The following is a 52,729-nucleotide window of genomic DNA, read 5'->3' on the forward strand; positions in this document are numbered from 1 at the left end:
CACAATTTCATACTAAATTTAAAAACTATAATTAGTATTTATTCATATATTATATTTTAAAATCAAAGAACTACTAATCAGGATATAATTAAAGAAATAAGAGTTCATGTTGCTTTTAAAATATTTCACCAATTTCTCTAAAGGAAACACTATCTACAGATTTGCATCGAAGCGTTTCTTATGATAGTGATTTTAATCACTGTCAGATATCATCTATACTTATCTCATCTATGCCACGTCTATACTGTGCCTCGACCCCACTGCGCTACCGTTTTTTTTTTATTTTTTTATTTTTTTGTGTCTGTCACTACTTTTTCTCAGCNTATTTTTTTATTTTTTTGTGTCTGTCACTACTTTTTCTCAGCTCTCACTGGACCGATTTCTTTTAACAATATGTCAAAAGATCACAAATTGTATCTAGTTGAAGACATTACCCTTAAAAATTATAAAATTTTCCCTCGTTCCCCGCAAATGGGGGAAATATCCAAAAAAAATTACAAATTTAAAAATCGACAAATTTTATTATTAAATCAATTACTTTTAAGCAAATTTTTTTTGTAACTTAATACACCTTTATATTACGTTCTCAATTCTTATCTCATAATAATTTTAGATCTTAGAAAATACACACTTTTTAACTAAAAAGTCGAAACTATCTTTGTTATGAAACGTAATTTACAAAATTATTGTCTAAATCTTTTAATACTATTACTAAAACTTTAAAGTAAATTATGTATCATTAAATTTTTATCAAACTTATTTTTTATTCTTACGTTATATAACATACTATTTATCAATGATTTTTCATTACCTAAAATCGGTTTGTCTTTATAACAGTTTTCCGTGCAGGTCTTATGGGGTATAATAAGAGCATCACGATTTTTCTCTCAGTTATCACCTCGCTGACCTACTGCAAAGTTGCCTATAGTAAACTTCGGGGTCATTTAGCTGATTTTCTGAGTGATATTATAAATTAAATATAAAATCTAATATGATGAAATCTATTTCCTATCGATAGCATAGCTGATATTTTCTCTGGTATCGTTGGAGTTTGGTTTCGTGATCTTTCAAGGACATTTTTTTAGCATCTGCGAAAGCTATTTGACAAGAAACCACAAGAACCCACACAATACATATTATTCGAGTGGTCTCTTGTCTTGTGAACCCAGGTTAATACTGAATTATCAGTAAGGAGTTTAAAACGGCCTGTTTTAGTAAGGGTCGGAACTTATCGACTAACTATATAATGGCTTAACATTCTCTTACGACTGCTGCATAACGCTTTTCTGTCTCGCTTCACCTTTTGCTATCGTAGGCAATTACTTGTCTTTCCTCAGGTCTGTCATCCCGTTGGAATAGAATAGCTCCTATACCTATAACAACTACAAATACAGTTAGATAATTGGTTTTATATAACAAGATATTCGCAGCATTTATTTTCAATGATATTGAAATACATTGTTGTGAGTTTATAAATACACATACTGACAATACAAAAAGCATATCTATTGATAATCATAATTGACAATATACAATATGTAACGATAATAATAGAAACGTCAAAAAATAAAATAGCCAAATAAAGTAAATGTAAAAACATGTAAATAAACTCAACATTTTGAAACTTCAAATATTTATATATATTATATATATAATAAACAAAAAAGTTACATTACAATTCCAATGCCATATTAAATGAAAAACTTAATCATTTTATTAGACTCAAAAATGTGTTCCTATTTAAAAAAACCAAATTGACACCCATAGAAGGCATAAGGGTTGAATAGTATAAATGTTAAAATCATATATATTCTGTAAGTTATTGAGTGGGTTATAATAAAAACATAATTTGATGACATCAAATTAAATAGAAAAAGAGCAGTTGAGAAATTAAATTTAAAGTTTGGTGAACAACAATTACGTTTAAACATTATTTAAAGAAATTATACTATCTACAATTCAAAGTTATTATTGAATAAAAAAAAAATTATATACATTTCCATTCCATTCCATGGCAACTAGTAAAAGTAAATAAAAGGTTGCACTATCCAAAATTGTCATTTATATGAAGTTATTCGATTTAAACTAAAAAATAATAATTTAAATATAATAATATCATGAATTTTAGATAAAATGCTGATCCAAATCAATTAAAACAGTTCCTAAACATGGAAATCGATACAGTTTTACTAGAAGCACTCGTAAAAACACGAATGTATGAGAATGTTCCTGATCTAGTATAATAATAGTAATATAATATAATATAATATTTTCTAAATAATTTTCCTAAAATATTGTAAAAATCTAAATATTTGCCAAATGCTGTATGTAGTTTGGGCAAAATAAACCTGTTCGAGCTATGTATGAAAATTATTGTAACTCAATAAGTACTTATCCTAAAGTTGTTAACGAACTATCAATATTTTTTGTAATATAAGGGCTAAAAAATGGCTATTTTGAAATTTTGTAAAATAAAAAAAAATTATTTTAATTTTTACTTATAAGAGAAAATATTAAAAAATGTGTTTTAAAAATAGACTAAAACTTTACAAATTATTAAAATAAAGAGTAGTACAAATATTCAGTAAATAAAATTTTTTTTAGATTTATCAAAACGTCATGGATGTTTATTATACAGGTTATAATAAACATACCAAATTGTTTCTATTAGTGTCCTTAACATGGGACAACCTTTTTGGCCAACGGGATATTTGGTAGACAGGGAGCTAGTTTTGTTTCATGATAATCAATTCTTAAAATGATACGACAAAAGATCACAAATCGTATCTAGTCGAAGGCATTACCCTCAAAAATTGAAAAAATTTCCCTCGTTTCCCGTAAATGGGGGAAACCTCCAAAAAAAATTAAAAAATAACAATTTGATAATTTTTTCAATTTTTTTTACTAAAAACTGCCGTAATTATTTCAAAAATGAACATATCAATATAATTTTTTCTTTTATAGATGCTTGATGTCTTTACTTATCATTTGGTATATTTTTTTTGTAAATCTGACGCTTAACCTGCCCACAAGAGAGGACTTCAAATGACAACTTTTTCACAAAAAATTAACTTTTTTAACATAAATTTGAAAATGTTCCGGAAAGTCTGATACTTTTATCTATATCTTAAATTAAAGCTAATGCAATGTACTATTTTATTTAAAACAATTTCAGACTTTTTTTTGTCTTTACGGTGAAAATGACTACCAAATGCTATTTTTGTGTGAAAATTTTCGATTTTATATTTTACATTTTTTACTTTAAAATGCTATAACTTTTTAAAAAATGTATGAATCAATACAATTTTTTCATGAGTAGTAGTATTTATATACTTCTTTCATTGGATTTACTTTTTTTTAAATCAGACTATTTCCCTATATATGGGGTGGCTTCAAATATAAAAAATGCATATAGAAAGTAGAACTTTTTCAACTTAACTTTTGAAAATGTTCCCGAAGGTCTGACACTTTTATATATATCTTAAATTAAAGCAAATGTAATGTACTTTGATTTGAAAAAAAAAAATTTGACCTCTGGACTTGTCTACATGTTAAAAATAGCTACCGAATGCTATTTTTGTGTGAAAATTTTCGATTTTATAATTTACATTTTTTACTTTAAAGTGCTATAACTTTTTAAAAAATGTATGGATCAATACAATTTTTTCATGAGAAGTGGTATTTATATACTTCTTTCATTCGACATACTTTTTTTTAAATCAGACTATTTCTTTATATACAAGGGGTGTTCAAATCTGAAAAATTCATGTAGAAAGTAGAACTTTTTCAACTTAACTTTTGAAAATGTTCCGGAAAGTCTGACACTTTTATATATATCTTAAATTAAAGCTAATGTAATATACTTTATAATGCTATAACTTATTGAAAAGTGTATGGATCAACATAATTTTTTATGAGAAATAATATTTTTTAATAATCCCTTTTTCATTCGACATACTTTATCTTAATCACGATATTAATAAGGAACTAGCAGATCAAGTAGCTTTTGGAATAATCCACCAATTTTTTAAAATTTAACACTATCTAAAGATTTATAACATGGCTATTATTATTTCTATTGGCTTAGCCTGACTTACCTTTATTTATTATATATTTTGAAATTATTTATATTCGATACTTGTATACAAAAAAAATACGTTTATATAAATTGATAACAATTTCATCTTCTCTTAAACAATTTTTAAACTACAATTTGGTGCGCGCTTTTTTTCCTCTAGTAACTTAAAACATTTCGTATGATTTTATTGAACTCTGGAAGTCAATTCAGCCTGTTAAACTTAGTTTTTAGTTATTTTTTCTGTCTTTCTACTTCAACTTTTTGTGAGTACTGATCACTTTTTCTTGTTCATATCATTTTGTTGTTGCTACACGATACTGCCATCAGCTGTTTTTCGGTGACTTAAACGCTGGTCACCGTTGCTAAACAACTACCACCATTCATAATCTCATGAATCTATCTTTTGGAGACTTTAACGCTGGATATTGAGATAGATCAGCATGAATAACTCTAACTCACCCAAAACCGCTTTTAATCAAATTCTNTCTAACTCACCCAAAACCGCTCTTAATCAAATTATAACGAAGTCTAACTCTGCTACAGCTACCAAAATCTCAAAAACTACACTTCCTGCACCTACCCCCCTTTCTGCAGAAGAATTCCGGATAGCTTTCGCTGAAATTCAAAACACTCAAAAACAATGCAAAACCTTATGTGCGTCTCTAAATAAAATGTTCAGCGAACTAAAAAATAGCGTTGACTTTCTATCTTCCCAATTAGCAGAGATTCGTTCTGAAAACACTGTCATCAAATCTGACATCTCTACTCTTCAGGAAAGAGTTGCTTCCCTTGAATCTGCATCAAAAAATAGCAACCTACCTACTCTTTTGAGTGAAATTTCAGAACGAGAGAAGTCGCTTTTCAACATTGTCGTTCATGGTCTCTCTGAGTCATCAGAAGCTTCACCTTCTTCTCGAGCGAATGATGATATTAAAAAACTTAATGAAACCATTCAACCATTATCACTGTCTATTCCCTCCGATTACAAGCTTTTTAGACTCGGCCACCCGAAAAATACAAAGCCTAGACCACTAAAAGTTATCTTTACTTCTAAAGAGCAAGCCTCAAACTTTGTTGTTGACTTTAACACCGCCAAACGCTCTTTGGGAGCTGATAATAATCTGCAAAATATTTATATTTCGCGAGATCGTACTCTACTGGAGCGACAGGAAATCCGTCGTGTCTACCTAGATCTTGACAACCGTATAAAGCAAGGAGAGACTGGCATTGCAATTAGATACAGAAATGGATTTCCACATATTATAAAAAATAACCTCACCAACGGCGGTTCTTCTAGGACTTCTTATACATCAAAAAACTAAGCTTGTCTTCTGATTTTTTCATCTCTAAATTGCACCAACACACATCTTTCGTCAACGATCCATCTTGCTTTTTTTGTATTCTTTCTTCTTCAACTATAAATTACTTTTCCAACTTTATCTCCCTACATTCTAATACTACACGTAATTACACTTCTTCCTTTTCACAATCAAATGTTAATCTTAATAGACATTTAAATATTTACTACCAAAATGTACGTGGTCTAAGGACTAAACTCGTCAATTTGCGTTGCTCTATTCCTATGTTTCTCTCCTATGATATTATTATCCTAACGGAAACTTGGCTATCTCCTGACATTTCAGACTCTGAACTAGGATTACATAATTTCATTATTTTCAGGCTTGATAGAAATATCAACAGCAGTAACCTTTCTCGTGGTGGTGGAGTTCTCATTGCAGTAAAATGCTCGATTCCCTCATCCCCCATTACAATAATTAATTCAAGCGTAGAACATATTTTTGTCCTTCTCACAATTAACCACTCTACTCTCCTAATTGGATGCACATACTTACCTCCATCTAGTCCGTTACCAATTATTGAATCCCATCTTGCATCAATCGAACAACTGCTATCTAATCACCAGCCAGATGAAATTATTATCTGCGGTGATTATAACATGCCAGGTATTTCATGGGCATCTGATGAGTTTGGCCTTTCAGCAAGTGGCAATTTTACCCCAACCTCCACTCTAATTATTGATTCTTTCTCCTTCTTAAACTTTTATCAATTCAACCATACTACTAATTGTACAGGCAACATCCTCGATTTAGTCCTATTCACTTCTAAGAACTTGTCAGTCGACAAAGCCACTTCGCCTCTCATCAAACCCGATCTTTACCATCCTCCTTTATGTATCCTGTACCATTATCCCAAACCACCTAAACTAAATACTACACATTCTTATTTTGACTTTAAAATCGGTGACTATTCCTCTATTTCTAAATTCATTGACTCCTTTAATTGGGAGACCACTTTTTCGCTCTACTCTATTAACGATGCCGCCACTGTTTTCAACGATGCTCTACTTAACGCTATTCAGAATTTCATTCCAAAAAAAACCTTCAGAAACCCGAAATTTCCCCGTTGGGTATCACCTACTCTAAAGTCCTTAATAATCAAAAAAAAATATGCTCATAAACAGTTTAAAAAAACAAATCTTCCTTCTGACTATTCTGTTTTCTCTCATCTACGAGCCAAATGTAAACAACTATCCCTTAGTAATTACCGTTCTTACATCAGTAACACTGAGCGCTCTCTCTCAACTAACCCCTCCTTATTCTGGAAATATACCAGAGACCTCAAACAACATTCACAAATCCCTTCCACCGTCCATCTTTTTGATGAAGTATCAAATTCACCCTTGAAAAACGCCAATCTCTTTTCCAAATTCTTCTCCTCGGTTTTTAAACCTCCAAATACTTTCTCCACTTCCCTTTCTACTCCTCAAATNACCTCCAAATACTTTCTCCACTTCCATTTCTACTCCTCAAGTTACCAAAAATTACCAATTTAATCTTCCATCAAACTGTTCTTTTTCAATATTTGATGTACATTATGCTCTTGAATCCTTAAAAAACAACCACTCCAATGGTCCTGATAATATTTCGGCCCAGTTACTTTATAGATGTCGTGACTCCCTAGCACAACCACTTTTTTTCCTCTTTCAACGTTCCCTAAATGAGGGAGTTTTTCCTACTGTCTGGAAAACTTGCTCTATTACACCAATCCTTAAATCCGGTGATCCTTCCGACATTACTAACTACAGGCCTATATCCATTCTCCCTCATATAACTAAAATATTTGAGTCCCTGGTTTTTACCTCCATCAAAAGAAATGTTAATCATCTCCTCAGTGACAACCAACATGGCTTTCGTCCTAGGAAATCATCAGTAACTAGCAGTCTCGTCTTTTCTACCTATATCCTAGATAATATTGAATCCGGCTCACAAGTTGACGTGATATTTACTGATTTCAAAAAAGCCTTTGATACCGTTGATCACGGCACTCTAATTAAAATATTACATAACCTTGGTTTTGGCAATCCACTACTCGCATGGTTGTCATCTTATATAGACTCCAGAAGGCAATTTGTCTCAATCAATGGTATGATTTCTGATCTTTGCATCACTCCTTCTGGTGTTCCTCAAGGTGGCTATCTCAGCCCACTCTTGTTCACCCTCTATGTCAACTCCCTTTCCGATTTACTACTTAACTCTAAAGTACTTCTTTTTGCCGATGACATTAAACTTTTTCTTAACATAAATTCACCATCTGACTGTTTACTCCTTCAATCCGACCTCGACACTTTCTCCAATTGGGCCATGGAGCTCAACCTATCTCTTAATACCAGTAAATGCCACATAATGTCGTTCTCCCGCAAATTCTCCCCCTTACACCACTCCTACTTCCTCCAAGGTTCACTTCTCAACCGTGTTTCCATTATCAAAGACCTCGGTATTTATTACACTCCTACTCTTTCCTTTGAATTCCATATGAATAATATTATTGGTAGAGCCCTAAAAGTATTAGGCTTTATTAAAAGAAACACTTCTAACTTCTCCTCTCCTTCCTGTCTCCGTGTCCTCTATCTTTCCTTGGTCCGATCTATACTAGAGTATGGTGTTGTGGTATGGCACCCTTACCTTACTAAAGACATTATAAGAATGGAAAGAGTGCAAAATAAATTCCTTTCTTACGCTGCCTTCCTTTTGAAAATAAATCATCCTCCTCATGACTACTCCACTATTCGCACCGCTATCCGACTTCCTTCCTTAGCCTCCCGCAGAGAAGATGCTGACATCTCATTCATAAAATCCCTTCTCAATGGTTCCATTGATTCTCCTGAACTTCTATCCAAAATATACTTTCGTGTCCCTTCCTTTAACACAAGAAACCACACCCTTTTCAAACTTCCCTTTCATTCCACCTCATATGGCCAAAACCACCCACTACACAGAATACTTAGACGACTTGATGAGTTTAGTCTAGACCCATTTTGTGTTTAGTTATAATTCTACGCTGCTAATTAAAATAATTTATATTGTGCATAGTATTAATGTCTTGTTGTATATATTCAAATTTAGCTTTTAACGTTTTTAGTTTGTAGTACTTTATTGCTGTATCAAAATAATTATAACCTTACATTAATGTTTTTGCTTCCTTTTGTAAAATTGCCTGTTTAGGCGTTAGAAAATAAATAAATAAATAAATACTTAAAAGTGAAAGAAACTGCACGATACAGGAGGTTTAAGAAAATTTACATTTTACATTACTTATTTAAAAAATAACTAGTATCGAATGTTATAAAATTGAGTTTGAAACAATATTTGTGGTAAATAAAACACTGATTATTATTAATTATATTAAATTAAAAAAAAGTATTTTGTAGTGGTACTTAACAAATAAAATTTTCAATATAACACAGCACTCATGTTCATTCTCAATAGGTCCCAAATACAAAATGAATAAAGCTTTACAATCAATAGTCGCCACAGCCCTAGCTATACCTACGCATTAGAAGAACATGACAAATTTAAATAAGGGATTCTATCCCTATAATTCTAACATTAAATTCCTTTGTATGACATTTTGTGACTTCGTTGAATAAACATTACTTATACATTGCAATTGTTACTAATAGAGCGAATCAGTTAATACTGTTAGGCATTCTTTTTAAATGATCCGTTCGACACGCACATTTTATCACCAATCTATTCATTAATGGTAAACTTGAGTTATTGCAGCAATATAGCAAGGTCGCTTTACAGCCATTTTTACGGCTACTTTTAGATTAAGGTAAATCATAAATAATTTGAAACATCCCTCAATAGGCCCAATACAGCCAATTTCAAGATGCCCTAAGTGAATGTTTTTCATTGTAAATTACTGAACACTGAATTTTATGAAATGGTCACTGTGTGTTTTTTACATTTAACCAATGTATATACATTAATTTTTCTAGCATGCTTGTTTAATTTAAATTAAGGCACCTATTGTAAATGTATGCAAGTTTTTTGCAACGTTTTAGTTACATACAATAGGATAACTTAACTATTTTTAATTGTAAAATATTAAATTAAAAATTATTTTATAAAAATACATTTTCATAGTGCATGCACTGCTATAGGAACCGCTTGGTAGCCGACTATTGAGAGTCCACGCGAAAGAACGTCCTTCAACGATCAAAAGCCTGTGAACTCAAGAGTGTGATCATTGTAGATCCAGAGGTTCTTACTACGACACTAATGTTCCTCCCAATTTTTTTTTACACTATCCTAACTACGTATCATTATTTTGCCAAAGCTATTTTGTTTTGTTATTAAGGTCTGACCCCAGACCTTAAGTGTAGGAGGTGCAGCTGATACGATCACATTTGCATGTGCCTAAATCTCTGTCTCCCATAACATCACTGTACCGTTTATTGGACATATATATTAAGGTAGTTTTAGTGAATAGGGATCATTTTAAAAACTTAACTTTTCTAAAATTATACAATCAAAATTAGTTCCAATACTTATAAAAATGAGGTACGCAATGTTTCAGGTAAATCAGAAAAGATTAATCCGTGCCACAAAAGGCCTAAAGTTTGAAAACTCAAAAATTTTGGATAACCGTACATTTTTAATTGTTTTTTTAGTTCAGCGCGTGAAATAATGGATTCACAACAAAATTGTATGAACAAAAGTTGTTTAAAATAATATGTTACACAAATTATATTCTGAACAATTTTTTAATTTGCTTATTATTTATGTATAAAAAGTCAATATATATAATTTTGGTTGTTAAAAACTCACAAAATAAAGTGAATTTAGTGTTAATTTTATAATACGAAAAAATTTTTTAAAAAATTTACAAAAACACATCAAATATTGAAACTTAAAATTAATCAGTCAACTAATTATCTAAAAGAGTACTCTTTTTGAAATCTGGATGTTTACTGCGATAATCATTTACTACTTGAAGCAAATATTGTTTTTGTTTTTCATCGTTTGTTATTTTCGTATTAAACTCCTCCAATAGTATAACACCCCTTTTAGCTATATCATTTACTACATTAATGCTATTAATAAGGTCTATCGATATCTTGAAATTTCCATCAGTGCTTCATAATGATGGGTCAATGGTCAGAAAACTAGTATCTATATTAAAACGTTTGAAAAATTGCATTGATTTTTCACAAATAAAAACTTCAAGATTTTTATTTAATATTTCAGAGGCTTCTTTTGTATTCAATAAATATTTTTTTGGTACATCATCATCTGTATGGATTTTTAGAGCAGCTATAAGTTTTCTGTTTGTATCTAATGGAACATTAGTATCAAAAAGTGATAATACCGTATTGTCTGGAGATAGATATCATAAATGACCACACATTTTTTTAACTGTAACTTCTAATATATTTTTATCTATTGACTGATAATTTACCAAATCTTTCAAAAATTTAAATCTTGGTATGGTGCATTAGAAGCAAGTGGTGCACTAAACCAAGCTCTTACGTATAATTTAATAATAAATATACAAATACTAGCTATTGACATTTCTTCTTTTTGGGTTAAATTAAATTGGTTTCGAAATATAAATATTTCTAAGCAATATAAAGCTTTTGCCATTCATCTAGTATGATGGATAGCTCCCGGAACTCTAAAAGAAACTCCCCTTAAAGGAACACAGACATTTAGATCGAAACTAGCTACTTAATAGGAAACACACACAATAGATTTTTAATATTGAAGAAACATTAAAAATAAGGTTAAGTAAGTCATTAAAAGGAAATAATTTACAAAAAAAAATGATATTTAAAATATTAATTAATATTAATTTCCATGAAATGAAAAGTATAATATTATTATCTTATAAGTAAATAAATATAAATTAATATATTTACCAAAACTAAATTCACTTCAAAATTTCTAAGTATATTATAAATTAAAGATTATTATTAAATTGAAAAAATTTTAAATTCAAAAAAAATTGTTGGGACTAAGTCACAGAAAGTATGAATGTCGAATAAGGTTTCTTAGATTTTGTGTATTTTGAACTGGTTTTAGCATGTAAAATGGCTTATTATGATCAGAGGAGAGTGTCCTTACAATCTATAGCTGAAGATTTCATGTCCAGATATCATGTTTTCAGATATGATGTTTTGATGATAAAAACATTTATAATATGTAAAATACATATTCAAATGATAACAAATTCTATGCTTATATAATAAGTGATACCACAATAGTAAGTGACATTATTAAAACGACGATTAAAACACCTTTAAAAATAAACTCCAATTTAATTTAAAATAATTTTAGTATTGATTTGAAATAAATAATGATGATTGAAAAAACTGATTAAAGATTGTTTTAACTCTTTAAAAAAGTTTTTTTCACAAATCTAATAACCTTATTTCATTGTTATTTTCACCGTTATTTTCATTATAAATAGTGAATTTTTTGAAAGTTTCAGTAAATTTTATATATGATAAAATACTTTTAATATTGACACTTTGTAATGTTTTATCGATTAACTTAGTAAAAAAGAATATTTTTACTAAATGATTATTCATTGCTTCAGAATTTGATATTGTGTATAAATATTCAATATATTTGAAATCATCTTCATTTAACTTATAATCTGTGATATACATTTCAGTTTTAATATTAATACTGAATTCGTAGCCTGGATCACTTATTAAATCATTTGAAATTAATTCAAAAGAGTTCGGTTTTATTTTATTTATTATATTATCGATATTTAAAATCAAATCATTATGGTAATCACCTAAATCAAAAGATTTGAATACTTTTTCAACATCACAAGCTTGTTGACCGTCAAATAATATAATGGTATTCTCAATTAAAAATTGTAATTTTTTTAAGCCATATATTGCATCTACTTTTTGTTTATTTTTTAACAATAAAGAAACATACATCAATTTTTTTCTCATTAAATGCATTAAAACAGTTTTAAAAACGTTTAAGACTTTTTGTTGGTAAATTCCTATTTGTTGTATCCATTTATCAAACCAAAAATAATTCTTTGCCATTATATATTCTCTATATAAGTTATTGTAGATAGTTTCAAAAATAGCTTCACTCTGTTCACCAAAATCCGTTATAATAGTTCTCAATAATTCTTTGTCTTCAATTATATCACACATGTAAATATTTCTGAGTGAAAACGAATTTTCTTGTCCTTCCACATTTTCTAATTCAATTTTGTTGATTTCTTTTCTTTGATACATAGTTTTTATTAGTTTTGTGAGGAGTATATAATGTTCTTCATCAAAATAATCAACATAATAATTATTATATTTTCTACACATTTGTTTACTTACAAAATATAATTTATCGAGAACGATTTCGATAGCTATTTTAATATTGTTTTTATATCGATATACATCATTACTAAACAATTGAACATAATAAGTATACAAATGCATTATCCAAAATATAGTTAGTTTATCGTCCATATAATAATTTAATATTGTAACTAAAAATTGTTTTGTAATCGATTCATTTATAACCATTGTGTTTATATCATAAATTTTTCCAGGAGGAATATGAATGAGGCGAAAAAAAAGTTCAATATATTCCATAAAAGTAAACATATTACTACAAAAAAGATCCAAAAATATTATATCCGTTTTTTTCGTTAATACAACATTTTTAAGATTTTGATTTTCTTCCAAGATTTTATTTTTGATATCTGAAAATGACAAATTCCGTATCTCATCATAACTAAGATACGAGAATCCAGTGTCTAATTTTAATGCTGATTCTAATGATATTTCAATTTTCTTCCAGTTATTTTTTCCGTAACATAATTTTGTCTCCACAACACACAACAAAAAAAGAAACACAGTATTATTTTTANCATAATTTTGTCTCCACAACACACAACAAAAAAAGTAACACAGTATTTTTTTTAAAAATCATTTTTAATTGGTAATGTTTAAATTATTTAGTAATGTATAAGTTTTCATAATATTTTTTTTTTTTAGACTCTTTATATATATTATAATTGTGTTTATTTAAGTGTCATTTTCAATTTTAAAATCAGATCGCATAAATCATATGTTATAAATTTAATAAAGTATTATACAAATAATTTATTTTAATAAATAATATATATTTATAATATATAAATAAATAAATAATTTTGCATGTTCATTAGTAAATTAAATATTAATATTAAGTAGTTACAAAAAAGTGACAAAAAGATATCTCTTCATATTGTCGTAACTCAATAAAAGAAATGAAAACAGATTTAAAAGTAAATTGTGATGCGAAGATGAAGATGAGGATGTGGTGCCTGCTGTCTAGGTATTGACGTGCATGTTGTCGTACAGCAGTCACCGTGCTCGGCTGACACTCTGGGTTAGCTGTGGGAGTCTAAAGACTGTTGTTATAGGAAGGGAATAAGGGTAACACCTAGGTATGAGGTGCAGACGAAGTGCAAGACACAAATACTTTAGTTATTAGGAGAGGATAATGAAGTACGAGGTGTAGATGAAGTGCAAGACACAAGTACTCTGAAATATTGTGTAAGAGAGTAGATAGGTTTAAAAGGAATAAACAAAGACTTTACTTTAAGCAGTAAGCCGGACAGCGACAACCCAGTACTGAGCCTGATGAATGACACAAGGCACTGGAGTCAACTGACCACGATGGTCAGGTCTTTTGGGTTTTTATAATAATTAGAACTATTGCCAAATTGGCAATAAATATTATTTGTTAATTCATCAGTCTCAGGCAGCAGATGTGCTGTCTGTATTTTATTAAAATAATTCTCACAATAATGGTAACGTGACACCATCACAATATTGTGCATTATATTAATATATTTTATTATAGTTAAGCAACCGGCAAAAATTAAATAGCGTGTCTTATCTTATATCTCCTGATTTAAGACAAATAACATCTTGACATTTTCCATTCCTTTAGTTTTAGAGGTCACTCATTTCAAATTAAATATCAGTTTTTAAATTCTTCTTAATTTAGAAGTACTATAAGGGTAACATTTTTTAATTAAAAATATTTTTAAAACATCAAATAAAAATTTTATATCAAATATCGTATGGTAATTTTTAAAAAAAAAAGTTTTGGTTAACTTAAATATATGTAAAATATTTTATAAAAGTCTCGGTGACATCATAAAATTGTTATTGTTTGTAAGGTGACGAAAACAATAACAATTGTATTTTGCATTGAATAATAGTTTTTAATTAACTAATTTTTGTTATTTTCCTATACAACGGCCTGTAATTGTACATTACTTGTAACATAACAAAAAAGTACCTCTCATTTTTTTTGTATATTAGTAAATTTTATTTAATATTTTACTTTTGTTAAGCCGACCGTGATTGTATACAGAATGTCGTTTGTTGCCGTTCACGTTGCTGTGATTTTTTTCCAGATTCTATGGTTTTGTGGGCTGCTGAGTTTTGACTTTTGTGACGTTCACAAAGCCAACTTAAACCATACCATCATCATTTATTACCATCTGAAAAAAAATACTAATTATAAAACTGTTGACACAACTATGTAAAAAAGATTTTAAATATTACGGAAACACAAATAACTTAGAAGGTAAGTACTTAAAAGTACTATTATTTATAACCTTTCAATAAGGGTTTACAGAAATTTTAAACTAGGTGTATAGATATATGGAATTATTTATTTTTAACTTCTTAAATTTATAATAGAGCATTTAAAACTTATACAACCAACCAAACTTAATACCATAACTAATATTGACGATGATCCAAATAACCAATTAATGCAAACCACCGAAAATACATCTAGTCCTTCTATTTCTAAATTTTTTTTCTATTTTATCATCTCAACATTTAACTTTGATGCAATTTTCTAAACTACCATCCAAACGGCCTCAAAAACTAAAACTTTTTGGTTCGAAAAAAATGAAGGCACTAACTGATTCTGAAATTAAAGCTATTAATAAATCTTTAACTAAAATTATTGTTGCTCATTACCAGCCACTCTAGTTGGTAGATAACGTTGGTTTTTTACATTATAGTAAAAAATTACAACCACTTTACCAGTCATACTGGTCAAAATATAGCCACTACACTTAGAAATATTTTTAATGAGTGGGATAGAGCAAAAAAATAATAACTGTGTTATCTGACAATGGATCAAATATTAAAAATGCAATTGATAAATACCTACTTAAAAGCTATCACACATAAGTGGCACACACATTAAACTTCAGCGTTAATGAGGCGAAAAATAGAAATACTGATATTAATCAAATTTTAAAAAAATTAGGACAAAAGAAGCCTACAATTATTGAAATGCCATACTATTTAGTATAGCATTTCAAGCACAGCAGTTATGTGACTGGAAATTTTAAAGATTTTCGATCCCCGATGAATTAACCTCCATTAATAGTTAAACAAGATGGAATTATAGTATTATAGTAATGAAAATGCTAAAAATGGGTAAGATAAAAATTAACAGCGATGATTACTTAAAATACTGAAAAAAACGAAATAAAGATAACTGAATATACGACAGTATTTACATCAAATATTAATTCATTATGGAAGCATTTCAATAGTAAAGTGGAAAAGGTCAAAACTACATTAAGTGCAAGTGTAATTTTGGCTTTGATTATATGTCAATATTTAGAAATGATAACTTAGGATCAAAAAAAAAATCTTTTGGAATTTTGAAACAGCACAGACGCACATTTCTAGATTTGTATAATATGCAACTAAAATATTTATGTATTCCAGCTACAACAGTTCCGTCAAAACTTGTGTTTTCGAAAACGAGATTTAACACGAATGATTGTAGGAACGGTTATCTACGAAAAGTTTAGATTATATAATTTTAGCATCGATTCGAAGATGAGAAGGTATATATTTTACTATAATGTGTTTTTTTTTTGTGTCTGGTACCACATATTCTCAGCTCTCACTGAACCTATTTCTTTCAACGATAAGTCAAAAGTTCACATATCGTATCTAGTCGAAGACATTACCTTCAAAAATTGAAAAATTTTCCCTTGTGTATGGAGGAAATCTCCAAAAAAATTACAAATTTAAAAACCGCTAATTTTCGACATTTTAAAAAATTTTTTTTATTTAAAACTGCCATAACTTTTTTAAAAATGACCAAATTAATATATATTTTTTTAGCATAGATACGTGAAATATGATTTCATATATTTTATTTATAAATCTGACCCTTTAACTGCCCACAGGAAGGATTCGAAATGATAACTTTTTCAATTTCACTTTTGAAAGTGTTCCGGAAATATTGACACTTTTATATATATCTTAAATTAAAGATAATGTAATATACTTTATTATGGAAAAAAAAAATCCGCACTTTATTTTGTCTTTATGGTAAAAATAGCTCCCATATGCTTTTTTTTGATAAAATTCTCGATATTATATTTTAGATTTTTAACTTTATATCTCTATACATTTTTGAAAAATGTATAGATCATTATAATTTTATTATGATAAGTAATTATAAGCTTCTTTCATTTGACATACTTTTTTTTTAAATAAAACCATTTCCCTTTATACATTTATACATTATAAATATAAATATATATTACACTTATATATCATAAAACTTGTAATCAGGATATAACTAAGGAATTAGGAGATCATATTTCTTTTGGAATAAATCTCCAATTTTTTAAAATCAAACAATAATATTCAACTACTTTTGGTTCCTATACTACTCGAGGTATTTGTTGACATGACTCACAGTCAATATAAACTTAAATAACTACTAGTTCGTGTACTAGTAGTTATTTAAGCTTGTGTAATAAAGTATGATAAATAATCACAGTACTTTCTATTTCAAATTATTTTTTTATTAATAAATTTTCACACATCACTTTGTTTATCTATATTTTCATTTTCTCATGAAACCTTCGTACTCATACCCCAAGAGAAATATTACATTAAATAATTTTATTTAATAAACACGTAGTAACGCAATAATCATACAAAACCCAGTACAAATTTTATAATTATTTTGAGTTAATATAATTGAATTTTTTTCTGTAAAAGTGAGGAGTTAATTGGGATATTTACCCCTGCCTCCTATAGGACTATATTGTTTGACCTAAAATATAGACAAAATAATTAAAAAAGAAAATCATAACACGGTAAACGGTGATTTTTTCACTAGAATAACATTTTTTGTTTAACTACGGTGGTCATTTGCATATAGAAGATTAGGTTTCGGGACAATATTTTTTTAATTTACAGTGTGGAAAGTAAGATTATAAGAGCGGCGGCCGTTAGCTAGCGAAGATAAGTAAGAAGAAAAAAAAGGGGAGAATAATCATGAGGGACACAGTTAACGTTCAAGGTATGTTTCATAAAGGAAAGGAATTTACGTTGAACCCTTTCAAGTTGTAAATAGTCGTTAGCTGTTTGAGGATCCCAAACAATTGAGTCATATTCCAGAATTAGTCGTACAAGGGCACAGTAGATGGATGTAAGAGACTTGGTGAGCTTAAACTCACTAGATATCCTTTTTACAAAAAGATTATGTTTTTTAAATACAGTTGCCATTCAAACATATAAAACAAGTTGTGGGAACAATTTTTTTTTTATCTTAGAGTTATTAACATAAGCTTTAATTTAAAATATGTTTGAAGTCCAGAATTTTTCCAGATCATTTTTAAAAAGTTGATTAAGTTAAATTTTTATGTAAATTAAACAAGGGCAATGACTTCGACTAGATATGATTTATGATCTTTTATTTATTTATTTTATTTATTGCAAAATTGGTAAACTGAATTACTATTTAAACCCATAAGACCTAGCCATCGAGGTCAGTCAACTCCAATGCTTTGTGTTATTCATCAGTCTCAGTACTGGGTTGTCACTGTCCGGATTATTACATAAAGTCAAGTTTTTGTTTTTCCTTTTTTACCTACCTACTCTCGTTCTCGACATTTCAGAGTGTTATCTTCCTTACCTGGTACGCCAGGAGCCCAGAGTATGAGGAGCAGACGAAATGCAAGACACAAATACTTTGGGTATAGGAAGGAATATAGAAGAAAGGTAGTTACTATAGTATACTACCCTATTATAAGTACTCACTAAACCAAAGTGGTTCCAGGACTCTCAAGACGCCAGCAGGAAGCACTAGTGCAATTTAAAACCTCTATTACAACTTGTGGAAGCACGCCAGGTATCACTCTGAAACGTTTCTACGTTTGTACTCTTTTAAATTTGTTTTTTATAAACTTGTTATGATATACATAGCACATCATTAATGTCATAATGTATTATTTAAGACTTCAATCAATCAATTAAACAAAATAAAATGTATACCAATAAAAATAAGATATATATATGTACCTTTTAAATGTTTAAATATACTAATGAAATGTCGTAGAAAAAGTATATATTAATTATATAAAACAAACAGGAAATAATATATAATATGTAATGGTAGCACATAAAATGTAGGGTAATAAACTATGTCTAAATTATTATATAAGATATGATAGTATTTTATAATATGTAGATCATTATTGATGAAAATGTAATAAATAACATGTAATAAATTACGATTAATAAAGAAATAACGGTGGCGTCGGGGATCACTTCTTGCCTTTGAACCACGATCAAATTCAATATAAAAAGCCAAAAATAAAGAGCATTCTGGGTCAGATGCAGTCAGATATTCACAGAGACACTCACTACGCTCGATCATTTCACATAACAAAATATATGCAAGAAGTGATCCGTCATCAACACAATTATATTTGTACGAAAAATACAACATCTATTTATTTAAGAGTGTCACAGAAAATATCAAGGTAGGAATCTAATAAATTCACCGAAAATAAATATGGTTTAGAATTAAATTTTATGAGTAAATAGATTAAGTAGGCATACAGGGAAATCAAGTGTCAATAATTATCAATAATAATAAATATACCAAGTAAATTTAATAAATCAATAATGTTTGTACAGAGTTACTTGGCAGAGTTATATTGTTGATACGTGTCTATTTCAGGAGTTAGGTTGGAGGTTCATATGCATAGCTTTCTGGGTAGACACACGAGGTGACTCAATCCTACCTATCACCGATAACCGTCAAAACTCGTGGCATTATTGATATTTAAATATTGACAATTAATTATAATGAATCCCATATTAATAAAATCACTTTATTTTTCTATCATCTTTTATCTTTCTTACAGACCCTCGTACTCATACCCCGAGTAATAATATTATTAATACAATAAAGTAGTGGATCAAATAAGCGCTCAAAACCCGTCATATTCTATTTAACTTATTTCTTTTAATTAACTTTCAAAGTACTCTCTAAATTAATACAAGTAACACCACCTTTTAAATTACAAAAAATAATAATTATTTTCTTTTTTGATTCACTTTAAACTTAAATTTATCAATAATACGAAAACACAACGCTAATTGTTCAAATAATCAATTTATTTTGTTTTATTTAAAAAAAGATGAATATATACTAAACAACTACCTATCATATCAGTCTTACTATAGGAACTACTTAATTTAAGGTGAAGGTAGAAGTATAACCCTTTGTATCATGGTTGATAACGCTTTGTTACGAACACCGTTGCAAAAGATTAAGGAGACTTTTACAAGGAGACAGTTATCTTGATCATGGTTGATAACATAGAGGTTATGATCACCGTTGAAGATTAACTGAATAATGTAAGCGGAGGAATATAACCCTTTAGATTACGGTTGGTAAAGCGTTGTTACGAACACCGTTATAAAGGATTAAAAGGAATATTTAGGAAAAAAACCAGTAATCTTGATCACGGTATCACACACAACCAGACATTAAATGAAATTGCTTTGTTCGTGTAAACGCTGTATTCATTAGAAGACATTAAACAAACTTTGTGCATACAAACTTAAATATCGATATTTGAGGTCTATTGAAAAATATTCTACATTTTTATAGGCGTATCTAATAAACAATAAAAAAAGTTTTTAATTTCTTTTTTCTTGATGAAATAGCATAGGTGTAAGTAGGTTTTGAAATCATAGTGTGCTACCAAATCATAATGGATTTTCAAAGTAAAAATTAATTTTTGGGTTGTGTTTAATTTTTATCCCTACTCCACTATCAAAAAATCATACAGATAGTTATATAACAATATTTTAGTAAAAGAGAAAACTGATCAAGATCTACCTAGTGTTGGCGCCACTGCTTTTCATAAATGTTATGTGGATGAAATTTAAGTTAAGTCTATAAGCAATTTTACACGACTAAAAAACAGGTAAGTAAATAGATTTTAGTGTTGGTTATATTTTATTTTTTAGCAATATTATAATATGAAGATATTAATAACACTAGTTTACAACAAAATTGAACTATGACTTATGATAATAAACGATATTTTACGTTTATTGAAAACAATTCTTGTTAAAACAAAAATTAATTTTTTCAAAAGTTATATTTAAAAAAATTGTATGTAAGAAAAAAATTGTCATAAACTCCTTTTTAAAAACTGCATGTGGTAGTGAATTATATTTCAAACACTTTACATTAAACCTAAAAAAGTAGAAATATTGAAACGTAAAAAAAAAATTCAATATTGTTTTAAATTAAAAACACCTTATTTTGATTTTAATTAAGTGATATATTTATTTAGAAGTATGTACTATAGAAAAATTGACACTAATCTTATTTAAAGCTTCCTCTTATCTAGACAAAAAATATTCAATAATCTTTATATTTATGTAACAATTTATCAAGGCGGTATTGCAATAGCACAATCATCACCAAGACAAAAAATTCATTAATAAAAAAATATCTTCGTAAGTTTCTTTGCGTTGTCTAGCAGCATGATGTTTGTTAGAACAAAGACATTAAGCTCGAGACTAACTACCTAGTACGCATAGCTTACAAATATACTTAACCTAATATATAACCTAACAATAATAACTAGTTTTACTTTTCTTTAACATCGCAATGTTTGTTAGAACACAGACATTAAGATCGAGTCTAGCAACTTAATAAGAAACACACACAATAGATTTTTAATATTGGACAAACATTAAAAATAATGTTAAGTAAGTTATTAAAAGGAAATAATTTACAAAAAAAATTATATTTAAAATATTAATTAATATTTATTTCCAAAAGATGAAATATATAATTTTATTATCTTATAAGTAAATAAATATAAATTACAATATTTACCAAAACTAAATTCATTTCAAAATTTCTAAGTATATTATAAATTAAAGATTATTATTAATTTGAAAAAAATTTTAAATTCTAAACATTGTTGGGACTAAGTCACAGAAAGTATGAATCTCTTGTAGAGTTTCTTAGATTTTGTGTATTTTGAACTGGTTTTAGCATGTAAAATGGCTTATTATGATAAGAGGAGAGTGTCCTTACAATCTATAGCTGAAGATTTCATGTCCAGATATCATGTTTTCAGTTATGATGTTTTGATGATAAAAATATTTATAATGTGTGAAATCCATATTCAAATGATAACAAATTCTATGCTTATATAATAAGTGATACCATAATAGTAAGTGACATTATTAAAACAACGATTAAAACACCTTTAAAAATAAACTCCAATTTAATTTAAAATAATTTTAGTATTGATTTGAAACAAATTATCATAATTTGTTTGAAAAAACTAGTTGATGAGGGTAAAAAATTTATTTTCACAAATCTAATAACCTTATATCATCGTTATTATCACCATTATTTTCATCGTTATTTTCATTATGGTTAGTGAATATTTTGAAAGTTTCAATAAATTTTAAATATGATAAAATACTTTTTATATTGACACTTTGTAATGTTTTATCGATTAACTTAGTAAAAAAGAATATTTTTACTAAATGATTATTCATTGCTTCAGAATTTGATATTGTGTATAAATATTCAATATATTTGAAATCATCTTCATTTAACTTATAATCTGTGATAAACATTTCAGTTTTAATATTAATACTGAATTCGTAGCCTGGATCACTTATTAAATCATTTGAAATTAATTCAAAAGAGTTCGGTTTTATTTTATTTATTATATTTTCGATATTTAAAATCAAATCATTATGGTAATTGCCTTGATTAAAAGATTTGAATACTTTTTGAATATCACAAGCTTCTTGGCCATCAAATAATATAATGGTATTCTCAATTAAACATAGCAATTTTTTTAGGCCATATATTGCATCTACTTTTTGTTTATTTTTTAACAATAAAGAATCATACATCAATTTTTTTCTCATTAAATGCATTAAAACAGTTTTAAGAACGTTTAAGAGTTTTTGTTGGTAAATTCCTATTTGTTGTATCCATGAATCAAACCAAAAATAATTCTTTGCCATTGTATATTCTTTATATAAATTATTGTAGATAGTCTCAAAAATAGCTTCACTCTGTTCACCAAAATCCGTTATAATAGTTCTCAGTAATTTTTTGTCTTCAATTATGTCACACATATAAATATTTCTGAGTGAGAACGAATTCTCTTGTCCTTTTACATTTTCTAATTCAATTTTGTTAATTTCTTTTCTTTGATACATAGTTTTTATTAGTTTTGTGAGGAGTATATAATATTCTTCAGGATAATAACTAACATGATATTTATTATTTTGTCGACATATTTGTGTACTTACAATATCTAAATTACTGAGAACGAGTTCGATAGCTTTTCTAATATTATTTTTATATTTATATACATCATTACTAAACAACTGAACATAATAAGTATATAAATGCATCATCCAAAAAATAGTTAGTTTATCGTCAATATAATAATTTATCATTGTAACTAAAAATTGTTTTGTAATAGATTCATTTATAATTATTGTATTTATATCATAAGTTTGTCCAGGTGGATAATTAATGAGGCGATAAAAAATTTCCGTATATTCCGAACAATTAAATATATTACTACAAAAAAGATCCAAAAATATTACATCCGTTTTTTTTGTTAACACAACATTTTCTAGATTTTGATTTTCTTCCAAGATTTTATTTTTGATATCTGAAAATGACAAATTTTGTACCTCATCATAACTAAGGTACGAGAATCCAGTATCTAATTTTAAAGCTGTTTCTAATGATATTTCAGTTTTTTCCCAGTTATTTTTGCCGCAACATATTTTTGTCTTTACAATACATAAAAAAAAAAACAACATAGTATATTTTTTAAAAATCACTATTGATTAGTAATGCATCAATAATTTAACAATGTTTAAGGTTTCAAGATATATTTGATTGAAACACTCTTTATATGTACAATAATTGTGTTTATTTAAGTATCATTGTCAATTTTAAAATTAGATTGCATATATTATATGATATAAATTAAATAAACTTTGTACAAATAATTTATTTTAATAAACAACATATTGGGATCTAATTTTGCATGTTTATTAGCATATAAAATATTAATATTAAGTAGCAACAAAAACGTGACAAAAATGTATATCTTCATCATGAGTATTATATTGATATATTTTATAATATTAATTATAATATAATAATGTAATGCTTAATTATTAAGCATCTCACAAATATTAAATAGCTTGTCTTAACTAATATTTTCTACCGTTTTCTATTCATTTTGTTTTAAAAATTGATGATTTCAAATTAAATATTAGTATTTAAATTCACCCTAATTTAGGAGTACAAGTAGGGCAAAATTTTTTAAGAATTATATGGATATATACAATTTTTATGTCACTTAATATTTTTCATTACATGTTTGGCTAGTCTTAGTAAAAATGTTCTAAATAATAAGTAGGCGAGTAGATTTGGGAATAATTTATTGGGTATCAAAGACAAATATATAAATACTATGATTAAACTTGACTGTTTCCCTTAATTTTAATATAACTATTTTTTTTTTTAAAGCAGTTTTGTATGATTAATTTTAATGATAAAAATGTATATTTTTTAGAATATTAAACTAAAATTCTAAAAACTTCATGAAATAAATGTTGTCATTTTTTTTTTTTGCACATCTTTTCCTTTTTGGTTTATATTAAAGCATTAAAATACTTTTAAATTTTTAATCATAGTGCATAAAATAAATTTTCAAGTGATATATGTTAAAAGAACTTATAATATAAAATGTGTGAAAGACGTAAATAAATAAAAACATAAATAATAATTTTTTTGTTAAGCAACTGTATAATTATAACGTATCAGGTATTAAAAACGTTAATCAATATATATTTGGCATTGACGTCATGTTTAAGTACAATCGTTGTTAATCGTATTAACAAAAAAAGGTAAAAAATGAAAATAACCAATAATTAAATAATAGAATGAATTATCATAAAACAAAACTAGCTCCCTGGTCACCAAATATCCCGTTGGCCAAAGAGGCTGTCCGATGTTAAGGACACTAACAGAAGCAATTCGGTGTGTTTATTATACAGGTGGTCCATGATGTTTTGATAAATATAATAAGTTTTTTGCCTTCAGTATATTTTGCATTACTCTTTTATTTTATAATTTTTAAAGTTTTAGACTATTTTAAAAAAACATTTTTAAAATTCATCTCAAGTAAGAAAAAATAAAAATCTAATTATTTTATTTTTCAAAATTTCAAAATAGCCATTTTAGCTTCGATGTGAAGCTGAGAAGGTATTGGTTTTACTATGATGTGTTTTTTTGTGTCTGTTACCACTTTTTTTCAGTTCTCATCGAACCGATTTCTTTCAATGATACATCATAAGATCACAAATCGTATCTAGTCAAAGTCATTACCCTCAAAAATTGAAAAAATTTCCCTCGTTTCCCATAAATGAGGGAAATCACCAAAAAAATTACAAATTTAAAAATATAATGAATAACTATGTTTTAAAACCATAGTTATTCCAAAATCAAATAGTTTTTGTTAACATTGACATGTTCAATTATAAATTACTGTTATATAGACAGTAACGCATCTAAATTTCAGGGTTGCAGTGGCGTATATAAGATTTGAGGGTTAGGGTAGCCTATAATTTATAGTTTGATAAAAAAAAAAAACCCAACACTGTGAGGTCGCGGCATAGTAGGGTTCAGTATAATGATATCTGTTAGTGATTAAAATCACTATCATAAAAAACGCTTCGATGCAAATCTATAGATCTGTTTAATTTAAAAAAAATGCTGGATTATTTCAAAATCTACATGATCTCCTATTTCCTTATTTATATCCTGTTTAGAAGTTTTATGATTTATAAGTGTAATATATTGTGGCGACTAACGTCGTAATAAAAAGAAGAAAGAAATCGAAACAGCAACGGTTCATTCTATAGATGGAGTCAAGCCGTTTAATGAAAGAAAAATGTTAACACAAAAGAATAAAAGGAAAACCAAAAGTAACAATAATACTAATTATTGAACAATCACACTGAGATGGTTCTGTAGCTGGATGTATGAATGATCGAAACTGTGGTGGCGGTTCGGTTGGATTGATGAACGGACGAACAAGCGATATAGGTGTCACGAAGATGACTGACTCGACGTATTATTGCGGCGGGTATTCGACGCTAAGCATTTATTGGACTTTACACCACGACGATAACGCGTGTGTGTAACGGTCCGGTTTATAGAGGAGCGGTGGCTGAGAAGGAGCTGATACGACCTCGGGGTGTCAAACGTGTGACAACGCCGTGGCCGTTTCCATATGAAAAAATATATAAAGGGAAATAGTTTTATTTAAAAAAAAAGCATATCACAAAAAATGAAAGAAACCCTGCACAGTGGGATCACAGCACAATGAAGACGTGGCATAGTTGGGTTCAGTATAGATGATATTTGAGAAAGATTAAAATCACTGTCAAAAAAACGCTTCGATGCAAATCTGTAGATAGTATTTAATTTTAAAAATTGGTGGATTAATCCAAATGTAACATGATCTCCTATTTCCTTATTTATTTATATTTTGATAACAAATTTTATGATTTGTATCATAAATTACAAAAAATATAATTTTTTATGAATATATTGTTTCGATCTCAGAGTGGACTGTATAAAATACGATTACTTTTAACTGTTTAACTAATAAGAACGATATAAAACTTGAACTTTTAACTTAGTTTATACTACTTTATTTTGTATACACGTGGTGGCGTGAGCGACGTACTGTCCTTAACGCATAACGAGCTCATCGTTCGACTACTATTATTAGAATAAAAGAAACCGGTACGCACCGGACAAACGCACTTATTACATATCATAATAACATACAAAAAAAATTATATTATATATATATATATATATATATATATAATATAGTAACGTGACAAAATGTGAATTTTATGTCTATTATTATTTCATATGGTATAGATAAATTTACTGTATTGCTTTGCTAATGGGCACGCGTACGTTATATCCTGTCGTGTAATCAGAAAACAGTACTATTACTGTCAAGGTGAACGCTATACACACAATATTCTTTGACAATTTAATAATCGTTCCCTATATGACACATACACTGACTACCACTGTCAATAACTGTATAATTTTAATATTGTTCTATACTTTTATCGTCTTTATATTCTGTAAATTGTTACCCTCTCCCAAACGTGATCGTCGTCGTCGGTGTGTCTCGCCCGGAATATATGCTCTCTTTCCGATGAATATACCTCGACTGTGGTATTTTGCTGTGTGCGTGTAGCCATTTTCGTGTGTGATATTTTTATGTGTTTATATGTATTAACTTTTGTAAGGCGTCGGCCATTTTCCATTCCCGAGATCCCCATCTTCGGATGAGTCCCATCCAGGACTAGGTATCGTACATTTTTTTTGTTATACATTAATGTTTTGAGTCTTTTTCCGTTAAAATTTATTGTTCATATTACACATGTATTTTTTTTTCTTTGCTCATTATTTACTATGAGCTAATTTTGATGAATAAGTTAAAGCATTATAAAGTTAAAAATGTAAAAAATAAAATCTAGAATTTTCACACAATAATAGCATTTGGTAGCTATTTTCACCGTGAAGATAAAATAAAGTCCGAAATTTTTTTTTTCATTATAAAGTATAATACATTAGCTTTAATTTAAGATATATATAAAAGTGTCAGACTTTCCGGAACATTTTAAAAATTTAAGTGAAAAAAGTTAATTTTTTGTGAAAAAGTTGTCATTTTAAATCCCCTTCGTTGACAGGTAAAGGGTCAGATTTATAAAACAAATATATCAAATGAAAAGTAACGATATCATGTACCTGTATAAAAAAGTTATGGCAATTTTAAATAAAAATTTTTTTAAAAATTTCGAAAATTAGCGATTTTTAAATTTGTAATTTTTTTGGAGATTTTCTGCCATTTACGGGGAACAAGGTAAATTTTTTTAATTTTTAAGGGTAATGTCTTCGATTAGATACAATTTGTGATTTTTTAACGTATTGTTGAAAGAAATCGGTTCGATAAGAACTGCAAAAAAGTGGTAACAGACACAAAAAAAAACACATCATAATAAAACCAATACCTTCTCAGTTTCGCATCGAAGCTGAAAGTCGTTAAAAAGATCTACTCAATTGATTGTATTATAAAATTTGATTATAGTTGTAAAAATTCATTGTTATATTTAGGTGAAACTAAAAATCATTTTTTTTTTTTAATTTATGATTTATATGACAACATGTTTCAAAAAATGTTGGAATGTTATAGACTAGTAGTAGCACACACAATTACAGTAAAAAATTAATAAATTACCAAGTAAAATTATTTACTTTTGTTGTTGAATACATTTATCATATCAAATCTAATTCGACAATAAATTTTTAAAAAGTATTATTAATGAATGATTTTATTAATTGTTTGTATGGATAAAGCTGGTTTGCTATTCTTATATAATTAATGGATTTGTTTTTAATTATTAAGAATAATATCTTCAACTAAATACGAATTGTAATCATTTGATGTCTCTTTGAAAAAATCAGTCAGAGATGGAATAATAAATAGCAGCCAAAAAAAATATAGTAAAATATTAATATGAATAAGAAATTTCTTCTTATGAGGGGAGACTACATTGATGGGATCCTTGATATTTATTGGTTATTGAATTTAAATGAGATTAAAAGGAAAAATTGCAAAAAATTAATTGTTACAGGCGAATTCGAACCTCGTACCCTAAGCTTGAAAAACAAAAGTGTTACCGATTCGGCAACTGATCGTCATTTTTGTCACACTAAAATTGGNTGATTTTAGAATTTTTATTAACGCGAAGAAATGCTTTATTGAAATCAGAATTGTAAGAACATTTATTACTATGTTCTTACCACTTATTGTATACACGTTATATTTCTATTTATTTAATTCGTAATACATATTAATTAGCATAGAGGTGTCATAAAAAAAAAGTTAAGATGGAATAAGGGTGTTTTTGTCATAAAAAAGATGAGAGTTAAATGGATATATATTGATATATTGATTGACTATGTATGTGATATTTATCTTTTGTCGCAAAAAGGGAATTATATAAGTAGGTTAATGTTTTGTATATTGGGATGGTGAAATCCAATAAATAGTTTTTTTATATGAGAAGAAATGAGAGGATAATTAAATTGAATATGAGTATAAATATTATGTTAACCTGAGTTTTGAAATTCGTTTAGCTACAAAATGAAAAAAGCATATGGCATAAAATCATAAATTCTTTGTTTTGATATAATGACCACTCCTATTTTGTCGTAAACTATAGATCGCAAATAAATCACTTCTGTATGACGCACAATGAAACGTGCAACGATTAAGAAGAAGAATTTTACGATTCCTAATATTTAGTGGTTGTGTTATAGAAATAATAAACTGTGTGTGTTTACGTAAATTGCAAGTGTCCAGTTGTTGGGCGCCAAGCCTTAATGGCTAAATTGTTATTATTTTTTTTTTATAGGTATTAAATATGAACTAAATATTTATGTTTAACGCAAACTGTTGCGTCCTGAGTGGTGACTAAATAACTATTAATAATATTTTCCCTCTTTATCTGTTATTTGCTTGACAAAAGTTATTCTTGATCTACCTTATGTTTATTTTTTCTAATTTTTTATGACATGCTTAGAAATATAATTTCTTACCTTGTGTCCAGCTAGCTTGATCGTTTGTTGTAAAAATGATATAAATAAAAAGAGCACTGACTTTTATCTATTTATTTATTTTGTAAAATTATGTAAATTACTAAACTTGAAATATTACTTCACTGTGGTTCCTTTCTATACTTGGTGTCTGAGTATATGTGTTACTTTATATTTTAAAATGAATATTTAAATAACCAGATAGGTTATGAGAGCCAATCCCTAGTGACACGTTATAAACTATTTTTTTACGAATAGTTTTAACCGCTAGATGTGCTAGGGTAATGACTTCAACAAACTATCAATATTTTATGAAATTGTGTGTTTGACATGAGAGTCGACAGAGTTAGAGACAGGCTGGCTACACCATCGGAGATTACTCTCGTCGATGCACGGACCTTACAGAGTCAAAAACTGCTTGCCGAAAAGAACGTAATGGAATATGAGAATCAATCCCTAGTGACACGTCACAAACTATTGTTTTACCAATAATTTCAACCGCTAGATGTGCTAGGGTAATGATTTCAACAAACCATCAGTATCTTGTGCAATCAATCAAACACGTATCTATTTAAATTTAAGATACATTCTACGATCTCCTTAGTGACACGTCACAAACTATTGTATTACAACAGTTTCAACCGCTAGATGTGCTAAGGTAGATTTTCGAAATGCACTTATTAAATAGACACTCCAATTGAAGAATTAAAAAAAATTCTTAATTGGAACAACTCACAAAATACAAAATAAAAAATTTTAAACGTCTTAATATTTTATGAATATTTAAGACTAAAAATAAAAAGATAAAAAGGTTAAGTTATTTATTTAAATTACATTACTTACGAGAGATTTAGATAATAAACACCAAGTATAAAAAAATTTTAAAATCATAGAGAGCACAATCGCGAGATATTCTGGTTCAAAGATACTTCATGACCAATTTTAAAAAAAAAATGAGGTGGTAAATGAGCTAAAAATCGCTCTTTTATAGGCCCGTTTTATGAGGGGGAGATTTAATGTTTTATATTTTAATTGCCAAATCCTTCTCATTGGCTAGTCAAGGAAACTTGAATAGACCTGTGCGCAATCTATTATTCTACTAATTTGAGTTAATGTTTCATATTTGTATTGGTGTTTATATCTATCATATTCCATAATAATGTGGTTTATTAGAAAAATTATCAATATAAAAATATAAATAAAATAAAATTATAAGTGCTAAATATCTATTACATATATTCTATATCAATTAAATTATATAATATTTATAAAAGTTAGTATAAGATATTTTAAAACTCAGAACTTATACAAAACTCAGAATTTGAACACAAAAATAGCATATTTTTTAATACGGTAGCCTTGTTCACAAAAAAGAAAATGTACAGGGTGTTCAGTTAATAAGGAAACGAATTTCTATTGTACTCATTGTTTGTAACAATTTAACTGTTTCCTAACTTACTGAACACTCTGTATATTACGAATTTTATTTTTATTTTTTTCATAGCAAAGTATATTACATAAGCTTTAATTAAAGATTAAATAAAAGTGTCAATATTTTCAAAAATTAAGTTGAAAAAGTTTGTTTTTGTAAAAAAGTTGATATTTTAAATCTGCTCCTGTGAGTAGGTTAAGTGTTAAATTTTCAAAAAAATTATATTAAATAAAAGTTAAAAATCTAAGGCTTTAATATAAAAAAAAAATAGGTTGATTTGTGTACTTTTAAAAAAGTTATGGTAGTTTTTAAAAAAATTACAAAATTTTCCGATTATAAAAATTGTAATTTTTTGGAAATTTCCCCCATTTACGAAGAACAAGGGAAATTTTTTTAATTTTTGAGGGTAATGTCTTCGACTAGATACAACTTGTGATCTTTTGACATATTTATGCCAGCATTAATTACTATCCTCATAAATTTGTAAAAAATAAAGACTTTAATAATACCATAAAATATATTAAAAATTGTTTAGAGGATCAATATCCTAAACACTATGGTGATTTTACTGAAGTCACAGTTATTCCTGATGAAAAATGGTAAAAAACATTCTTTTTAGATATAGTTTTTTTTTATTCAATATAATTCTATCATTTATAAAAAAAAAATTTTTCATTATAATATTAATACTTTTACTTTTAAATTCAACTAACCTTAGATCTAGCACCGTCATGTCCGTTTTCGCGTGCGTTTGTAGTCGACAGGTCACGACGAAAAAAACAAAACATAGTCCAAAAGCTAATTAATAAAAATCTCTTTTGGAGACCACAAATCGAACACACACATTAGTTAAATAAGTGCTATTAAAATCGAGGTAATATTTATAAATTTACTCTATAATTTATTGATAATAGTAATAACTTTATCATACTCGATTGTGTAATCGAACCGTTTTTGACCACCGCAGCCGCTACGTCGGCCGTCAGTCTCAAGGTCAACTACTCTAACAACTCACACCTAATACACAATGAATTCTCCCGGAAAATCACTATCAAATATTAATAAAAATAAATTGAATAAAACCGCTACACCACTGTTTATCTCCAACCTGAATAACAATACCGATGGTGCATCGCCTTGTGATTTCTTTGATAATGATGACTGCTACCAAAATTAACGTATCAGATCCCCTAATAATATTTCACCACGCTCTTAAACGACCTGATTCAAATGTTTTTACGTCACCAAATCGTTTCTCTACAATTGCACCAATTATAGAAGACGATCCAATGAACCACACAAATTAGCTTACGTTGTAAAGTAATAATAAAACTTCCAGGCCACTCCCAATATTTATTCAAGCTGAATTAAACTATAATAACTTTTATATTAAAATCAAAGAATTAACCGACACATCAGGTTTCGATTGTAAAAGCTCTACTAAGGGCCTTAAACTCCAAACATACAGTTCCGACTCATATAGAACAGTAATAAAATATCTCAAAGAGAATAATGTCTCATTTCATTCGTTTCAAATAAAAAAAGAAAAAGCTTGTCGAGTAGTAATTAAAAATTTACATTCTACTACTGATAAGGCATTTATTAGCGATGAACTTTCTACTAAGGGATTTACTGCCAGAAATATTACGCCCGTACTTCACAGACAAACTAAAACGCCTTTATCAATTTTTTTTGCTGACATTGAGCCCAATCCTTCAATTACCGATATATATAAAATAACCTCATTGTGCTACACTAAAATCAAAATTGAACCCCTTTATCCAAAATAAGAAATTCCGCAGTGTCACCGATGTCAGGCTTATGGTCACACACGTAGCTATTGTAACCACACACCACGATCTGTTCGGTGCGGTGAGCAGCACGATACAACTCTTTGTACCAAAAGTCGCACTTCTCCTGCCAAATGTGCATTGTGTAATGGTGATCATCCGGCAAATTATAAAGGCTGTCAAATCCATCTAAACATGAAAAAATATTTAACAAATATTTAATCATAAAAAAACCCATGGAACAGTAATCGTCCACTTCAAACCAACAATTTAACTAATCAGAACCAACCATTCTCCCCATCATCTCAAAACTTTCCTCCTTTAAATAAAGACTCTCAAACTCAAAATAAAAATACTGACTATAACCAAGATCTAACAGCTCAACTAACAACATTTATAAATGACCTAAAAGCACTAATTAACCCTCTTGTATCTCTTCTTACAACAATCATTGATAAACTTCTTAAAAATGTCAATTAGTAGTAAAAAAACACTATCAATATTCTTGTGGAATGCAAATGGTGTTCTACAACACTTAAATGAGCTGATAGCTGTTCTTTATGAAAAAATATATCAATTGCATTTATATGTCAAACTCATCTTACTGAAAAATCATAACTCAAAATATTTGGTTATGAAATTATCAGAGCTGATCACCCTGATGGCACAGCACATGGTGGAGCTGCACTCTTAATATCTAACAATATTAGGCACACACCTCATGCACCCTTTTTTTTTTTTTATTTATTTTTTTTTTTTTTAATTATTGTGGGCCACCCTGGAACTGCTGTGAGGCATTACTTCAGGGCGGCCCACGCCGTCTTAATAATTCACTCCACCACGTTGCGAATCAGCACAAAATTAATCATTAGCTGATTCGCAACGTGGTGTGGCCCCCTTCCGTTAACCGGATCCCAGAGTGGGAACCGTTAGGGAGGACTGCCAAAATAACTCACACGACATATAAAATTACACAAAAATGAGAACCTAAGGCACTGGCCTAAACCAGCGCCTCAGATCCTCCTGTGCCGGGCGGCGTGGCTGCCTCTGTCTCAGGCGTTCCGCTTCCTCCTTCTTCAATAAGACGGATTCGACGAACGCCTGGACTAGCCTCCACGCCTCCCGGCTCCTCAACATCAGGTCCACCATGGACCCGATTCGAACGTGGACCCAAGTCGAGACTCCAAAGAATCCCGTTCCTGAGCCCACGCCTCGCACCGGAAGAGGGTGTGCAAAATACTATCAGCCTCTCCCGGGCGATCCGAACAGTGGTCGCACGTCGGCGCGGCTGCTTTACGAATACGGTGTAAGTACTCGTTAAAGCAGCCGTGGCCGGACATCACTTGAGTGAGACGATAAGTTATCTCACCGTGAGTCCGATCCACCCACCTGTCCAGCTGATCGGGTCCTATGAGGGACCTGGTACACTCGCCTCTCGTCGTTTCCTCCGAGAGGCGAGTCCGCCACCGGAGCATTGTCATCCGCCTGAGTACTAGCCGGTCCTCGGGTTCCAGGGACCGGTTGCGTTCTCGGCGGAGCTCATGCCCGGCGACGCGTTCCTCGGCGAGCATATCGGCGGGCGGCAGTGACGACAGGATACCCGCCGACACTTCGGACACCATTCGATACGCCGAAACTGTCCGGATCGCCGCCCGCCTCTGCACCCTGAGCAGGGCTTCACGGTTTTTGGACGAATACTCAAGAGTATCCGCCCAAACCGGGGACCCGTACAGGAGAACCGAGTGTACGACGCTGACTAAAAGTCTGCGCCGCATCTCTCTCGGTCCTCCTAGATTAGACATGAGTCCCGCCAAGCAATTCATGACTTTCTGGGCCCGCTGGGCCGCACGAGTAATGTGCTTTAACGAACTTTAAACGTTTGTCTATAACAAGGCCCAGATAAGTCATGGAGTCCTTAAGCGGGATCTCCACCTCATGCACCCTACCAAAGTACAAATTTACAGGCAGCAAGTTCAACAATTACAATAGATTCATTACCCATTTCTATATCTGCTTATTATTTTCCACCTGGACGACCATTTCCTACCTTTGAACTGACATTTCAATTACAATCTCTTAACCATAACTTTATAATAGGTGCAGATTTTAATGCCAAGCACCATACTTGGAGTCGATCCATTAATACTAGGGGTCGTTCCCTCTATAATTTAGATTATAGAAAAAATTACAGAGCAATTGTAACAGACTCGCCAACTTATTGGCCTTCTCATGTTAATCGCCATCCTGATACTATCGATTTTTTCTTTAACGCAGATCTTAGATTATTTTATTTTCCAGCATCCTGGAAATCATCGGTAATTGTTACAATTCTCAAACCTGGGAAACCTCCTGAAGATCCCTCCTCGTACAGACCAATAAGTCTTTTACCTGTCTTAGGTAAAATATTAGTAAAAATTATATTAAAACGTCTTTTATTTATCACTCAAAAAAATAACAACATTCCTGGTTTTCAATTCGGATTTAGAGTAAAATATTCAACTATTCATCAACTACACCGTGTTGCTGATACAATTTCAACAGCACTAGAAACAAAGCAATACTGTGCCGGAGTCTTTCTAGATGTGGCAAAAGCTTTTAAATCTGTTTGGCATGAAGAACTTCTATTCAAATTAAAAAACATTTTCCCACCTCCTTATTACCTCATACTCAAATAATACCTGCAAAACCGTTATTTTAAAGTCCGTCATAATCTCCAACACTCCCCATTATACCCAAAATATGCTGTTGTGCCTCAAGGTAGCGATATTGCGCCATTCTTGTACACAATATGTACATCTGATCTACCTTTATCGGATACAATAGTACTTGGTACCTATGCTGATGACACGGCCTTAATATCATCTTCATTAGATCATAAATTCGCCAGTCAACAGTTACAAGTACATCTAAATATGCTTTCGCTCTGGTTCAAGACCTGGCGTGTCAAAATAAATGAGTCGAAATCTTCTTTCATTACATTCACTCTTAGAAAACAAGACTGCCCATTAGTTACTATTAATAACATTATTATTCCTCATTCAACCGAGGTTAAATACCTAGGGTTAATTTTTGACCGAAGGTTAATCTGGGGTCCTCATTTAAAAGAAAAAAGGAAGAAACTAAACTTGAGACTTCAATTACTAAGACCTTTTTCAAATAAAATTATATTGTACAAAACATTACTTCAACCACTATGGTCTTATGGCATAATAATTTGGGGACCAGCAAATAGCTCTGACCAGAGAACAATCCAAAGTTCCCAAAACATCTGCTTAAGAATTGTAATAGATATTTAGCACTTATAATTTTATTTTATTTATATTTTTATAATAATGATCTTTTTTAATAAACCGCATTATAATGAGAGATGATAGATATAGAAACACCAATGTATGTATGACATATTAACGCAAATTAGTAGAACAATAGATTGCGCATAGATCTCTCTAAATTAATTACCTAGCCAATGAGAAGCATTGTGCAAATTAAACTAATTCTCCCCCTCATAAAACAGGCCTATAAAAGAGCAATTTCTAGCTCATTCGTCACCTTATTTTTTTTATAAAAATCTGGTCATGAAGCGTTTCTGTACCAGACTGTTTCGCGATGTGCTCTCTCTAACTTAGAATCTTTTTCATACTTGGTGTTTATTATCTAAATCTCTCATTTTTAATGTCATTTTAAAAAATAACTTAACCTTTTTATCTTTTTATTTTTAGTTTTAAATATTTATAAAATATTAAAACAAATTAAATTTTTATTTTGTATTTTATGAGTTGTGTCAATTAAGAATTTTTTTGATTCTTTAATTGGATTGTCTATTCAATAAGTGCATTTCGAAAATCTACCTTAGCACATCAAGTGGCTAAAACTGTTGGTAAAACAATGGTTTATGGCGTGTCACTAAGGAGATCGTAGAGTGTATCTTAAATTTGAATAGATAAGTGTTTGATTGATTGCATAAGGTGCTGATAGTTTGTTGAAATCATTACCCTAGCACATCAAGTGGTTAAAACTGTTGGTAAAACAATAGTTTATGACGTGTCACTAGGGATTGATTCTCATATTCTGTCACGCTCTTTTCGGCAAGTAGTTTTAGACTCTGTAAGGTCCGTGCATCGACGAGTATATCTCCGATGGTGTAGCCAGCCTGTCTCTAACTCTGTCGACTCTCATATCAAACACACAATTCTATAAAATACTAATAGTTTATTGAAGTCATTACCCTAGCACATCAAGTGGTTAAAACTATTCGTAAAACAATAGTTTATGACGTGTCACTAGGGATTGGTTCTCATAAGCTATCTGATTATAATTTTTCTTATTTTAAAATATAAAGTAACACATATACTCAGACACCAAGTATAGAAAAGAATTACAGTGAAGTAATATTTCAATTTAATAATTTGCATAATTTTACAAAAATTAATAAGTAAATAAAAGTCAGTACTCTTTAATTTATATTCTTTTTACAACAAACGATCAAACTAGCCGGTCACAAGGTAAGAAATTATATTTCTAAGCATGTCATAAAATTAAGGGTAGACTTAAGATAAATCAAGAATAACCTTTATCGAGGGCATAATAGAATTGTTAAAGGTGGATAATTTGAAAAGTTATTAATAACTACTTTCTCACCATTCGGGTCATAATAGTGCGCGTTCAACGTAGATGTTTTAACTTGTATTATACAATTACATAAAGAAAATAATTCAGCCATTAAGGCTTGGCGCCCAACAATTGGACAGTAGCATCTTACATGAACACACGCTGTTTCCCATTCATATAGCATGACCAATAAATATTAAGAGTCGTAAAATCCTCCTCCGTAATCATTGCACATTTCATTGTAGAATTAATATGACTCAGGTGTGAATCATCCGAATATAATTTTCCTTCAATTTACTTTTTACGACAAACTACGCGCAATGGTAGGATCTTAATAACGAGTTCATGGATATATATATTGTATGCTATATTTTCACCTTGTAGCTAAACGTACTTCAACAATCCGTTAACCATAACATCTATATATAATATCTACATTCTATTATTATTCCTCTTTCTTAATTATAAAAAAATATAAATATCACACATATGGCCGCTTATTTTATTTCCTTTATCATCCTTCATTATAAATATTTCTCTTCATTCTTTTTATTATTATAATTAATATCCATATCCTTGTCCTATATCTTATTTTTTATGACAGAATCATAACCAAACTGATATGAAACTTGCATGCTGTCATTCAAGTAAACTGTCTTCTAGAGCTTTCTATTAGAAACCAAACAAGATATAGTTACTACGGTTTTATTCTCATGTAGGTAATAGAATCAGAAATCCTAAAATGAACATTATCTCAAAAATCGCATTTTTGAGTTACAACAGTTTAGATCTAGGGTTGCGATATATTATTTCAAATATTCTATTGAATCTTTAAGAATTATATTATACTGATATTAATTTTATGAAATTGTTAAATAACATGATATTGTTAAAATGGCTAAGCCCGTTAAATTTATAAATAAATATATATATAAATAAATTATTGTGCCACATTCTTTCAAGAAGCTAAAAAACTCTATGTAAGAAAAAAATAATCATAACCTCCTTTTAAAAAACTGCATATGAAAGTGAATTATGTTTCGAACCCTTTTAACGTTAAACGTAAAAAAGTAGAAATATTGAAACGTAAAAAAAAAAAATGAATATTGTTTTAAAATCAAAAACACCTTATTTTGATTTTAATTAAGTAGATATATTTTATTGAGAAGTATGTTCTATTGAGAAATTAACACTAATATTATTAAAACTCCCTCTGGCCTGGAAAAAAAAATCAAAAATATTTATCTCTGTAGAAATTTATCAACGTGGTATTGCTAAGGCACAATCATCGCCAAAACAAAAAAATAACAATAAAAATACGTATATCTTCATAAGTATCATTGCGTGGTCTGTAATAAACCAAAAATAAAAAGAAAGAAGAGAAAAAAGAAAAATTTAGCGTATAAAAATGTGAATGAGAAAGCGTAGGTTAAATATAAAAAGAAATTAGGAGGTACTTGGTAAAATGTTATAATCAATTATTTATTATAAGTTTTTGTAATTTTAATTAGATTTAATTGTCTTCAATTTTATTTAAATTAATTTTCTCATTAATTGTTTCTCTCATTAATTATTAATGGTTTATCACGCAATAGATTGTTGGGAGTTCGAAAGCATAAGTTAAATTGTACTTACCTTACGTCCTGTGTGATACNATTATAAGTAAAATATTTTTCTATCGAAATATATATTTTTTTTAAATAATAGAGTATTAAATTTGTAACTACTTTAATTAATTTTTTTGTGGCTTATATATTGTTATGTGTTAAGGTTATAAATTAAAAATTGTAAGTTTTCTCAACAAACATTATTAAAATGTATTATTTAATAAAAGTTTTTATTCAGCTAAAACTATTAGATTTATTATATTGTACTATTAGTCATATAATGATTATTGATGATGAAGTTTATTTCCATTGGCATACATATAACATTTATTAATAGAAAAAATCAAAGCACAGTGATGACAAGTATAGGTGATATCTGACAATAATTTACATCACATCCTAAAAAATGGTTCGATGTAAATCTGTTAATTTGTAAGAACTTAACGGCTATTTTCTCATAATTGAATTATATTTCAAGAGCTTAAATTTGATATATGTTAAAATTTGTAAGACGTTACGGAACATTGTCAAAATTGAATGTAAAAGAATTTTACATGCTTGTGTGGTCTTTTTCAAATTATTCCTGTATATCCATTAGAATTAATTCTATTATCATAAAAAATCGTATTAAAAGAAACCTTAATGTGAATTTTATATTTTATTAAACAATTTTTTTTAAATTAATTTAAAAATAAAAACTATTCAGAGGCCAAAAATATTACTAAAAAAACCAGGATATAAACTACATGTGTCTAACTATGTGTTTGGTATACGAGATTTTTTAATCATTTTTATAGCATTCGAATTAAATATTTTTAAAAATTTAGCTTTGATGCGAAGCAGAGAAAATATTAATTTTATATATTAAAGAAATTATAGTGTCTAGAATAAAAAGCTATTTTTGGATACAAAATAATATATAAAAATCATTCCATTCCATGACAACTAATTTTAATTTAAGTCAACAAAAGATTGTATAATAAAAAACCATCATTTATAAAAAGTTATTCGATTTAAAATTAATAATAATAATTAAAATATTACAATATGATGACTTTAAGACATACTGCTAATCCAGATGAACTAAAACAGTTCCTAAACATGGAAATCGATATAGTTTTACTGGAAGCACTCGTCAAAAAACGAATGTATGAGAATGTTACTGATCTAGTGCCAGATAGGTACAAGCAAGGAGAAAACTTAGTCAATAAAGAATTACTATTGAAAGAAGTTGATGAAATACCACCGGTAGCTATTATAGAGGAAATATTAAAAAATGATAAAAAAAATATACCAAAGATCATCCAATGTTTGATGCATATTAGACAAACAAACTATGACACAAATTTAAGTATAATAGATAATAATACTGCTTTTAATATAATGACGAAATTTATTCAACAAGGTGAAAAATATGATGATGATTCATTTCACACAATGAAATATCAAATATACAAAATTGGGAGTTACAAAGAATTAAATATTAACCATCGGCAACTGTTTCTCTTCGAAGCTTGTCCTTTACATAAAGTTAAAATGTACATAAACAATAGGCCAAAAAAAAATGTTGTGTATAAAATANGAGGCCAAAAAAAAATGTGTTGTATAAAAGAATATTAGACTCAATTATGAACTGTGAACAAACAGCCTGTTGGGAATACAGTGTATTAGGAAAGTTTGTTAAAACTACTCTTGTTTATAAAGCACCAAAAGACATGAAAAAATTTACATTACCTAATAAAACATTCAAAAATTTAAATAAGCCGGACTACGTAATTATTTGGATGTTAAATAATGGAGTTTCAGACGAAGAAATAATTAAAAAGTGGAATGATAACTTAAAAAAAACATATAAGACATATTATACTGAAGGAAAGACTATTGAAAAGACTTGTAATGACTATCATGGTAAAAATGATAACCTGGAATCATCATCTAAGTCAAATGACGAAATTAAACATTTAACTATCACTCATACAGGTATCATTGATGAAGAAGTCACATATGCTCAGATTAATCATGATGAAAACTCAAAAAACGATTATGATAGTAAACACAATAATGTGGAACACATAAATAAATCAGATGATGAAGTTAAAAATTTAAATATAAGTGAAACACAAATCATTTTAGAAGAAATTCTATATAAACTGTCTGATTATCATGAAAACTCAATCAACGATCATGATAGTAAACACAATAATGTGGAACACATAAATAAATCAAATGATGAAGTGAAACATTTAAATATAACTGAAATACAAATCATTTTAGAAGAAATTTTATATAAAGTGTTTGATTATCATGAAAACTCAAACAACGATCATAATAGTATACACAATGATATGGAACACATAAATAAATCAGATAATGGAGTTGAACATTTAAATATAACTGATACCCAAATCATTGCAAAAGAAATCACACATACGCAGTCTGATCATCATGAAAATTCAAACAACGATTATGTTAGTAAGCGCAATGATGTAGAAAATCACAGTAATAAGTCAGATGAAGATGTTAAACATTCAAATATCATTGAAAACTCAATCAACGATAATGATGGCAAACATGATGATGTTAATATCTCATCAAGTAAATTTTTCGGAAAAGGTTATCGGTATATAGGTAAGACAAAAAGAACTATTAAAAGTAAAATTAAATCAGCATACAATGCAACGCGAGCATTTATTATTAAAAAATTTAGGTCTAAACGTGTTTTTTAGACTTAAAATTAGGTAAGNGGCACATGGGAAAAAATCCCATTGGATCCTTTTGAAACTAGTATGACCTGTAACGAAATAGGTGTATTGTATTTCTTTGAGGAATACATGAACTAAAAAAAAAATTTTTCAACATATATGTTTTTAGAACGTGTTAAGGTAGCTGATATTGGCATTTTGATAGGCGACTATTCGAATGCTTTAATATTGGCACATAATACGTTCGTAATATATAGTTACAAAACATTGTAAAGTCAATGTTTTTCATTTCGTTAACAGTGTCAAATCTATGAATTTGGGCACATGGGAAAAAATCCCATTGGATCCTTTTGAAACTAGTATGACCTGTAACGAAATAGGTGTATTGTATTTCTTTGAGGAATACATGAACTAAAAAAAAAATTATTCAACATATATGTTTTTAGAACGTGTTAAAGTAGCTGATATTGGCATTTTGATAGGTGACTATTCGAATGCTTTAATATTGGCACAATGTTTTGTAAATCAATGTTTTTCGTTTCGTTAACAGTGTCATATTAGAAATTTAGGCACAATGGAAAAATCCCAGTGGATTCTTTTGAACCTAGTATGGTCTGTAACGAAATAAGAGGAGCATTGTATTTATTAAAGAACACATGAACTAAAAATATAATTGTACAACATATATGATTTTAGAACGAGTTATAGTAGCTGATATTGGCATTTTGATAGGCGACTATTCGAATGCTTTAATATTGGCACATAATACGTTCGTAATATATAGTTACAAAACATTGTAAAGTCAATGTTTTTCATTTCGTTAACAGTGTCAAATCTATGAATTTAGGCACATGGGAAAAAATCCCATTGGATCCTTTTGAAACTAGTATGACCTGTAACGAAATAGGTGTATTGTATTTCTTTGAGGAATACATGAACTAAAAAAAAAATTTTTCAACATATATGTTTTTAGAACGTGTTAAGGTAGCTGATATTGGCATTTTGATAGGCGACTATTCGAATGCTTTAATATTGGCACATAATACGTTTCTAATACATAGTTACAAAGCATCGTAAAGACAATGTTTTTTGTTTCGTTAACAGTGCCAAATCTAGGNTCATTTCGTTAACAGTGTCAAATCTATGAATTTGGGCACATGGGAAAAAATCCCATTGGATCCTTTTGAAACTAGTATGACCTGTAACGAAATAGGTGTATTGTATTTCTTTGAGGAATACATGAACTAAAAAAAAAATTTTTCAACATATATGTTTTTAGAACGTGTTAAAGTAGCTGATATTGGCATTTTGATAGGCGACTATTCGAATGCTTTAATATTGGCACATAATACGTTTCTAATACATAGTTACAAAGCATCGTAAAGACAATGTTTTTTGTTTCGTTAACAGTGCCAAATCTAGGAATTTAGACACATTGGTAAAAATCCATTGAATCCTTCTGAACCTAGCATGACCTTTAACGAAACAAAAATATTGTATTTATTTGAGGAACACATGAACTAAAAAAATCTAAGTATTACAGTTAAATATTCACTCAATTCATTAAGTAATTAAAATTAATTTCAAATCTTGATACACATCATTTGACAAATATAAAATTAAATAAGTGAGTTCAATTAATTTAAATTACTTTATCTTGTATCTACAATGGCCATGTGTTGTTAATTTTCAAAAATATATTTTATTTATACTGAAATATACATTTTTAATAGAATGCATTTATAGTTTATGAAAATTTTAGACAAGACTTTTATAAAATTATATATTAGTAGTCCAAAATTCACTCGCTTATATTTACATCAGTTCCCAAGCGTAGTGCAGTGTCAATACTGGATTAATATTGGAGGTGATAGAATATTATATTATAATATAATAACAGTACTTGGCCAGCACTGGATCAGTAGTATTTATTTCAGCCATAAAATAAGAAACAAAACAAAAATAATTGATTATATTAAATACGCTGAAGATATCATAGAATTTGTTCGAGGTAATACAATAAAAATTAAATAAATTTTAATTTATTAAAAGTAATTTAGCTATAAGCAAATAAATATAAATAATCTAAATAGTTTATAGATTTTATGTAAATATCTAATCAAAGTAAAAACAGGAAATCAGTTAAGAATGAACAAGAATTCACAACAGACACGTATGTAATTNATTTTATGTAAATGTCTAATCAAAGTAAAAACAGGAAATCAGTTAAGAATGAACAAGAATCCACAACAGACACGTATGTAAGTAACAAACGCTTCACGCGTTCTCTCCTATGGTGTTAGGTGTGCTTTTTTGTCGGATTACATTTTTCTCTTGTTTGGCTTCCCTTTTAATTGCAGATGCGGTTTTTCGCCCGGTCGGGTTTTTGTCCGCATTTAAATTAATTATTTTTATAAAAAATATAAATAAAGTCTCCTAAATAACTTAAAAACCTTGTCTTATTATTTATTAAATAAGTATGTCGAAACTTTAATAATTATTGCAGATTGGACTTAATAGATTATAATCTTTAACTAGTACTATTTATTTTTTAAATAAATGATTAATATTAAGATTTGATATGAAAAACAATATTTAAGAATCTTTTTGATAAACTTAACTAAGAAGAATATATTCTAATAACTAATAGCTATCCTAATAGTTATTAAATTAGGATTAAATCTAAAAGTGTCATAATAAATTAATCACTTTTTACAAAAGACTGGTGAATGTACAAGGATCTAAAGTAATTATCAACCCTATTAGCTGTACCTGAATTACGGTTTGCATAAAATATCACAAAATAAATACATATAAGAATAATTTAAGGTTATTTTACACACTGATCCGTTAACTATATCTCAAGGAAGAGTATAAAAAAAGATATATTATTTTCTATTTAAAAGTATCCTATAAATCTTAATTAAAAATTTTAAAAAATACATGTATTTATTTAGAAAAGCATTATTTCTGCTGTATCGATAATTTTTCAGAGGCATTGTCAGCTCTTTTGAAATAGTTAAAAAATAAGGAAATGATCTATTTAATGAACAGCCAATAACCATTTTTGTACCAGTAATTGAATAGTTATTAACACATAAGATANCTACCAGTAATTGAATAGTTATTAACACTTAAGATAAAGAATGCAAGTAAAGTAATCATTTGTTTATTATTATCTGTAAACATTTCTAAAAATTTTCTTTCATCCAGCAAAAGTGTAAAAATGTTTATAGTTTTTAAAATAATTTTTCAAATTTTATTTTGGACTAATCATTGTTTTAGATAAATCGTTCTCTTATTTTTAAGCCAATTAAACATGTTTGTTCCTGTCTGAAAAACTGAAGCTGAAACAACAATTGTAAGAGAAAAGACAAATGATTAACACTATTTTTTTCCCCCAATTAAAGTGTATAGTGTACTTTTCAATTATAAAAATTATTCTTTTGAAGAAATTACATTAGACGTACGATGTTTTTGCCCTCCTGTATTGAATTGTACAACTAAATTTTAGTTCATTGAGCTCTATGATGTAAAATATTTTAAAATGCATATATTTTTTTATTTTTTAAGTAAAACTTAAGATAATCCAATGCGACTACTACAAATGTTTTTAAGAGTTTTAAAACATGAAGACCGTGTTTTGAAAAGTATTTAAACAGTAATTAATTCCTCTATCTACAGTATAATTAATATTTTTTTTTATCTTATATCGAGCTGAGAAGCTGATAATTTTACTATGATGTTTTTATTTATTTATTGTCTTTAACTACTTTTTCTCAGCTCTCACCGATTTGATGTTTTTAACGTTAGTATTAAAAAAAAAAAATTTCATTAGCATTCATTTATCTTTCAAAAAGTTCATTATTTTATATATTAAAGTTAAAATAAATCGAAATTTACTGATTTATAAAAATCGTAATTTGTTGGGATAATTCTCCCACCCATTTACCAGGTATGAGAGAATTTTTAAGTTTTGACAGTAGTATCTTCAATTAGATATTATTTAAATAATAGATTTATTATATAGTAAAACCAATAGTAATAGAAAAATATAATGAAAACTATTTTCCTTTTATTAAAATTAACAATAGTCAATACATGTTATCTTTCTTTAAGTAAAATTAAAACTATATTAAAAATATTATTAATTTAAAAAACTAAAAAATATTAAAAANTTTCTTTATTTAATATATTATAAATATAATATGTACATAAATGTATTTTGTAGCAAATATAATTTTGAAAATTTACTAGAACTTTTAGTTTTAAATAACATTTTATAAAAATAAAAAAATAAAAACATGAATATAATGTTTTTTTTTTATGCATCAATTGTAACATAATTTACATTACTTAAATTCAATTTTTGTTAAAACAAAATTAAAGTCATAACTTAACTTTTAAGAATATTATACCATATTTAGAATTTATGATTTACCATAAACTACTGTAACCATAATAGTTTAAGTATTTGCGATAAAAAATCTGATAATAGTTATAAAAAAAAATATTTTTTTTTGGTTGATAAGAAAAAGAAGTTTACACATAAATATTTTTATTTATCTCATAGAGTAAAAAATATCCATAAGGTAAAAACTTCTCTCAAAGATGAGGTATTGCCCTACTAACCCACCCTTATGAATACGTAATTGCAGGGGTGCTAAAATTGTGTAAAGCTGGCAGAGCCTTTCCCAGATTACACCTGTGTAATTAATACTGATTAAAATAAGTTCATTTTAAATTTGTGGAATAGTATAAAGTATGTACATTATCGAGTGGTTATTGCTTGCGTTTAACAAATTATATTAAATTTTAAAAAAATATGCAGATTATTAGGGGTAAATATAGTATTTAAAGAATTAGAATATTTAATCAAACTTGAAAATTATTTGTGGTAATAAATATTACCTATAATATAATATAAAAATTTGGATCTTCCTTTTTTTAGTCTAAAATTAGGAAGTTTCCAAAATAACTTTTAGAAAACATCAAAAACCAAAATATAGATCATACCAAATTATTTTACCCAAAATTCTAATACAAATACTTTTTTTTGTTAAGTATAATTCCATTATAAAATTTTCAAAGAAATTTCATGGCATGGTTGATTTTTCATTTAGCTGAAAAATTCAATTGTTTGTCCATCATAATAGCTTAAATATATATTACTATGATTCAACACACAAATTTTACACACTGAAAAAAATTTCCTAAATTTTTAGTAGGATCACCCCCCCAAACTACAACAATGACTATAATTGTTTTTATTTTAACTTAAAATGATTGCAAAACATAGATTTTTTTTTTTCATGGTATATATTAGCTAAATAGTATTATGCTTTTACATAGAAAGAATCAATAAGTTTTTAAATAAATTTATACTTATTGATTATTTAATAATATTTTTCCAAAATAATAGTCTAGGTTATAACCTGTATATATATTCAACTACCACATTTTAACTGATATTGGAATTAGTATTTTATGTTAGTACAAATAATAATAAATCTTTATTTAAATCATGAAATATATGGGATAATTACTTATAATTTAATCAATGGTTGACTGTAAATAAGTAAGAGAACTTGTATTTAAAATAATTAAAATTAAACACAATTAAAAATTTTAAGTGCATACCTGTATGCATGGTTGATAAATTAAACCTACATTTCCTTCTTTTTCTCCTAGATACCAATTTATATTAATTTTCCGTAATAAGGTGACATAATCTCCAACTTATAAATTTAAATGTCTATAAAAAAAAACATCAAATTATTTCATATTAAAATAATTTTCTTGTTTTGAATAATTTGTAGATTTAAGATGAGATATTTATGAAGCTACTTAAAAATGATAAAAGATTATTAATTTATTTTCGAGAGCTGAATAACAGTAAAAAGTAAAATGATAAAAAATAATTACCCAGGTTCTTTAGATACATAATTGTAAATAACTTTTGCACTTGTTTTTAAAAATATGTCATTATTAAAAAAATTTTCCTATCTAAATTACTATATTAATATTAATTTTTTATATTAGTCATCAAAATTACATAGGTATTAAAAATTAATTAGTGTTTTAGATGTATTTTCCAGTTTTTTAGCTTCGATGCGAAGCTGAGAAGGTATTGGTTTTACTAAGATGTGTTTTTTTTTTTTTTGTGCCTGTTACCACTTTTTCTCAGCTCTCACCGAACCGATTGCATNTGTCTGTTACCACTTTTTCTCAGCTCTCACCGAACCGATTTCTTTCAATGATACGTCAAAAGATCACAAATTGTATCTAGTCGAAGACATTACCCTCAAAAATTGAAAAAAATTCCCTCGTTCCCCGTAAATGGAGGAAACCTCCAAAAAAATTACACTTTTAAAAATCGCTAATTTTCGAAATTTTTTCAATTTTTTTTACTTAAAAGTGCTATAACTTTTTCAAAAATGAACATATCAATATAATTCTTTTTTATATAGATGCATAATATCATTACCTTTCATTTGGTATATTTTTTTCATAAATTTAACCCTTAACCTGCCCACAAGGGGGGATTTAAAATGACAACTTTTTCACAAAAAATTAATTTTTTCAACTTGACTTTTGAAAATGTTCCGGAAAGTCTGACATTTTTATATATATCTTAAATTAAAGCTAATATAAAATACTTTATCATGGAAAAAAAAAATTTCGGACTTTATTTTATCTTCACGGTGAAAATGGCTACCAAATGCTATTTTTGTGTGAAAATTTTCGATTTTGTATTTTACATTTTTAACTTTATTATGCTATAACTTTTTGAAAAATGTATGGATCAGTACAATTTTTTTATAAGGAGTAGTATTCATATACATCTTTCATTTCAGTTGCTAATTGTTAATCAAACAATCAGCACGTATGTTTCGGTCTCGCTCTCGTGAAACCTGTGTGTTATTGTTATTAAATTTTATATGTGCGTATAATGCAAACCGCGGACTTAAGGACGTTGGTAAGTGTTTTTAAATAGATNGGACGTTGGTAAGTGTTTTTAATAGATTTTTTTTTAATTAAGTGGGTCACAATAGTGGCATCAAATTACATTGTGTATAATACAACTATATTATACAAATGGATACATACGGAAATGTCTCCACAGCGCAAGAAAAAAATATAACTGTCAGCTATGATATTTGGACACAAATAAATACTGACATTGAAAATTTTAAAAAAATAATAGCAGAACTTCAAGAAAGTAACGAAAAATTAAAATGTCAATTAAGTCAAATTAAAGGAAATGAGGAAATTAACACAAGTTCACCAAAAAAAATCCTTAAAGTAACAAAAGAAGTGGCGAGAACTTCTACTAAAATCTACAAACCTCCACCTATTACAGCATGTGGGGTCAATGATATTAAAAAATTCATTGATAATCTAGCAATCGAAGAGGCTTCTGGTCATGAGCAACAACTTAAAACCTTAGCCGACGGTGATATAAAGATTTTAACGGGAGACGAACATCAATTTCGCCTTACTGTTAAAATTTTAGAAGAGCAAAAAATTGAATACCATAGGTACCAACTTAAATCTGAAAAAATGTTTAGGGTAGTAATCCGGGGATTACACCCTGAAACTGACATATGTGATATAAAGCGCGATCTTTCAGACCAAGGACACTTGGCCAATCATGTATCAAATATACAAATTAAAAAAAAAGTTGACTCTAAAAATAAAAATAGTGACTGGACATTTATTCGTCTACCATTATTTTTTGTTGATCTAGAGCCTCAAGATAATAATAAAGACATATACCAGTTAAAAAAGCTTAGTCACCAAATTATTAAAGTGGAGCCACCAAAGAAAACAAAAGGAGTTCCACAGTGCAAGAACTGCCAATTATTTGGACACACTTTAAATTATTGTCACAAATCTCCTAATTGTGTAAAATGCGGAGAAAAACACAGGTCAATTGATTGCACAAAATCCAAAAAGACCAAATCAAAATGTGCCAATTGTGGAGAAAATCATACCGCAAATTGGAAAGGCTGCGCTGCGTATAAAAAAGCAGTTGAAATTTCTCACCCAAAAAAAACTACAGCAGTTCAAAGACTACAAAGTAAACCAGCGAAATCTGTTACAACCAGCATATCATACGCTGAAATGGCTGGTTCATCAGTCCAAAACTTAAAGATACCCCAAACTTTCGAACAAAAAAATCATGTGAAAAATGAGGAAGTACCCTTTGTGGAAGTTATAAATTCCTTAGCTAGTATTACTCAAACATTAGCAATGCTAACTGAAAGATTAGACAGGTTAGAAAACAACCAACCTAAACCTAAAAACAAGCGTAAAAATAATAAAAAATGACCCGTACCATACGGTTTATTGCATGGAACGCTAATGGGCTAGTACAGCGAAAACTTGAATTAGAAAACCTTCTACATCATGAAAATATAGATATTGCTCTTATCTCTGAAATTCACTTTACATCCTGGACTTTTTTTAAAATAAAAAATTATATTACATATACCACCATTCATCCAACCAACAGAGCACGTGGAGGTACAGCTATAATTATTAAAGAGTCTATTAAGCACTATGAGCTAGATAAGTTCTCGGAAAATCATTTACAAGCAACAAGTGTACGAATAAACGACGGGGCCAATGACCTCACTGTCACAGCCATATACTGTCCACCACAAGGAGGTGCTAATGAAGTTAATCTTTTCGAATTTTTTCAGACTCTAGGCGATAGGTTTATTGTCGGAGGAGACTGGAACGCTAAACATAAACATTGGGGCTCGAGATTAAACTCCCCTAAAGGTAATTCTTTGTTTAAAGTAATAAATAGCTTAAACGCGATAACTGTCTCTACAAGAGAGCCAACTTATTGGCCTTCTGACGTTAACAAAATTCCTGATCTACTAGACTTTTACGTGATGAAAGGTATTTCCTCTAATTATGTAAAAGTTGAAGGACTCAATGAGTTAACATCCGATCATACACCCGTACTACTCACTCAAAGCACAAACGTTATTATGAAACAAAAAAAAGTATTTTTAACGACTAAGAAAACTAACTGGGATTTATTCAGAACGTTACTTGAAAATTCACTTTCGCTTTCCGTTAAACTTCAAACATCCAGTGACATTGACTTGGCAGTTCATAATTTTACCAATAATATAATTAACTCAGTGAAAACTGCAACACCTAAGGCTGCAGTAGAAAGAATACGAGAGATCACCTACCCAATAGAAATCAGAGAGTTGGTACAACAAAAGAGAAAAGCTAGGAGAACGTGGCATAGAACGAGACATCCTACTGACAAAAAAAAGTGGAACCACATCAGTCGGTTACTCCACAACAAAATAAAAGAAATGAAAAACGAAACTTTTAAAACTTACTTGAGCGAACTTTCTGCAACCCAAGATACTGACTACTCTCTGTGGAAAGCTACTAAACGACTAAAAAGGCCTTTAACACACGTGCCACCTATTCGCAAAGAAGACGGCACGTGGGCACGAAGTGAATATGAAAAAGCTGAAGTATATGCATGTTACTTAGAGACTGTATTTAAACCTAATAATATAGTCTCAGAACTTGACGGACTCTATAGTTTACAATTAGATAGAAATCGGGAGAAAATAAAATATTTTTCACCATTAGAAGTGGCGCAAGAAATTGATAACAACATCAATGTAAAAAAAGCACCAGGTTACGATGAAATCAGCCCGAGAATGATAAAAGAATTGCCTAAGAAGGCGATTATTTATCTTACATACATCTTCAATGCAATTTTACGAACTGAATACGTTCCAAAACTATGGAAAAAAGCTCAGGTCATAATGTTACTAAAACCAGGTAAACCACCAGATCAGGTAACATCTTACCGGCCAATATCACTCTTACCTTGTTTATCTAAGCTTTTTGAAAAAGTTCTTCTTAAAAGGATAAAACCATTGATTGAAGAAAAGCAACTTTTACCTGACCACCAATTTGGTTTCCGCAATAAGCACTCTACAATTGATCAAGTTCACCGAGTTACCAATGTTATTAACCAGGCTCTTGAAGAGAAAAAGTACTGTTGTGCAGTTTTCTTAGACGTTGCGCAGGCGTTTGATAAAGTTTGGCATGAAGGACTATTTATAAAATTAAGAGAACAACTACCACACACTTGGTGCGCGTTATTAGAATCTTACTTGACTGAACGAGAGTTTCGGGTAATGCATGAGCAAGCTGTTACAGATTGGAAAACTATAACAGCAGGAGTACCACAAGGTAGTGTTTTAGGACCTATTTTGTATTTACTTTATACTGCTGACATTCCATCAACCAATGATACGACAACTACCATGTTCGCTGATGATACGGCTGTATNTGCTGACATTCCATCAACCAATGATACGACAACTGCCATGTTCGCTGATGATACGGCTGTATTAGCAACCAGTTATAGTCAACAGTCTGCAACTGGTAAATTACAAAACTCGATCAATAATATCTTCTTATGGACAAGACGTTGGAAAATTAAAATCAATAGTGACAAATCAGTACATGTCAATTATACACTTCGTAATACCAATAATATTCCTATCAAAATGAATCATCAAATTATCCCACAAAAAGATTCGGCTAAATACCTAGGAATGCACTTAGACTCACGTCTTAATTGGAAACACCATGTACGCCAGAAAAGTTTGCAAATAAAACTAAAAATGAAAAAGTTATACTGGTTGATCGGGAAACATTCCGAACTTTCATTAAATAACAAACGTCTACTTTACGTAGCTATCATAAAACCAATTTGGACTTACGGTATACAACTGTGGGGTTGTACTAGTAAGTCTAATATTGATGTTATTCAACGATGCCAAAATGTTGCACTCCGTACCATCGTTTCAGCTTATCGGTACGATAGAAATGACATTATACACCGTGATTTGATTTTGCCTACAGTAGCAGAAGAAATTAAGAGATTTGCTCGCAAACATGAGGTGAGATTAACGAACCACATTAACACAGCAACCATCCAACTTTTGGATAACTCCGAAGACATCAGACGTCTTAAACGTCATAAACCATATGACTTAATTTAAAATATTTAGTTTTAACTTAGGTTAAGGAGCCACCTCGCTGGAGGTGTCACTC

The 52,729-nt window shown here is 28.7% G+C and overlaps 2 protein-coding genes and 1 long non-coding RNA gene across 3 annotated transcripts; 2 read left to right on the forward strand and 1 right to left on the reverse strand.

Annotated features, from left to right (window-relative positions):
- Window positions 1-14,754: 14,754 nt before the first annotated feature.
- On the forward strand, window positions 14,755-19,248 carry LOC126900374 (uncharacterized). Its single transcript, XR_007702844.1, has 3 exons — window positions 14,755-15,000; window positions 16,170-16,291; window positions 18,368-19,248. It is a non-coding gene; the product is annotated as an uncharacterized LOC126900374 (long non-coding RNA).
- A 2,373-nt stretch (window positions 19,249-21,621) lies between these two features.
- On the reverse strand, window positions 21,622-30,616 carry LOC126900189 (uncharacterized). Its single transcript, XM_050675701.1, has 2 exons — window positions 29,479-30,616; window positions 21,622-23,561 (listed from the first exon to the last, which is right to left on the reverse strand). Exon 2 carries the CDS (start codon window positions 23,214-23,216, stop codon window positions 22,104-22,106), a length of 1,113 nt encoding a protein of 370 aa, XP_050531658.1. The 5' UTR covers window positions 23,217-23,561; window positions 29,479-30,616; the 3' UTR covers window positions 21,622-22,103.
- Window positions 30,617-40,528: 9,912 nt separating this feature from the next.
- On the forward strand, window positions 40,529-43,773 carry LOC126900214 (GATA zinc finger domain-containing protein 14-like). The gene is made up of 3 exons (XM_050675737.1): window positions 40,529-41,540; window positions 41,620-41,650; window positions 43,715-43,773. The coding sequence occupies exons 1-3, from the start codon at window positions 40,541-40,543 to the stop codon at window positions 43,731-43,733; spliced, it is 1,050 nt and encodes a 349-aa protein (XP_050531694.1). The 5' UTR covers window positions 40,529-40,540; the 3' UTR covers window positions 43,734-43,773.
- The last annotated feature ends 8,956 nt before the right edge of the window (window positions 43,774-52,729 follow it).

The sequence above is a fragment of the Daktulosphaira vitifoliae genome, unplaced genomic scaffold, assembly GCF_025091365.1.
Source record: "Daktulosphaira vitifoliae isolate Bord-2020 unplaced genomic scaffold, ASM2509136v1 Scaffold_1, whole genome shotgun sequence".
NCBI lineage: Eukaryota > Metazoa > Arthropoda > Insecta > Hemiptera > Phylloxeridae > Daktulosphaira > Daktulosphaira vitifoliae.

Excerpts from the sequence above, each read along its gene's own strand:
- LOC126900189 (XM_050675701.1), bottom strand. The coding sequence starts at position 23,216 with ATGATAAATTATTATATTGACGATAAACTAACTATTTTTTGGATGATG.
- LOC126900214 (XM_050675737.1), top strand. The coding sequence starts at position 40,541 with ATGAACTGTGAACAAACAGCCTGTTGGGAATACAGTGTATTAGGAAAG. Across the intron at positions 41,541-41,619 it reads AAAAGGTTATCGGTATATAG|GTCTAAACGTGTTTTTTAGA; the intron begins GTAAGACAAAAA and ends TAAAAAATTTAG.